This window comes from Loa loa, assembly GCF_000183805.2.
Source record: "Loa loa unplaced genomic scaffold supercont3.16, whole genome shotgun sequence".
NCBI lineage: Eukaryota > Metazoa > Nematoda > Chromadorea > Rhabditida > Onchocercidae > Loa > Loa loa.
In genome coordinates, this window is record NW_018108196.1 from 173,778 (window position 1) to 244,947 (window position 71,170).

General features: G+C 31.8%; 15 protein-coding genes across 16 annotated transcripts in view; 9 read left to right on the top strand and 6 right to left on the bottom strand.

Annotated features, from left to right (window-relative positions):
• Positions 1–920, top strand: part of LOAG_00160 (membrane-anchored cell surface protein) — a gene marked incomplete at both ends in the record, with an annotated part of 1,176 nt that extends 256 nt beyond the window's left edge. The window contains 2 exons of the mRNA XM_020445360.1: positions 132–313; positions 435–920. Coding sequence (XP_020304170.1) covers positions 132–313; positions 435–920 — 668 coding nt within the window. The remainder of the gene's footprint in view (positions 1–131; positions 314–434) is intronic.
• Positions 921–6,251: 5,331 nt separating this feature from the next.
• On the top strand, positions 6,252–7,909 carry LOAG_00161 (hypothetical protein; the record flags this gene model as incomplete). Its single annotated transcript, XM_003135701.1, has 5 exons — positions 6,252–6,323; positions 6,937–7,014; positions 7,160–7,229; positions 7,552–7,642; positions 7,846–7,909. The coding sequence occupies 5 exons, from the start codon at positions 6,252–6,254 to the stop codon at positions 7,907–7,909; spliced, it is 375 nt and encodes a 124-aa protein (XP_003135749.1).
• A 1,356-nt stretch (positions 7,910–9,265) lies between these two features.
• On the top strand, positions 9,266–9,825 carry LOAG_00162 (hypothetical protein; the record flags this gene model as incomplete). Its single annotated transcript, XM_003135702.2, has 2 exons — positions 9,266–9,351; positions 9,661–9,825. Exons 1-2 carry the CDS (start codon positions 9,271–9,273, stop codon positions 9,823–9,825), a joined length of 246 nt encoding a protein of 81 aa, XP_003135750.2. The 5' UTR covers positions 9,266–9,270.
• Positions 9,826–13,155: 3,330 nt separating this feature from the next.
• LOAG_00163 (hypothetical protein) lies at positions 13,156–14,108 on the top strand (the record flags this gene model as incomplete). Its single annotated transcript, XM_003135703.1, has 3 exons — positions 13,156–13,256; positions 13,605–13,633; positions 13,915–14,108. 3 exons carry the CDS (start codon positions 13,156–13,158, stop codon positions 14,106–14,108), a joined length of 324 nt encoding a protein of 107 aa, XP_003135751.1.
• Positions 14,109–19,350: 5,242 nt separating this feature from the next.
• LOAG_00164 (hypothetical protein) lies at positions 19,351–19,911 on the top strand (the record flags this gene model as incomplete). The annotated part of the gene is made up of 1 exon (XM_003135704.1): positions 19,351–19,911. The coding sequence occupies one exon, from the start codon at positions 19,351–19,353 to the stop codon at positions 19,909–19,911; it is 561 nt and encodes a 186-aa protein (XP_003135752.1).
• A 3,085-nt stretch (positions 19,912–22,996) lies between these two features.
• Positions 22,997–23,302, bottom strand: LOAG_00165 (hypothetical protein; the record flags this gene model as incomplete). Its single annotated transcript, XM_003135705.1, has 1 exon — positions 22,997–23,302. A coding segment is annotated over one exon (306 nt), but the record flags the coding sequence as incomplete, so codon positions are not given.
• A 1,361-nt stretch (positions 23,303–24,663) lies between these two features.
• On the top strand, positions 24,664–36,874 carry LOAG_16738 (hypothetical protein; the record flags this gene model as incomplete). Its single annotated transcript, XM_020449392.1, has 14 exons — positions 24,664–24,792; positions 25,023–25,190; positions 25,788–25,925; positions 26,102–26,191; positions 26,556–26,749; positions 32,531–32,702; positions 32,945–33,061; positions 33,222–33,321; positions 33,489–33,700; positions 33,882–34,001; positions 35,121–35,204; positions 35,544–35,677; positions 36,140–36,272; positions 36,698–36,874. The coding sequence occupies 14 exons, from the start codon at positions 24,664–24,666 to the stop codon at positions 36,872–36,874; spliced, it is 1,968 nt and encodes a 655-aa protein (XP_020307082.1).
• Positions 36,875–39,554: 2,680 nt separating this feature from the next.
• LOAG_00169 lies at positions 39,555–46,848 on the bottom strand. Of its 2 annotated transcripts, XM_020445361.1 has the most exons (12): positions 46,746–46,848; positions 45,803–45,902; positions 44,033–44,217; positions 43,669–43,713; positions 42,479–42,585; positions 41,696–41,831; positions 41,484–41,562; positions 41,291–41,375; positions 41,074–41,206; positions 40,710–40,812; positions 40,371–40,469; positions 39,555–39,879 (listed from the first exon to the last, which is right to left on the bottom strand). In XM_020445361.1, the coding sequence occupies exons 2-12, from the start codon at positions 45,900–45,902 to the stop codon at positions 39,680–39,682; spliced, it is 1,272 nt and encodes a 423-aa protein (XP_020304171.1). In that variant the 5' UTR covers positions 46,746–46,848; the 3' UTR covers positions 39,555–39,679. The 2 variants fall into 2 exon arrangements, with proteins under 2 accessions (XP_020304171.1, XP_020307083.1); XM_020445362.1 differs by lacking the exons at positions 43,669–43,713; positions 44,033–44,217; positions 45,803–45,902; positions 46,746–46,848 and adding an exon at positions 42,876–43,006.
• A 1,747-nt stretch (positions 46,849–48,595) lies between these two features.
• On the bottom strand, positions 48,596–50,538 carry LOAG_00170 (hypothetical protein; the record flags this gene model as incomplete). Its single annotated transcript, XM_003135710.1, is given in 6 exon segments — positions 48,596–48,652; positions 49,045–49,099; positions 49,537–49,568; positions 49,718–49,786; positions 49,798–49,895; positions 50,511–50,538. 6 exon segments carry the CDS (start codon positions 50,536–50,538, stop codon positions 48,596–48,598), a joined length of 339 nt encoding a protein of 112 aa, XP_003135758.1.
• Positions 50,539–51,752: 1,214 nt separating this feature from the next.
• Positions 51,753–52,894, bottom strand: LOAG_00171 (hypothetical protein; the record flags this gene model as incomplete). Its single annotated transcript, XM_003135711.1, has 5 exons — positions 51,753–51,864; positions 51,934–52,292; positions 52,377–52,444; positions 52,512–52,660; positions 52,863–52,894. 5 exons carry the CDS (start codon positions 52,892–52,894, stop codon positions 51,753–51,755), a joined length of 720 nt encoding a protein of 239 aa, XP_003135759.1.
• Positions 52,895–58,130: 5,236 nt separating this feature from the next.
• LOAG_00172 (hypothetical protein) lies at positions 58,131–59,332 on the top strand (the record flags this gene model as incomplete). Its single annotated transcript, XM_003135712.1, has 5 exons — positions 58,131–58,266; positions 58,436–58,497; positions 58,593–58,743; positions 59,088–59,155; positions 59,300–59,332. The coding sequence occupies 5 exons, from the start codon at positions 58,131–58,133 to the stop codon at positions 59,330–59,332; spliced, it is 450 nt and encodes a 149-aa protein (XP_003135760.1).
• Positions 59,333–61,810: 2,478 nt separating this feature from the next.
• LOAG_00173 (hypothetical protein) lies at positions 61,811–62,157 on the top strand (the record flags this gene model as incomplete). Its single annotated transcript, XM_003135713.2, has 2 exons — positions 61,811–61,984; positions 62,080–62,157. 2 exons carry the CDS (start codon positions 61,811–61,813, stop codon positions 62,155–62,157), a joined length of 252 nt encoding a protein of 83 aa, XP_003135761.2.
• Positions 62,158–63,569: 1,412 nt separating this feature from the next.
• LOAG_00174 (hypothetical protein) lies at positions 63,570–64,100 on the bottom strand (the record flags this gene model as incomplete). The annotated part of the gene is made up of 1 exon (XM_003135714.2): positions 63,570–64,100. One exon carries the CDS (start codon positions 64,098–64,100, stop codon positions 63,570–63,572), a length of 531 nt encoding a protein of 176 aa, XP_003135762.2.
• A 1,820-nt stretch (positions 64,101–65,920) lies between these two features.
• LOAG_00175 (hypothetical protein) lies at positions 65,921–66,486 on the bottom strand (the record flags this gene model as incomplete). The annotated part of the gene is made up of 3 exons (XM_003135715.1): positions 65,921–65,981; positions 66,126–66,175; positions 66,334–66,486. 3 exons carry the CDS (start codon positions 66,484–66,486, stop codon positions 65,921–65,923), a joined length of 264 nt encoding a protein of 87 aa, XP_003135763.1.
• A 291-nt stretch (positions 66,487–66,777) lies between these two features.
• Positions 66,778–70,964, top strand: LOAG_00176 (hypothetical protein; the record flags this gene model as incomplete). The annotated part of the gene is made up of 6 exons (XM_003135716.1): positions 66,778–66,889; positions 67,746–67,877; positions 68,397–68,498; positions 69,470–69,563; positions 70,199–70,323; positions 70,831–70,964. 6 exons carry the CDS (start codon positions 66,778–66,780, stop codon positions 70,962–70,964), a joined length of 699 nt encoding a protein of 232 aa, XP_003135764.1.
• Positions 70,965–71,170: the final 206 nt, after the last annotated feature.

Genomic DNA, 71,170 nt, shown 5'->3' on the forward strand with positions numbered 1-71,170 from the left:
ATTCATCGCAATTTCTCTGTATTAAGACAACTAAAGTTTTAACTTCAGCATAAAATTCAAAATTTGAACTAGATTCATAAAAAATAAATTGTTTTACAAAACTTTGTCCCATTAGAAAAAAAAATTTTCAGTTGGTTCGTCGAGTATCGCAAATTCAGACTTGGCTAGCCAAAATTTGCATTCATTATCCACAAGCAATAGTTTCATTATTCCAAACAACGGCTATGTCTATGGTTCGAATGGTTACGGTGTCGGTACAGGTTATGGCAACAGCCAAACTGGTAATAATCTGAACTACGGTTCTCCCTCTACAGTATGTTCTTTTAATCTTCGACAGTTTCATGTTCCCAAATATATCATAAATAAACATATCATTATTCAGTCAAGAAAGGAACTTTAGACTTTGTCGCTTTTTCATATACCTGATCTTTCAGAACGGGATATCCTGGAATAACGCTTATAGTTCTACCGGAAATTATGGCGCAGGAAGTGGATATATGAATTGTTACAATAATAACTGTTTAACAAGTAGCGAACTTAATACAATTCCCAGTGCATCAGTGAATACTGGTATAAGTTACGGTATTTCCGGAAGCAATGACATATACAGTTCTTCGCTACCGGACATGAGCTACAAGACCTACTCATTACCTTCTGCTTCCAGTGTGTACCCTAATTTAGGTTCATTTTCAAACGCCTATGTCAATAACAGACATTCAGGTCCGGAAAGTTATTCATTACCGATCACATACAGCAGCTATCCGCCTGTGTATGGTAGTTACGGTAGTCAAGGCAATATCAATTCTCTGAGTAATCTGTTTTTCCTTCCTAACTATTCGGGAAGCCAAAAAGTAGTAGCTGCAGATGATGTTTCCGGAATAGGAAAATCGTTATCATCATCGACCTCGGCTACTTCGTGATATATTGAGATTAATTTATTCATAAAATAGCTTGCTGTAAAAAATTTTTTTAATTTTATTGAATTTTTTGATCTTTGTAACTTACAGAGGTAAAATTTCCAAAATAGTATAAAATATTTGTGCAATGAGTTGTGAAAGTTGTATTTAATCTCCATCAAGATGTTATTGAATGAGCAAATAAATGCTCAAGAGAATGAATAATTCGGAATGACCAGCTGATATTGTCTCATATCTATCGCTGGCCAAATTCTTGACCGCCTTGCTGATTCCATCAATTTAGATTTTTTCCATTTCTTAGTTATTTATTTTTATTAAATATTAATTTACATAAATATTAATTTCGACTGAATTGCATCGAATATACATGAATAATTAATATAAAAAAAAAAAAAACTCTCATTTCGCCCCATCGAGATACCTGGAATATTTGATTAGAATAACACACTAAGATGGATAAACAATATGATACTTTAATATACCAAATTTTTTGATTGACATTCAAAATATTTTCGCGATGTTCGACCTTAAATTTTTTGTTTCTAAGCAGCAACGTTTTGAGTTATATCTTGCGCATATCTTCATTAGATTTAAATAACTTTTTACAACGTACATCTTTGATTCAATTTAAACAGGTTATGAAGTAATTCGATAAAGTTTACCTGAACATCTGAAATATCTCGGTTTTATAATTTATTGCATAATAATTTCAGAAAAAACGTTTATTACGCTAGCTTCATTAACGATTCTGCTACTGTTTCGCAATTTCCGATTAACACGATATATTTTAATTGATATAATAAATGTTGTTATCGCTAATCAATAGATACGACATTTTGTTATGTTAAATAACTATGCCATAATTAGCAAGCACAATTTCAACGAAATCAAATCACCGCTTCCGGAGTACTTGTAAAGTGACAAATAACTTCAAAAATAAGTGGAGTAAATTGCTTGCAATCACGAAATGAAATTAAACGCCTCATATGAACAATAATAATGACAAAGTTGTAAATTCGAAAACTCAAAAACCCCAAAGACCAAATAAATAAATGGCAAGTTTTAGAATATGGCACAGTTATTTACTAACAAACAAACATTTACACCAAGTGGTGATTATCAGAGTTATATTTATCACTTGCACTGGACATCTGTCCTTAATGTTTGTTTTCTCTGGCATGATAGACTTTTGAAAAGAAATAAAAATACTTTGAAGGCAGTTCCCCAAAATGATCTTTACGCTCAATTCATATTTCTTGATTGAGCGCATTATATTCGGTCATCAGAAGCCAAACATTTTTTTTGTGATTTCATCTCAAAGTCTACCTACATAGGTGATTTCAGTATTTTATCGAACATTAATAACAAAATAACCAGTGCAAGGTGTATTTCCTACTTTATACTTGACTATTTTACCGTACTTTCATAACAATTATAAAAGGTGGGCCAACATTAAATTTCAAATTAATAAACAAGAAAAAATTCTGATTATTTGATAAATAACAAAAAGTGAATAACCAGAACTATTTAGTCAGCATTCTCATCACATTCTCCGGTGGAAAAACGAATAAACAGCACTTGTAGCATAAATTGTTTATAAAAAGAAACTATGAAAGAAATCATTTAAGACAATTTGTTTCACCTAAAAATTACCGATGGCGTTTATTGCTTCTTCTAACCAAATAGCAACAGCATGTGGAATATTAATCGACAAGCTATTTTTCTAAAATAATGCTCAAATCATTTCTCATTGAACAATTTCAATTTGCAAATGCACTTGAAATATTGTTTGTATGGATGGTTAACGATGTCAGAAGAATATCACATCATATCATATCTTGCTGTGAAATCAGCAAATAGACGGTGCGTTGCAGGTAAGAATGTCAATATTATAACTTCAATATGCTTTAACAACAAATTCCTAGACATCAAAAAAAACCTCAGTCAATCAGTAATTTTGTTTAGCTTATAATATTGACATTCTTGGTCTGAAAGTAGTCTGAAAAGTAGTTTATCTGTTTTAAAGTTTTTGTTAGAATTTATTGTTCAGGCACATTTTTTCCAAAATGTTGCAATCTTCCGTTAAATTTCTTGAGCTTTTTTACTAAAAAAAAATGTTTTGCGTCATTGCAACTGTTCATTGGATAAATTATTTTCAATTTATTTGAAAATTTAAAAAGCAAAACAACACATGGATTTTCTAGGAATATTTATAAAACTTTTCTGACTTCTACACTCTTCTTTCTTGCTGCCACAAGTCAGGCTAGCGGCAATGCCTAAAGATTTTTTTAATTTAAATGTTTTTAAACCTATAGTCTGTCAAAGTTCCTGAATTACGAGTAAATTGTTTAAACTTGATTCATTTATGTTTTTATACTTGAAGAACATAGCACCTTCACCATTCAGAAGATAAACTAATTTATGTTTCTTCTCAACATTCTTAACACGTAATAAAAATAGTTTCATCCGTTATCTTTGTTCCTCTCGGTATATCGATATTAATCACAACATAGAGTTTAACATTTTATTGTTATCAAGAGATAAAAATTTTGGCATAAATTTAGTGAGATAATGAGCTTGACTAAAATCTAGCGGTTTCATCCTTGATGATATGAAGATACCATCAAAGATGAAACTTATATTATTGCTGATAAACAAGAATGGTGTTAGATTAAATTACCCTATGAAATGAACGTAATCAGTTCATTACGTTCTATTTTTTTTTTTTTTAACTAAGCTATTTTTCTCAATAATTGCGTGTATTCATTATTTCTTAACAGTAGATTTGATCCCGAATCAAAAATCTCTAATTCATTCATAACGACTTGTCGGAGATCATTTATCAAAAGTTATGGTCAGCAGCGGTCAACTGAACTAACAAAAGAATGACGAAAAGGTGTTCCTAAGCTGTATTTCTCGACTTATAGAAGTTTTATGTATTCCATCGGGTTAGTGTCTTGTTTACGATTCAGCGTTCAGCTCTTTATCATAGTATCATAATTTTTTGTTCTTTAACAGTGTTGTAAATTCGTATTTTAAAATACATAGTGAGAATGAAAATGTTAGACAGCCAATACGTAGTAGACATTTACACAGTTTTGTTTACACAAATATTCATTGACCCAAACAAACAGATAACTCTGTTGATCGGGTAAGGTTTGTGCTGTCGATTATTTTTCGGTTGATCATTCTATCGATCGGCAAATTGCAACCAGTGCCATCTGATCTGATGATGGTGAAGGAAAAGGGCTAGAAGAGAAGAGTAAATGAACTTGTGAGTTGCAAAACTTATCCTCCCATTGCTTCTCTCAGGAAATTCAACAGGATGCAAAACCTTCCAGCACCTATCTCTAATCATATTCTCATCAATTATCATTGATTACCAACAAGATATCCTATTATTATTACTTCTCTTGTCCTCTTTTTTGATCCCCTTTTTCTATTATATTTCCTGCAGTGTATCATTCCTTTGTCAAATATACGTGCAGAACTGAATCACACACAGACACAGACACACACACACACACACACATACACACACACACAAACACACACACACACACACGGAGACACACACAGAGACACACTGCTAGTTCTTTTCAGAAATGTCTACAAACATGAGCTTCTTCAAGTATAAAAATTCAAACTTTTAGTTTCAAGCTTTAAAAGTAGGTAGTTTTATTTTTATCGCGCAGAGGAGACTACGAATCTCGATTGACATTTGATTTCTAAGAAATTTGTTGGTGGAGTTAATTTGCTCGTCACTGATTGATTAATATGATCGTTGATGATAATCTCTTGATAGGTGAGGTCTCAACAAAGTTATTTTATCTTTTATTTCTTAATACTCTCCCAGTTACTTCTTATCCTGCACTTGACCATCTATTTATCGCAAATTAAAACTAAAGTGAACTTATTGGAAAGGACAAATAACCAGTAGTAAAATTTAAGGATTGACCATCGATTCGGTTTTGCAAATATTCCATTATCAAATCACTTTCCTTAGTTTGATAAGGATTTTTTGAATAGTTAGAAAATTGAGTTCTTTTACTTTTGGAGAATATATACACTGTCTCTGATTACAATTACTTTAGTAATTTACATAATAGTTGAGATATAGATAATTATTTTTTTGGTTTTTATAGGTAATTATCCCTGAATCCAAATTTACCTTTGTGAGAGAGACGACCGTTAGCTAAAAGTCGATATCGTTGGGGTGCCATTATCCATACAATTGCTATCATGACAAGAAATGAATATCTAAGCAGCGGAACGTTGGATGGATGAATGGGGTGTTATGGCATTCTATAGTATGCAATAGGCCATAAGCCTTACCTATAAGTCGCATGTCACATAAAATCTTGGATAATTTTGTGGTATTTCAAAGATAAATGAATTTCAGTCGTTACTGGCATTCTTTTGGAACTTCTTCACTCCTTTGCGAGATATTAGTGAGCGGGAATGAGAAGTGACAAGAACGGAAAAAAGACAGGTGTATCGTGCAAGGAGAATTCATTCCTTTGAGTAATTGAAAGAACTCAAATATCCCTTCCCTACCAAATATCGTCCTGAGTCATTTGCATAACAGTGCTGCTAATTGTATAATTAGCATTTGAATGATTTAATGTTTACATGGATCAGATATTCCAACCTTCAGATACAGTATCTTTGATCTTGGCATACGATCCTTTGGAATTGTCCAAATTTTCTGAAAAATTTCAGTCTGCAAAAAATTTCAATTTGGTTATTAAAAACCAAAAAATAATTATCTATATCTCAACTATTATGTAAGTTACTAAAGTAATTGTAATCAGAGACGGTATATATATCCTCCAAAAGTAAAAGAACTCAATTTCCTAACTATTCAAAAAATCGATTATCAAACTTCGACGCTTTATTTAACAGTACGTAATAATAATCAAGAATTTTTTAATCTGGGAAGTTCTTAGTTGTCTAATTAACTTATTAATTGTTCATAATATCGCATCTTTGTATTCCAATGATGCTTTGATCGTTTGTACAATAAATAAAATTATATCTCAATAACACATAAAAATTAGTATTAACAAATAAGTAAGGTAAAAATTAATATTAGCAAATAAGTAAGGCCTTTACGTACTTCTTTTAAACTTCCTGTCTATTTTTAACTTTTGTAAGCAAGAATTTTTGGACAAATTCGAACTGTGTTATGTCTTATATAGATTCATCCAGGTGTGATGGATAAATACGGCGCAGAAATAACTTAGTTTTTGTAACCTGTCGTATTACTGTCACAAAAAGATATGATTAAATATCTGAGAAAATCTGCTGTATTTTCAACCAAAGTTGAATAGAATGAGTACCATCGCTTTACGGAAAGTTTCGAGGACTCAAGACTTAAATATCTTCCATATTATTTTGAAATGGGTAAAAATTTCATAGTTTCGATTTCCCGTTCTTTGTAATGAAACAATCACAATCTTTGAAGCGATCACAGTATGAGTAATTTGCAGGAAGGAAGAATAAGTCGGAATACTTGAAATCATTGGTACATAATTATTGCATTACATTTCGATCCCTTTTACAATTCTATCCGCTTTTTTAAAACTTCTGATAATATTTGTAGTTCTGAAAACATCAAACAAATTACAAAACGATCAGAAGTAGACTAAAAGCAAAAGCAAAATAACACAATTTTTCTGAATAACTACCAATTAAAGATTCACTATTTTCCGTGCTGTAACCATTTAAACTTATTTACTGGACAATAACTGCAGTCAGCCGTACAACAATCATAAAAAAATTAACTATGATCAGGAATGATATGTATGTTGAAATCAAATTACTAAATGTTTTCGAATTTTACCTACTCACCTACAACTTCATAAATATTGATTGTATTCCAATAAGGTTGAAAATTTGTCCTAGAAAAAAGTGTTGCCATCGATAAGATAGTATAATAGGCCAATTACTTCTATCATTAAAGTAAAAAGGCCAAGGAATTCTGGAAAACATACTTAAATATTTCGAAAGACTTCAGAAAGGACGCATTGGTTATTTCGAAATCGTTGGAGATAAGTTTTTTTGTATTCTTCAACAACTGGTCATTACCACAAAGGTAACGGCCGCAAAAATAAGCAAAAAATAGGAATCTTCAAAAAACTAAACTGAAAAAGCAAATGGCTTTTCCGATGACAAAAAAAAAGTGATCCATCATTCGTTATATTATACTTCTTTCAGGATAATGTTATTTATATGTAAAGGTCCAATTTTCACTTTCCTGGATAGATTGGGGTAATTTTGGTCTGCCAGGGAACGATTCATCAAATTCAAGTTATTGTAAATATTAATTTCTTACTCCTTTAATAAACGCAAACTTGTTTATTTATCAGATGCCTGTCCTGTTGTTCGCTATTTCCATTTCTTTTTATCGTATAACCGTATCCCATCATTTCATATGAAAATATGACTCACTAAATTTATCGTTCATTGGCGAAATATTAGTGCTTATAACAAGTTGTGCGATGAACATTTTAACAGAGTAAAAAGTCCTGGGACATTTCGAAACGATTTCTTTTAATGTGCTACAATTATGAGGTTAATGAGTAAAGCAAGGAAAATTGATAACAAAACAAGAAAATAATTAAATTAACAGATTTTCGCCTGATCGACTTTTTAGGACAAAAATATTCATTTGACAAATTTGAAAGTGAAGTAAAAGGTTTTGATTGTTACACTGTGGCAACGTAATTATTGGCAACACTAACTACTTATCAACACTTTATCCTAAAATTTTTAGAAATTGATTAAGTACATAACACTTGTGATACCTCATCAAATCTCCGATTTTTTCTGAATTTTTTATATAAAAATTACATTTTTCCGTTTTAGTGCATTGTAAATCAACTTGAAATACTTTTCCCTCATAAAATTTTATTGCATATTTCAGATTGACCATTAGTTTTTACTGGAAAGCAGCTGAAAAATGTTTTTGCCCAATGACTTCTACATAACAAAGATATTTATAATAAACCTTATGGAAACTCCATTTCCAGACATCCCATTAATTAAATACGTAGCTACTTAATCATATGGTAAAGGCTTATTAACCATCGTAAACAGACCATAGTGCCTATAGATCGTTGGAGTGAGAAGGGTTTTGTGTAAATCTCACATTTATCATCACTTGCTAGGAAGAAGTTGAAATGCTTTGCCGATATCCTAATCGTTCTAGGAAATCTTACAGTTATTATTTCCAATTGTTTTTAACTAGAACAACCCGATCATTCCATAAAATGAGCCTGTATAATACATTGTAAGATTTCCTATTTCCCACTCCGATCTCATCTGAGATATCATTGATTACGGAAAAGATGGATTTTTATTTTTTTAAAGTATTTGATGAAAGCATTTAACTAAGTAAATTTACAAAAATAACTTAAAGAAGATGGTGGAAATGGAGAGGAAATAGGATAACGGATTTGTAAATATTTTATTTTAATTTTAATCTGTTCTTGTTTATTCCCATTTCATTAAAGAAGTGCTTCCATCTGAGAGTTCTTGCTGATTTTCAACTTTCAAATATCCTTTTACATTGTTCTCGATGATTCAGCTGGTTTAATTCTCATAAGAAAACGAAGTGTTGAAAACGGATAATGGGAGTTTTGAATTTAGATTCAGGTAAAAAATTGCTGGGGATAATTTATTGACGAGACAGCTAAATTCAAGGAAAAGATACCAGGATCACTCATCTATGAGTTTTATAAGAGAATTGCTCCTAGTTAATGTACCATCAATGTTATTAGTTCCAAGGGTTATGAATTCATTTGTTGTCTTCATTTCGGTAATTTCGGAGAGTACAGTATTCTTACTTACATTCACATTTGGCGCAAGATGGCCAGAATCCGACGGCCAGAATCAGACGTTCTCATAACTTGTACCACTTTATCAGCATCCGATTGTGTAATCTACAGGAACTCTGCAAAAACTATTTTCAGTAACAGATGAGAAATCAAATATCGATATTTTGCTTTCGACTATATCAACATGTTATCGTATCATCAAACATTTTGATGCAACAACTTTGGCTTACTGTATAGACAGTAGTAATCATAAGAGTAACTGCATAGTCCAAACTTTTCCACTTCACTTTTTTTAAAAAAAGAAATTATTACGAATAAAAAACATTCTATTTTTATGCAGTTTTTGATCTTCTTTTCGCTGTTTAGTTAATTTAAATTACAAGTTAAAAACAAATATGTGTTTAAATTAAAGGAAAAGATACAAAAATTTTGTTGAAAATTTTGTTTAAAATCAAATGTAAAGTTGAAAGTTTTTGAAATAATAAACATTTCAGCATTTCTCATACTCACAAATGTATCTATCATCGCAGCTTGATGGCGATACAATGACGGGAAAGAGTTTATTACATTCACGAAGGATATTCTCATCCCTGGTAATTCTTTGATTAATTATTTTTAGAAGACTGATTCATGTTACATTTAAGGGATAAAATAAGGATTACAAAAAGAAAAAATTGATTTTTCCAATTCTTCGGTAGGAATTAAGTTACACAAACTCATAACGAACATTTTATCGTATAGGCAACTGAAGTAAATGACTGTTATTAATTTATGAACAGTAGGGAAATGTCAACAATCACCGGGATTAATTATGTATAATTAATTGCTAACCAACTGTTTCATATATTTGTTTTGGATTATTTTATATTGCTACTTTTCACAAAATACAATAAATTTGTCAGTTATCACGATCAAGCGGCAGCCGATATCATAAAAAGAGACAGTCACAAAGAGAGTTTTCATTCGATGTGGGCTTAGCAAGTGATCAAAAGCGGAAATCAAGCAAAAAACGATCAAAATATCGATCACTTCGTTCAATGCTTTACGGCTTGAATTTGAAACAGTAAGAATTTCCAAGCAAATTTTGAAAAATAGAATCGAAAGTTCGATGAGAAAAATTGAATAATCTTGGATCCAGAAAGCTTAAAACATTGATTTGTTCCCTTTACTTCTTTCTCATTTGGGAAAATCTGCAACTCAGATATTACCACTAATAGTAATTTAGTAAATTTTCATCACAAAGTTCATAACTTACAATCACTTATCACGACTTCAGATATTATGGACCCTTGAACAAACATGATTGAATGTCTTCTTCCCGTACTGTCACTTTCCCTTCTCAATTCTGTTACTTGCTATCTATTTCGCATCTCTTCAATCATTTTTTTTCAAAATTCTGATGTCTCAAAATCACAATTAATTGCGCTTTGTTAACTGACAAGTTGCAAAACTGGTTTTGCTCATTTTTTACAACTTCACCACTTATAAAAACTTTAAGAAATAGAAAAAAGACGTCAAATATGCTACAATAACTATAAATATTGTAAAAAATTTGTGCGCAATCTACCAAATCACCGTATCGTCAACTGAGCAGCACAATCTATCATGTCTTTTGTTTTTGGCCTATTAAAAATACATTGTGTCTTTATCATAAGTGAAGAACTTTACCTCATTTGTTTTCAGGATGTTATCAGCTTATCAGAAGTTGCAGATTTTTGAGATACTTCTATTTTGGTAGGTAGAAATGATTAGTTGCCATCAAGCAAAAACTGATAATTTAGAATTTCACTACTGACTGGACTACCAATTTTTAAGAAAAAAAAACTTTTTAAAATATGTTAAAGTGTATTTGAAGGAAATAAATCAATAATGAGAACAACAAGCTATATTCAGTAATAATCTTGTCTTTCATAACTTAAGCATAAGCACCGAACTGAAAATACCGTCATATGATCAGACAACGAACTGTATCAAAGCAATAGGAAATATAAACATGCCAAAATGGGAGATCTGGCGACAGTGGGACAGACAAAATAATAAGGGAGCAATTGTAAAAGGTAACTCTATTAGGTACTGCATAAATTCTTAAGTCCTGGGCGAAGCAGTGAAGTTTGCCATTTGCAGCACATTTTCATGATGGTCTAATAAGTATTGATATATAATGAGTTAACAATTAGCCTGACATATGACGCAATAAATTAAGGAAAGTAACCAGCTAATTTAGGTTCAGATCAAATGCACGGATTTTGATTGAGAAAGCAAAAAAGTAACGAAAAGTTTTAAAAGTAACGTTCATGCTTTAAACTGGATGTAAGTACTTGAAGGATGAAAGTATGGACATGAACCTGCCCAATAATTACAAATCAATAAAATATAGATGTTGTAAATGCTAATATAGCAATGGTTGTTTTAAACAGAACTCTACGTGAAAAGATAAGCTAAGAAGTGATATTTATTGGTCTTATCAAAGTGATTAGTCCTTTTAACAGAAATCTTATTAAAAAACGTAACGGATGAAATATGGATGTGTAGAAATGGACAAACAGAATCGAATGACAGTCCATCGATGTAACAATAGCTGATGACGTCTCTGTCTTCTTGAAAATTTACCAAGCAATCATTCCATTTCTTTCATATTGTTACGAACTTTTCCTAAAGTAGAAAGTTTGAAAGGAAAGTATTTAAACGAAGAAAAACAAACTTTGATAAAGGAACATTTGGAGAGTATTAAATTAATCAATAAAAAAGTTAGCTTAATTGGGGAAACTAAGAAATATTTGATTAAAAATTAGCCATTTTAAGTCAAAATTAATTTAAACAGTCGCTAACATCTGATTTTTCATTTTTATTTCCTGAAAATTATAAAAAGAGGATAGTTTTAGAGGGAAATTTATAGTAGATGGTGAACCTAATGAAGAATTCGCGAAGTAAAAGTTGTTTCTAATTTTGAATTTAAAGATTCCGTTGAATACTTGGAAATATATGGTTTGTTTATTGGAAGATAAAGCCACGAACTCTTATTGCAGCAAAGATTGCTAATTAATTGATGTGGATTATGACATATTTAAATCATTGATAAAAGTATCAACTGAAAGATGAAATTTTTTTTGCTTATTTTAAAAAAAATTATAGTCAGTAATTCTTGTAAATTGACATAGATGGAAGTAGTTTTCCAGGTTATTTCAGATCTTCTTACAGACGGTTTTTATTGTTTAGTATTTTTAAATTTAAATAAACTTTAATCTTTTGCAATAGAAAGATTATTTGGAAGGTGAAGAATAATTCTGGACTTACTTCAGAGAAAAGGAAGAAGCTCAACGGATGAAATTACTGAGACGAGAAAAAGGTCAGTTTTTCATTCAAATATTGCTTGGTTCATTTGGGTTCCAAATTAAAATGAGAAAATACAGGTAGATGAAATGACGTCATCGATAAGCTTAATTATCATTTGTTATTATTATTTTTCGAGCATAAAAATCTGAAATATTTTCATTCTTGCTTGTTCTGAAATGTATTTTTACTGCCTGCCAATGTCCAAATTCTTCAAAAATGTTTTTCTCTTCACTCAGGTTAGTCTAGTCTTCTCAAAGAACATACTACACACTATTTCTATCTTTTAGAGTGGTGTTTTAAAGAGGAGAAGTAAATTCTGAGATAAGAATAAACAACGTTTGTAAAATATTGTAAAATTGAAATTACACTGATTGACCGATTGGTTTCATCTCAACTTAATTTAGATTTCCAATTCTGGATAGATAAAGGCATCATTACTTTGAACTTCTCGAAGTGCGAAGTGTGGGTATTCCCTTATGACTGTATAAGAAGAAATCGAAGCATGTTTGTTGTTTTGCAAACACTCAGGCTGTCAAATTTGAAAGATAGTTGGCTTTGTGTTGTCCTGTCTTGTCCCTTCTCTCTCATCCATCAAAGCTAATCATTTTGATTAATGAGCTCAATAATTGAACGTTTTCAATAAGTATTGATAGCAAATGTTTTTTGTAGTTAAAGTCTTTTGGTAAGAAGTTGTGAAATATTAAACTTTTCGTTACTTTCACTACGGAGCCGAAAAGTTCCAACGTCATTTATTCCTATGATAACCTTATATGCTTCTTTCAACAGCCTACGCATGCGTTTCTTACCTTTAGGGCTACATTGGAATTTTGTGGTTCCGAAGTAAAAATAATGGAAACGAATAACTTCAATTCTTCATATCGAAGCATTAAAATTTCCAAGTTTAAAAATCACTAGCAAATAGTTCCATATCAGACATAAGATTTTAATTTAGGATCACACATTAGATGGAATTAATTATCGCTTGGTAAAGTGATTCAAAATTTCGCGTGAACACTACAAAGTTGTTAATTTATTATCAGAATTTCTAAATTTTTCAGTTTAAAATGAGTTCCGAGTTTCAGTGTTGTTTGAAACTACATAGGCTCCAAACAGATCGTGAAAAAAAGATCATGGAAAAATTCTTATTTCGAAAAATACAATGGGGGTACTATTAAGTACTTATTGGATTTTACATCATCCATTTATCATTGTTTTTTAAACTGGCCAACAAATATGGTAGATTGGTAGATAGTGGGTCTGGGGCTGTTTTCATTCAACTTCATCAGGAAAGAATGACTGATGGATATAACCTTTGCTTCTGTGTGTATATGTGTGTGTGTGTGCATGTGTGTGTGTGTGTGTGTGTGTGTGTGTGTGTGTGTACATGTATGTGTATGTGCTTTGTGAACAAACGCTTTATTAAGCTATTTCAAAATAAGTTCTGATCTTCTTCCCCAAATGCCTCAAAGTGCTTCATTTCTACCGCTATTTTTTAGTTTCACTTTTTTTGCAGTTTTAAGAAATCTATCTCTCCAAATAGTGGTCAGTTTGAATTTGGAAGTTTCATAATGCAAAAGTACGTTAAAGTTTTTTCGGAGATATCACAAATGAAAAACAATTTATGATTGAAGCTATCCCTTATTTGAGAATGGCACAATCTGTACAGACATCTTTGAGCGCTCTTCATTGAAAATTCATTTTACAGCTTTCAATTGATAATAATATGAATGTCTCTTAAAGGTGTCCTGTGTTCATCTTTCAAATCTTGCATTGAATGCAATTTCCAATTATTTATAACTTGAGAGAGATAATATAATCTAAAGAAATATCTGATGATGTGACGGAGATCAAAGAATACACGAAGTTTGGGTACCCGCATACTACTCATTTCAAGTTATCATCACAGTTATCACTTTATTACTTTATCACCACGGTTATCACCTTATCGCTTTATCATCGCAGTTACCATTTCATTACACTTCGTGTTATTGGCACTTTCAGCTGTTGGCGCTATTAATAAGTTCAAGAAAAAGAAACGGATGAGCGTTAATAAACCTTACGTGGACGAGCCATTATGAAATTATAAATTAAGTTGCATTCATGAAGTTTGCACGATCATCCATTTTACCTTTCTCTAACAAATATGACAATGCCTAAATTTATTAGTACAAGAAAACATTGTAACACCGTTTTTCAGATGCTTCCTTTGAAATTTACACAATAGATCTTTCAAAAAAATGAATAGCTTTCTTTGCATCAAATTTGAATGCTTAATTATCCAAAGGAAGGATTGGTTATTGTTTTTGAAGAAGTTACACTTATACATTATAAATGTCCTCTTCAGAGACTGACTTAAAAAGGATTTGAAAATATCTAATTGCATGTGCCGGTTCAAGTGAAATGATGGCAATAATCTGTCTTAGGTAAAATCAAATCCTCCATATCAATTTGTCCTTCCTTCGGAATTCTTGCGGAATCACTACAATTGCAAAATTGGTATAATTGATAAATATCGCCATAGTTGTGACATTGTGACATCCATACAAATTGTTTTAATACATTTATAGTTGCAACTCGACCAAAGCCAAATGAACAAAAAAAACTTGTAATATTAGATCAACTGAATTCTCATTTCTGATTGTCAATTTCCTCTTATTGTATTCTGGAAATGTTTGTTTTTCTTAAACATTGTCGATTTTATTGATTGATACAAATCTATAACTATTCAGGAAAAAATGAAATCCAAGCAATTGTTTGTCAAAAGAGAAATCATTTGATAGGTTAACATTACTGCTATGTTTTTGTCGCCTGTCATATCATGAAAGACCCATCTGCTGGCTAATTTCACTGGAACATAAATTGATTCAAAATGGACTTAAAATATATGTTTCCATTGTCCACAGCTGATAATAAAACACTACTTTCCTCACACATTAATTAAATTTGTTATTATTCCCATATGGATGTGATTGGGAAGACTGAAACTTTGGGGTAATAGCTAAATGCAATTTATACGCTGCATAAAAGCATCTGCAAAGCTTTTAGGAAATAATACAGGACATAGCTATTCCAGACTACTTATGATTTCAGGATTAGAACTACCAACCCTAATTCTGTGGTTAGTGTAAGGTCAGTAGTTCCATTGCAATGAGTAATTTTCTGCAAAATTTTTGCTTAAATTAATTTTACTACAGTGGCTATCTTTTCGCAAAAGTTTACTACATTTCCAGTCTTAAAAATTCCGCCAAATTGTTAGACACTTCCAAGTATATATTTATGGTTTCTTTTGAGTCAATAATGTTTTGATGAAATAACTCAAATTGGAGACTACCAATAATCAGCCGATAATATGTTGTGCGACATTCATTTTAATTTATCTGTGGATTCGAATAACCAGTTTTCGGTGAAATTAGAAAATTACTTTTGATTCTTAGCAGGAGCAATTCGGTCGATGATGAATGCTATAATCAGTATTCGATAGAGAGTTTCAGGTTGGTTTGGTGTGCATAGAATTTTTCCAAAAAAAAAAGCTGAAACACACTGTTGTAATCATCATTTTCAATTTTGGAAAATATTGAAATTATGACAAGCAGGAAAAATATTTCCGGTTTAGTCAACAAATCGTTTCTCTATTTTTTGTAAATTTTGCCAGCAATCTACTAAGACAGACCAATGTTTTTGAATCAAGAAAGATGTGCTTGTTAAGGTCGTTTTTCGAATTTGATTGAGATATTTCTGAGAAAAAAATTGCCATACTTCGAGAATTCATAGAGTGGACCAACGTATATTCTATCGTTATTCAGTACAAATGCATCTAACAAGCGGAACAGGTAAATATTTGCACAGGAAGCCTTAAGAAAATCTGTCCTCAAATTAAGCAACTTTGTTATGAAATACAATGTTAAGATTCATTTATCCACACTCTGTGTTTTGAATCATCAATTCCCATTTCTAATCCTAAGTGAAAGGTGAGATGAGAGAAATGCTAAACTTTACATTTATTGATCTGTCAGTCTTCTACAATTTAAATATTTGTTTTACTTAAAAAAAATTCTAAGATGCTTATCACTAGTGTCACTTATGTCAGTGATCAAATCATTTAAGAACCTTCTACATATTATTGATATTAACTACTTTCTTACTTGTCTCAAATTGATAAAGAGAAGGTTTCCGAAGTGGAATAATCTTTGACCACTGGTAAGCTTATTTCAATTGTAATTTTGAAATGAACTAAACGAATGAACTAAAATGGTTCGGTCTTTGAAGAATTTTTTTTAGCTATAACCGATAAATCAACAAGGCAAATAAGCGGACTGAAAGGAACAGATTTTTTTTCAGAAAAAATGGGATATTAGAAGAGAAATAAACTGTGAAGAAGTTTATAAAGTTGGATGAAGGGGAGAATAGAGGGAAGTTTAGTAATGATAATGAGTGCAGATTAGGGAAGTGATAGTGATAGTAATAATGATGTGATAACAGGAACTGTGTAGTTCAATTCATGGATTTATCTCACACATAAATTTTTTTCCTTCAGCAAAATAACATTTTATCAGGTCCAATAACACATCATTCACCAGAGAGGTGAAGAAAACAAGGGAAAGAGGAGTTAAATCCAGAAGAGTAAGAAGACAAAAGTTTTCAGTTTCGTTCTTTATCTCTTTTAGTTTCCTCTTTAGTTTTGATATCTATCAAACTACTCTCTAACTTGTTAGTTTAGATTTTCCATTTTATCTCTATCCTCCTACATCCTTAGATCCACCTGTTTTTGAATCCTACTTTACGGCTTCTCTTTCCCTTCAATTCGTTTGTATCCAGATTTTCTTCCTTTCCATCTTCAAACCGCTCAATATTGTTATTGTGCTTGTTGATGTTTTCCTTGCTATTGTTTCCATTTTCCGGAAACCGGATCTTTCTCTACATGATGTTTAATTTTACAAAATAGTAATAATATGCTGTTCGTGCTTTCAGAATCATCATTCATCTCTTCCTTCCCTTTCCATTTCCAGTTTCAATATTTCATCAGCGTCCTCAAATGGGATATTCGCATGTTAAACACTCTTCCAGACTTTTTTAGTTATCATTTGTAATGTTATTATTTAATCATTTTTCATTGATACTTACAGAAATTCATTCTTCTTTGCATCCAGCTTTAATCCTATAAATGATGCCATCTCTTTCACTCTGTTAGCAATGGCTAATATCAGGAAAGGGAATGAGTTGTGTTTGTGACATTGCTATCGCCACTTTACGGTCTGGATGGGTTGACTCAAAATCTGGAATGTTCAAAGAGTAACAGAGCTAACGGCATGTATTATTGGTGGAATATTTTTCCCCTTCCTCTGTTACTTTTCCAAAAGTCACCTGTTCCCTTTCTCTTCTGCGCTTTTTCTTTGTTATCCTCTTTTATCTGTTAAACCAAAAGAATGTCTTACTGATCAGAATTGTGGTAAAAATTGGTAATAATAATAAAGTATTATTAATAAAGCAGTAAAAAAGTAACAAATACTAGAATAAACTAATCATGGTAGGAGGGTGACATGTCATACTGCATCTCTAAAGTCATTTTTTTATCTCGTATCGTTGACAACAGCCAAACGCGACATTTTGTTTGTTTCATTCTCCATGTTGGTATATTTGCCTCATCCATGTTTAGGACAGAAGAGGACCGCTTGCCTTTACTTGCATTTTTTTTCCGTATAGATTTCTGGGTATTTTATACAAATACTTTCAAAGAATTTGTTGAGATCTGATCGAAATTTAAACTTATTCTAATAAGTGTAATTCCTTCTGGAAAAAAACGAAAGTGAGCTTGTTGTTTGTTCTTTCTTCAAAGTATGACGACTGTTCGATTATTTGTTGACGTTGTTTGTTCCGGAAGACGAAACCATTATTATCATAATCTTTCTGCTACGTTTGTCATTCTTAAAGCAGTTTGTTTTCAATCAATAAATTTTGAAATAGTAAATGATAGATGCATCACGTTTTGAGATTTGCAATCTTTGCTCAAAAATCCCTGTCCAAACTCATCTGGAATTCTGAGAAAATTATTAATCAATATTTTGAAATTAAGGTCTTTGATAACGCTAGTTAAACGTAGTGATATTCATTCTTGATCTTTAAATTTCTCCTTTGATTTGAGAACGGCAAACCGAATTTTATTCCAGAAATTTCCGCCAGATGTTTAATGTGCTCTTCCGGATGATCAAATATTCAGTTATTCACTGATATTCACTCCGCATTAGTTTCCCCATTACTTTGAGAAACTAATTTTCTATATTGCAATTAATTTTTTTTCTTCTTTTGAAGACTACACCATCCACAGCTGGAACACCACTGGTCAAAGTGTTTTCTTTAGTCATCAATTTTGATTCTTTTCATACCTATAAAGCATATTTTCATTGCTAAACTAAGAGCTTTTCGAGAAAATAAATGCGACAAAAATTATTTTCTAGATAATCTTTTTGATATCCACTGAGAACACTGAGAATCTTTTTTCTCTGATCAACATTGCATTATTTGAATGTCAAAAATGGTCTTAAATGCGTTCAAGTAAAGTTTATCGGCAGATTCTACTCTTCACTGTTCCCTTATTTACCATTGTTTGGCAAATCATATTGCATAGCAATAATATATCTTTCTAAATATTTGATATAACTAAATTGCTCTTGGCAATTGGATTTTCCAAATTTATGTCTAATAATTGAGTTTTCAAAATTTGTGCCTCAATAATTGAATTTTCGAAATTTATTTGCTGACAATAGAATTTGCCTGTAGATATTTTCTTCGGTTAAAACAGTACCAGAGATCTACTACCAACTGCTCAGAGCTGGGTGAAAACGAAAATGCTTCAGCATAGACTGTAAGCTTCAAGTTGAAGAAAAAACAAACATCAATTCCAGAGAGAAGCTAATTTATTAGCCTTCTTTCGGCGACAAAAAAGCTTACGCCTGGCTTTCACATTCCGCTACTTCATCATGTGTGAAGGTTTGCGTACGCATTATCTCTGCGATCAATCGACGACGTTTTGCTACCGAATTCAAATATCGCATTAATATGCTTCAATACGAAAATATTTATTCTATTTCTGTTCCACATACTGCAATTGTAATTTCTTTTCTGAAAGGATTGTAATGATCAAAGATTATGTTTTGTGATATGGAGATCTATTTGATTCCCTATCGATAATCAAAAAATAAACCATCTTTTAATTCATTTTTTGTTCAGTAACTTTGCTTAATTCTGATTACTGGAAGCAAATAATGGCAATGACACCAGAGGTTTCGGTTGAAAAAGCTTCCATTACGCCAAAAACCCCAGAAAATCAACGTCGCCAATATGGCGGAGCTAAACAACAAGAGGGACCGTCTCCGGAACAACAGCACCTGCAACTACGAGAACAGAGTTCTTCATCCTGTGATTACTGCCATTATTATCAAGATAATTCAGATTATCAACAGAACGCTTCTCCATCCAAACAACAATCAGTCTCATCACCATTCATTACTTTATCATCGCCAAAACTGACATTTGGTGAATCTCTTCGTGAGTCACTCCGTGACTTATACGTACCCAAAATTTTGTCTAACTTGCGAAAATCAGCTTCCGAAATAAGTCTAGTGTTAGAAGCAATGCGTTCCGGATCTGCACAAGTGCATGGAGCATTACCTCCATCAGCTGCTGAGGATATTATTGTTGGTGATAATGCTTCCAAATCGACCCGTGGTTCGACAGTGAAAAAGCGAAAACGTCGCAAAGCATTAGTTAAGTGGCAAAATTATTCACCGCATCATTTCAACAAACAAATACGATATGGTAATTAATCAAATCATTTTTTTAATTTTAAAGAATATGAGCACGGAAATGAATAAATTTCCTTTACTGTTTTAATTCATCAGATAATCCACTGAAGAATAGAGCCCTCTACTTGACACCATAAAATTTCACAACAACTTAAATTATCAAAATCTCTTCTCATTAACTATCATCAATGTCCACATGTTTTAATTTCATTTCTCTTCGTTGCCAATTTATCTTGTATGAAAATCTTCCAAAATTTTCAAATTTTTCCTTTTTATATTTGATGAGTTTTTTCTACAAATTTTACAAAACATTGACCATAAATTAATTTCATTATACTACGCTCATTTATGCCAATTTTCGCCAAATTTTGACAACTTTACTCTTTTCATTGATGGAACAGTTGTTAGTGCAAGAGAAAACTTTACAACCCCGAAACGTTCTTTTACATTTCCAGGAATCATTGTGCTTTGCACTATGCTTTACACATTGTGGCAATTACTGGATATGTTTACGTAGCAGAAACTACTTAAATGTAGCTCATTAATAGAAAATTAAGAGATCAGTGTGAGATATTAATTATTGACTAAGCTTAGGCTTAACACTTAATTTATATCCAATCAAAATGATATAAACATTCTAATTAATAATGCCACAAGACGAAATTATCAATTGATAAGGAATGGAAGGAAAAAAGATGCCTTGATGAAATGAAATCACTGCCCATGGTCAAATTAGATTTCTTGGGGCGGTTTTGGGAAAGGAGACAATTCAGTGAAATTTCATGTATTGCATCTTTGATGAATTCGTCAGTTCTCTTGCTTTGCTATATTTTCACTCCAATAAACGTGGCAAAAAGAGCAATAAGCTCAACTTTATCTTCTTTAGAAATGCAACTTGTCTCTTAAATCGATTTCTGTTGTTCACACATTTATACTATAACTGATTTCTCCCATTTCAAACTAGAAGCCAATATCTCTTCTATCCACGAATAGTCTTTTTCTCTATACTGTCTTTCACAAACAAAATAACACTGTGATAACTTGCAATGTTTATGATAGCAGTGGCTTAGAAGAACCGAAGCTAACAATGATAAGTACTGATTGTCAACGACATGTCCATTTAATGTTGTCAGTCGATCACTACTGACATCTTCAATATGAATTCACATTGTTGCCAATTATAACAATTTTAGGAAGACTGACAAAATAATTCTAATTTATAAAAGAATAAGAGGAAGGATGAATTTTAGCAGTTTTACTGAACAAATTACTATGAATATTTTCTATCGTATGCGAAACGATTAGCAGAAAGTATGTACGGCGTATTCAACAAAAGAATTAATGTTTTTTTTTTTTGACTTTATACAATTGGGAAATAAAGTTTGTAGACGTTTTAAATTACTACCCATTGAAAACTGTTCGTTGTTCTTTGTCCAGTGATACTGGTCAGAATCCTTTGTTCCATCCAAAAAAAAAGGACAAACTTGGAGCTAAGAGGATAATCTGGATTTGTAAGATTGGAGAAATTTATAAGATCGACCATTATATGGAATTTATTAAATTCGGAAAGTACCATACTTATTTGTTTAAGAATTTTCCATCTTTATGAAAGATAGAATTTGATATTCATTAGTGACTATGATTTTATTGGTCATGCAGTAGATAGACAGACCATTAACTTTTCCTCTGAGAACTGGAAATATTCCGCCGTATCGAATTTTTGAGTCGAAAATCCTGCAAAGAAAACGGGATTACACACATCAAAAATAGTAGCTGTCTAGATGCTTAATAATTTATTAAAGAGTGAAAAGTTAGGTAAATACTTCACTTGGAATTCTCGGAAAATTACAAAGTGGATTCATTATTTTCCTGAATCACCATTACCATTCATTATTCGTCTAAATGAAGATACATCTCCATTATTCTGTTTGATCAACGAAATTGTTCTTTTAAGAAAAATTTGCGAAGAAGTCGAGTAGATTTTGCCCACGAAATCAACAATAAACATAAAGATTTGTTGTTCCAAGAGACATCATTCTTAATGTCATTATTTGTGTTCAATTTAATGAATTGTTAGTTTCAGTGGATTGCGATGGATTTTTGAGAAGGCACAAAGTCCCCAGATTTTTCGAAATTTCTCTGCTTGACATTTAATTTGGAAATAAATTTGCATAAATCCAAACAAGAAGCTAAGCAATTATAATTTAAAAAATTTCTTTATACGGACTTAAATAAACTGAATGTCTCTTCTCCTTTGCTGAGCAAAGTTTCCCATTGCAAACCTTTTAATAGTCGTAGACGTCGCTACTTTAACAGTGAAAGTTTCAACACTACAAACAACCACTAGAATCATTCGGAATGTCTATAAATAGAAATATTGATTAATCCCAGTACTTTTTGTTTATGCAAATCTTGACGAACTTAAAAGCAAACTGATACTGGAGGATTTCATCATCTCATTTTTGAACAATATGGAAGGTACTGACTGAAATTTAGTTCATCCTAAGGTAAATAGATCTGCCAAGCCTATTATTTTTTATTGCGTCAAAAATCGAGGATGACCGAAATCGAAGCATTTAGATGACGTTGAATTACAGATGATGTTCAATGATTTCCATCACCGATCACTGTCATCAATCATGCAATTAAGACCATATTGCATATTACTAATACGAAGAAAAGGAAAAGTGGACTAATGCTTGACTAACTTTGCCAATATGAAAATTCTATTTAAACAATGAGTAAAGATTATTGAAACATGTCAACAGTGGAACGAATTACTACGTTAGATGGTTAAGATAATTATTTTATGATATAGAAATTGCACCTATGGCAAAGTTGTCATGTCCAGTAGTTTTACTACAAATGCATATCGATTGGTTCGGAAATATGTCTAACCATCTAGCATTAAAATAATATTACTTTACTGCGAACTCCTTATTTTTTCACCATTTCATAATTCATTCCTGTAAGTATAAACATTAATTGGTATTACCAATACTTTTCATCTGTCCATTAAGATGACTGACTACATTGTACTTTTTACTGATTGGTCACCTCTTAACTTGTTAAAGCCATTATTCTCAAAACAATCATTTTTATTTGATCAAAACTCTTTACTTGTTGCTTCATTACGTTTCAATGCTTTCTCATCATGATGAACTGTAAGCACAAAAATGTTTTGCATAAAAATTTTAACTACCGGGCAAAGAATAGAGGACTCTTTGTGTGCATGCGTGTGTGTGTGTGTGTGTATGTGTGTATATGTGTGTATGTGTGTGTATATGCATGTGTGTATGTGTGCGTATGCATGTGTGTGTGTGTGTGTGTTGTGTGTGGATGTTTGAAAGTCTATTTTTACGTCTATTTTTAGTCTATTTTTACGAAAACCCAAACTGCAGATTTTTTTGGACGTAAGGCAGAATATATTTAAATGATAAATGAAAAGAATGTTCCCATATGTTGAGTCAAGTTTGGTCATTATGAGAATCATTTGATATTGGTTTATAGAATTTTTGGCCTAAACTTGTTATTAAATAAGCCTGAATATGAGACATTCTGTATAGAGCATCTAAGAGTTCAAGAGATGATACACTTCAAATATTTTCTTTGCTAACAGAATGGATGAAACTGTCACGTCACGTCACGTCATGTCACATATATCATCAATTGTGCATCATCGCTACTGAGACATGTAATATTTGGAATATCTTGAAATTTTGTTGAGATAAAACTGATGTAATCATCGAAATTACATTGTCTTGTTGCATTTGAACTGAATCCTTATACAGCAGTTAGTAAAGAAGAAACATAACACTTGGACAATAATATTTTCAAGAAAATTACTGTGTCATAATAAATTGTTAAAGGTTATTGATTAATTTTGAGGTTTTGAAGCACAGCTTATCACATAAAGCTTTTATGAATTACATAAGTTATCAGTGGAAGGTTCAAGAGAGGGAACTTTTTATTGATAACAAATTGCTGTCGGAATGTTCAGCGATTTCGTTCTTTTTAGTAAGGACACAGCAATCCACTACTGTGTTTCTCATAGTATCGCTTTGCAATAAGCATTCTTATTCCTCTCATATATCTTATTTTTACTTTTTAATTAAGCGTTATATTTCCAGCAGCTTTAGCTCAAATTTCATATCAAACAGACTAACTTTATCAACTTTTCTTCATCTCTGTTAATAATTTCATTTCATTTTTTTTATCCATTGAAAAGTAGCAGTCATATCTTTTGAGCAAAAACATTTTAATGAAATGTTTACGGTTGTTTTTTATCATTTATATGATTTCGAATTATTCTCATTGCAAAGTCTATTTGTTTAACTACCGAAAACCATTATGTTTCGGCTTTTAACCGGAATTTCTATGAATGAATGGTATGTAGTTGTTTCAACCACTGAGGCTTTAGTTTAGAATTGTGAAGTAGTCGTTGGTGAATTGAATTTCCCTCCATGTGATGCTGCTCGTTAAAAAGAGAAATTTAACTTTGTGAAGGAATTGGTAATTTTATTTTTCGAAATTTTAATTCATTAATTTGCAAAATCGCTGTTTTTTGACAGTTTTGACCAATTAAATCAAAAAAAGGAAACTAGTTAATTTACTTCTTTTTATTACACTTTTAATCTGTCAGTCTCTTCTTCTCTTTCTCGATATTGAAAGTGATCAAAAAACTCTTCCTAACATAGAATCGAAAAAGTGAAGCAAAAATTTCTACTGTTTAAAAGAATTTGAATTTTTGATTACTGCAAAGTCAAAAAAATCATGTTCATTTTAGTGCAAGAAGAAAAAGCGATGCAAGCAGCACCATCAGCGCCTATTGATGCTTCCAAATTTGTTGCATACGTTACCGAACGAAGGAAAAAGAGGATTTTATTTAAAGGCGAATATATTGTGAGTTTCTTGAAAGGACACATTGCACAAGCAACAAGCGCATTTGTCATCTTATTGCTGATGTATATGTAAGTTCGTCAGCAGTCCCTCTATCTCATAAAACCTGTTCCTTATCATCTACTCTCGAATAGATAACATAAGCTTTGCCATCTTACAGTCTTTCTTTTTTCTTACGAGGTAAGTGGCCCAGTTGTTAAGCAAATTAGGGGAGAAATACTGAAAATTTGCAGATGATCTTACGCTCGGTGGATCCGGCCAAATGTCGATGTGATATTGGTCAGGCAATGGCGAGCCGTAATCAGTTTCCCGATACGCTGCCGTATGATTACAATCGTGTTATACTGCGTAAGCTCCCTGGCGACAAAAATTCACATTACGCTAATGCTAGCTACGTTAATGTTTGTTTCTAATTTCATCGATTTATGTCTTATAACTGCATTTTTATTTCAAAATGTTAATATTTCTACCAAACATTATGAATTCTAAAATTCGAAATCTAAACTTTTGCATTGAGGTGAAAACTAAGCAATGAAAGTTATTAAGCCTTTTTTTCTGCAAAATATTCCCTACTAAATTTTACCGCCTATCCCCATCTAATTTCTCGGCGTTACTCCAAGTCTTCCCTGATTAAAATTGATTGCTACAAAGAAGATGAATTCTTTCGTGAAACCCTTCAATGAACTATCACTCCTTCCTAATTTTTGAGAGCTAAAATTATTCCTTTCTAAAGAAGAAAGAACAGAAAGGCGAACATAATAACACCTCTCGAAAATTGCCAGCACTCGTCGGCTTTCCTGTTCAAGCCAGACAGGTGCGCTTGGAATGTTTCGTCCAACAATAGTCTTTATATGCTCATTCTTTTTCAGTCTTTGAAAAAATCGAAATGAAATGTAAAATAAGTAAATATTAAGAAGTAAAAAGGAGGTGAGGTGTTTAAGTAAGAAATTAAAAAATAAATAATTGATATTATTTTTGCTACTGTTCCTTCATTTCAGAGTTGGTTGCGTGAGAAAGCTTATGTTGTAACGCAAGCTGTCAGGACGAAACCCGCAATAGCGGAATTTTGGAGATTGATTTGGGAGCTTGGGTCGAATTGTATTGTTATGTTAACTAAAGTTTTTGATTTTATGCGGGTTAGTTAGCATTTAATAATTTTCCAATTAAATGAATTAAGTTAATTCTGAGGCTACTGTTACTTGCTGATCATTGTCCTAAAAAGGTGTTGGACATTTAATTTATAACAATAGGTTTGTCTAATGTTTATGGCAAAAAGGCAAATCTTTTTTATTCAAAATAAATATAATTATAGGTTATGTGTCTTCAGTATTGGCCTGCTACTTCCAGTGAATATGGTCAAATTGAAGTAGAAACATTGGAGACCAAAAGTTACGCTCACTTTGTAAGTGCAGAAATAAACAAAAAAAATAGAGACTATTCATGCTAGTTTGACAATGTTTTTGGGAGATTGTGAGTGACTGAAATTGAATTATAAGCTCAATTATTATACGTCTCATTTGCTATTATGAGATTCGTATAATAATAATTCATTTACCTCAGACGAATTTAAGCGACAAATTTTTGAAAATATTGATATCAGACTGATAAAGAGTTCGGAAAAGAATCATCGACCGCTTTCAAATTATCTTTGTACTTTTTTCTAAGATCAAGTTTCTAGAAATTCCATTATCCATAGGTCTAAACAATTTTTCCAGCTATGTCACTTATGTGAATTGAAAAAAATTTAATAGATACTGGGTTTTTAGATCATCCGCACATTGCGGTTGTCGAAATCGGATTCGGATGTGGGTCAGCAAACTCGTGTTATTAAACATTTTCACTTTACTGAGTGGGAGCTGGACAGTTTACCGTACATTAGCGCCTTTATTGAATTACGTCGACGAGTTCGCCAGTACACCGACAAATTTCGTGCCGACGCACCAATTGTTGTACATTGCAGGTTTGCTTATTTTTGTCAAGTACAGTTACTTTTTTAAAGATGAAACATTCGAATTACTTGTGGGTCTAGAATTTGGACGATATCACTGGCAGAGGTCACATTCCAAAATTTTTGGAACTACGGATTTTGATCTTCCAAAAAATAAAAGGCAGAAATTTCGAAGCAAACTTTTGTGCCTTTTGTAAAATATTATGGTTTCTAAAGGAATATCTTTATCACCATGATAAGTTGAAAGCCAAATCCACCAGTTAAATGAGCAAACATTTTTTATTCTTTCCTACAAAAAGTATCGACGGAGATCAAGTTTATGGAAGAAAATTCTGGACGATGTGGGTGGTTTTGTTACAATCAAATTTCCGATTGTAACATTTGATTCTTTTACTAAATTTTCCATCCAGAACGATAACTAAAAATAAAATAGATTTTTGAACAACTATTTTTCGCACCATATATACTAGTTCCTCTTACTGATATGTCAGGGGAAAAGAGAGCTAATGCTTTCATGACTGAAAATGTCTTCATTTTACGAAAAATAAAATACAATTTGAAAACGGAAATAGAAAGTTCAATAGGAGAAAAGAAAAGGACAATTTTTCATTGTTATTGGCAAATTACTAATATTATTCGAAGAAAGTGGGAATTCAGAGAAATATAACTCAATAAAGTTGGAAAGCTTGAAAATTACCTGCTCGCTTATGTAATTCATGATAAAATGAGCGGTTCGTTGACCGTATTCGTTAGTACACTGTCGAATGAGTACATTTATTGTACAATCGATATCACATATCAGCAAATGATATCGATGTGTACGCCCTGAAAATGAAGCCTATTTTTGGCCTTATAAGCAAAAGACATAGGGATTATTATCATAATTTCCTTGTTTGTACCAAAACCAGTGGAGGAAGATGTTCCTTCCATTACTCAATGGCACAATACTCACCATCAATTATGTTATCGTTATAAGGATCACATCTTTTTGCGCCACATTCGCACCTTGATATTGATAGTGCATTCTACAATAGGGTAGTAAATAAGTCATCTGTAAAGTACCAACAAAGCATTACTGTTTCAAAATCAACTTTGTAATACCTCTCAGTCAGAGAAAGAGATTTCTAAGTTATAGATTCCAAGGTGAGGATCAATTGAGCTAGCAGTGTCTCGAAAAAAGATGACAAGTAGGGTGACTCTGCTTTTGTTTGTTAAACTATTAGGATTTACAAAGAAATGTGAAGATTTAAACTTACATCAGTCTTTGTAATCGGTAACATCTTAACTGCTAATGACTTTTCGATACCTTTCTTTAAGCAAAAAACTGACACTTACTATAATGATCCTTGCAAATGAAATCATTTACGTTGAATTGTGCCGTAAAATCACAACCATTTGAGCACCAACTATGCCGATCATCCAGACGACAGAACAATCGCGGATCGTTTTCATCCACCAATGATAAGTACACTGATACTGTAAAAGGCCATGTGAACCTGAAAATAATAGCAGTATGCTACGGTATTTGTTTGAGGATTCAGGTCACGCACTCTCTTCTGCTCTCTTTTGTTCATGGCTATAGCCATTTTGTTCCAACTGAATGAATGGGGCAACAACGATTGCTATTTTCTGGATCGAAACATTTGGGAAATTAAGATTAGGAAGAGTGGGTAGGATTTTTGGTTCACTCTATAGGTGGCATTATTGATCAACCGATTTTCTGACTTTTTCAATCCCTTTTGCAATATAAAAACAGCTCTTTGTTTGTTTCTATTTATCAGTTTTGTGAAAACATAATTTTCGAGAACTCCACAAGTTCCAGAATTTACCGCCAAAATAATGCAGTAGGTAGCGCTCTGCTAGCACAAAGTTACCATCGAAATACCTTACCTTGACCATATCAATACTGAGTCGTAAATTTTCGTTGCATTTATCCTGGCACAATTTATCTCTCACTTCGTCCAAATTTGCCATCCTGAATCGTCCCACTGAATATGCAACTCTTCCTGTTTCGCAAGATTCGATTTGGCTTGTGATAGGTCATATGCTCACTTGCGTTTAACTTGCCTTCTAAAAATTGTTCCACTTGAATAAATTTCAAATGCATAGAGTATAGGTAACTTTTGTATATTTATAAATTAGTATCGAAGTAACTTCCAAATTTTTCAACTTAGATTCTTAATTTTTCCTAATTTAAGCTATCTTTATAGTCCAGCCAGTTTGAAGCTTAACAATATACATTCTAGCTGGTAAGTAATTGTACCTTTTCGTCCTTTTCATTCTTCGTGTAATTAATTGATTTGATGGATCGGAAATTAATTAACCATTCCTTTGTTCTTCGTATTTCTTTTTTCTTGTTGTAAATCATTTCAATATGCTCCCTAAGTATAACATCGCTTCTTAGTATTGTGAATAAACTAGGGAAAATAATTGCACATTTGGTGCTGAACATCCCATTCAAATATATTTTCCAATATCAGTAGGATGTATAATAGCATGAAAATGATTTAGACGGTTTATATCTCAGTTGTTACCTACCTAATTTATTCATTGTTAGATGAATGATACTTTCTGTTCTCATAAAAAGCTCTTATTAGAAATTAGTGATAATTTGTTAGCAGCAACGTTTTATTATTTCCTTTCAATTAAGTTGAACTTGAAATGATATTTGCTATGTACAATTCGAAAGTAATGAAATGCATGAATAGTGCAAGAAGAAATTTGACATTCCAACGCAGGGAATTCATTTCAGTTAATTATTCTAATTAATTGTTTTTCCAATGTTTAGTGACAGCTCACTACTGTACTATTTTCGTTTCCTTTTCCGAACACTAATTAATTGAACTAACTACAGTCATTAATATTTCAAAAAATGTCGTTTTCAAAGTTATAAATTAAATTTCACAATGCACACTTGAGGAAAAAGACCTGATGAAGGAAAATAAACAATACAGGGCTCTGAGTTTCGAATAACCTTTGGCATTTGAATAGAAGTTCGATTCCTGGCACAGAATTCATCGAACACAGTTTATCTATGTTCAGATATTCCATGCCAAAAACCGAACTTGTATTCAAGTACTAAAAGTTATTCGATGAGAGTTGCTTTGTTTAAATATACAAGATAATCGATCAGGGGAAATATTTAGGACAAAAGGATGACGGATATGGAAATTAAGCAGCCTTAACTTTCCTTGCATTTTTTAAAGTCTAAAATTTAATTCATGCAATCCCTTGTTTTTACGTATCATTTTTTTCACTATAAATTATATTGTGCGAACTTTGGTTTAATTCTTAATGACATAGATTACTAAGGATCCTGTTACGTGCATACGTCTCAAGACACATTTTTTACAGTTAATTTGAGCAGCTCTTTAGCATTATCAGACCCAGTTGCGCCTGCATAAAGAATCAACATACATTGTGTAAACAATATTTTGCGGTGGTACTGTCAATAGGATATGTTGAGGAGAATTCTTATCGTATTTTTATGAAATTCAGTGAACTCTTTCATATTTCATTTCAAATAAAATTTATTTCTGCATTTGTTCAATAATTTTTCATAAGAATTAAAATGTAGTTAATATCCGAATTGGAATTAGAATAGATGAGATAAAAGTGGAAAGATCAGGATTTTTTTGGGAGCTGACCTCTTTCTTTCTAAGTTATCCTATTTCAAATAAATCTGACCCTTTTTTCTTTGCAATTTATTATTTGCATTTGCTGTTAAAATTCGTGTCGAAGGGTTTCCACTTCTGGTCTCTATTTCCAGGAATGGAAAATACAGATGGCAGCTTTCTTCTTAATAGGACTCTATTCAGAACTGTTTATTAGGAGTACTTTCCAAAAGAGATGTGCAAAAAGAAGAGATTGAAGAGACAATTTAAAAAAAAAATTTAAAATGAAAAATTTAGTTACGAAAGACAGAAAATTTCTTCTCTTCTATTTTGTTGCAAAAAAGAAAGCTAATAAAAACAAAAAATGAATGGGAATGGAGGAGGGCCTTAATTACATCTTTTTTATCAATATGTGATAGCCTGCAGAAAACAAGAAAAAGAAGTATAAGAGTGATAGGAGGGAGAGAATAATTTATTTTTATAAGGATGCGTTGTTGGCTTTTAATTGTATCAAAAGAGCAGTTCTGGGCGCTTCTGCTCACTTCATTCTATTTTGAATTCACATCTGTTAAATTTTCTTATAAAATTATTCTTTTATGGGAAGGGTTAAACATTTTAATGATTCCTGTCAAAACCTACCTAAGAACTTATGGGAAGGCGAAACTTAGCTCAGTTTTAGATATTCATTTTGAAAATATAGAATTAGTTTTTTGAAAACTCATCAATTTTAAAATTTTAGCAGACCTTTTAAAACGTTTTATACACTTATCTACTTGACATAACGTACGAAAGATTAGGAAAAAATTATATTTTCTATTCTTCCTTGTAGTGTTCATTTCTGGAAAAGATTTATTTCTTTTCACAACGAATTATCTCCAACAGAATAAAATTATTATTCAACTAGAATCCATCTTTTCGACTCGGTCTTATGGACGTCGAATTTATCGGCTTTTTAAATACTAAATAAGGTTTGTTGCATTAAATTAAACTTAAACCGATTAACTTTTAATTCATCAATCATCTTTTATCTTTTAATTTTAATTCCACCCATCTTTTAATTCTATCAATTACTAGCGGAAGGATAAAATAAAGGAACAAAGAAATAACAGAAGTGATGAAATGGTGTCACGTTTGTTAGAACCGGAATCACCTGTTTTCTCATTCTCCACCCACATAAGGCACGTAGCGCGGTATTTTCTTGATTTTGGTCATCAGACATATTTCCGGTAGTGCAGAAGGTTGAGACCCAATACCATACCTTCGAAATTTGCATATCGGTTATTTTTGAACTCACAAAGATGGGGAAATTTCCTTTCCAAATGAAAAAAGAAAGCAGTACGTGTTCAAATTCAAAAGATATTGATTGCTGCCCATGGTGTCATCGAAACGAAATAAACTTCAAACTTATTTGAAAGTCAAATCAATTATAATTAAGGGGAACTAATAATTAATAGTAGTCTTCTACATGAAAGAAATTTTGGAAATTCAACTTCTGATTGTAGCAGGAAAATGAGTTGTGGAAAGCAAGACTTTTCTACTGATAGTTCTTTAAGTTCTTCTGAAATTTTAACTGAGCACATTTTGATTTTGATATCTTGCAAATTATCGATTCAAAATAATCAGAAACAGATCGCTTTAGTCCGGAATTGAATAAATAACATTTTTAATTTTGCAGCGCCACCTAAACTACGTGTAAAATTATTGTCATGACTTACCATTATGCAGGAATTTAGAAATATATTTTTCGATATTATTCGAAAAAAAATTGATTCTTCAAGATTGATTTAACTTTAGAAAGAACCATTCCATTGGTTCGAATTAGACGCAAGTAACGCGTGCCCCTTATTCTTCTACTTTTCGTTTTATGCACCCAACTTTGCCAGCTGCACCGAAGAATCTGTCAGTTTGCTATTTTTATTTTTCAATCAAGTTTACAACCAAAAATTGTTCTGCTCATCATTATGCCTCTTAAAATGAAAACTTCCATTTCTTTTTTTAACACAAATAATACCTGTCGCTGGAATTTCGCAGTTCTTAGCACTGGCTTACAAATAACAGGAAATTAAATACGTGCTAATTAAAGTAAAATGTGAAATTAAAATAGAAATTTTGGAAAAGTTAACCAAAAATAAAAAAAAGAAAAAAATTTAGTTGTCATACACTCAATTACTCTTTGTAGCAACGGTGGTGGTCGCAGTGGCGCGTTCTTGTCATTGGATGCAAATTTGGAGCTTTTAAAGAAGACAGGGCAGATTGATGTGTTTGAGTATGGTAAAATACTGATTAATGCTCGACCTCATTTGATCGATTCTGTAGATCAATACCAATTCATTTATGACGCCCTTGCTGAGGTTGGTCTAACTAAAGTGAATTCTCAACCTTTTTTTTTAATCTGAATTAATGCTACGACTGGTTGCTGTTAGCTAGAAGAACACCTTTAATCTCCAACTCGCTTTCTATCTGAAAAGTACGAACTTTAACTCCGCAGGACTTGTATCTGAATTATCTTTCGGTTCTTCTCACTTTTTAGATGCAGCAAATACAGAATTCGTCATTTTAGCATCCACTGAATATCATATCAGAAAAATTTTAGGCAATCTTATGTAACATTGAACCAATTGAAATGTGGCAATTGAAGAAAAGGAGTAGCATGTACAAAGCCAAGAAGAATCGTCAGGTAATGGAAGCACAGGTTGCTAATGAAGCTAAGGTAAATAAGATTTTTGGAATTTCTTTTCTCTTCTCAAGAACACAAGAATCATTCAAGCAGTTTTGCATCGAATTTTAGAAAATTTAGGAAGATTTTGATAGGAAGATTTGAAAACTTTTGCCAAACTTCAATTCCCTTCAATGACACAAATATTTTACAGTTACTAGTGATGTTGACGCCTACATTGAGGATAGGTGATTGTGCTGGTGGTCATCGGTTAGAGAATCGCGGTAAAAACCGAGACGTAATGGTAGTACCGCGTAGGTTCTTCCACGCATGAGTTATTTATTTTCTTTTAATTAAAGCCCTTAATTTGGCACTTGAAAATTAAAGTTATATTTTCAAAACTTCGAAAGAAGTTTAAGTATGTGTTTTTTACCGCATTTAAGTGTGATATTTTTTTGCTTTTATGCAGATTTAGTTACAGCTGATCACGCTCGGCCGTATCTGCAAACGTTACACGGTGAAAGCAAAGATTACACTTACATTAATGCAGTTGAAGTGGATGGTTTTAAACGAAAAAATGAATTTATCATAACAGAGTGGCCGAAAAACTCAACATTGGACAGTTTTTGGACGTTGGTTTTCGATCACAGTTGCCATACCATCATTAATTTGAGTAATCGGGGACGTTCTCGAGTAAGCCTTTGTTTACAAATCTATTTTAAAAAGATTGAAAATTTGATGGTTAAAGAAAAATGACAAATCAGTATTATATTTCCAACTCAACTTCTTAGTTAATCTGATAAGCCCTTTTTTATGAACTTCTCTCTTATCGCCAAGATGAACATTTCATTGGAATGCAATTCTGTTGTTTCAGGCATATCCAATATTCCTACACAACAGAGGAAAACATACGTACGGGCCTTTTATTGTTGAAATTTTAAATCACCATCAGTATCCATCCATGACCTCTCATATGGTCAAGATTATGAAAAAGGTGTGTTCTAGAACTTTTTGAGAGGTAGCAAAAGTGTTTTAATGTTGGTTTCGTTTAGAGCATAATTAGAATACATTAGAAATCTTTATATATGCAAATGTCTTTGAAATCAGCAATCTAATCTGAGAACTGCGAGAAAGATGATTCATCATTTTTTGCTTCTTCAATATGTTCCTTTGCCTTTATGCAACCTAAGCCATTCTTGTTCACAAAAAGAATGTCTATTTCTTTATTTTTTATTTTTCGTTTTTCTGATTTCCGAACAAATTTTGTTTGGTGCATTTACTTAGTGTAAATTTCTTTTTGGTTGAGAAGAAGCGCAACTTCTCATTGACTTTATTCAAGCAGAGTTGTCAAAATTCTAATTTTTTGAATGCAATTATACCAGCTTTTGAATTCTTCTGCAATAATACTATTATATGTTGGATAAAGTGATAATAGGAACTTTGAAAATTTTCAAAAGCTTATACATTACAGAGATCAAGAGATTCTTTATCACACATGAAAATTGTCAGAGAGTGGAAGAATCGCTAAAGCTACAGTTTTTGACTTAAAATCAAGATAGGATATGCATATTTCAAGGAAAACCTTACGTCATTTATGAATGGAAACGTTTTGTCACGTTTCGTTTTTTTTTCTCTGTCACGTTTTGTCTTTTTCCTTTTTTTCCCCATTCAAATGTGTATATCGTTGATCCTTCCTTGTCTTCTTAACCTGGATTTTTGTCTGAATTAAGTGTTTTGATGTTATTTAAATTTAAAAAAGAAAGAAAGAAACCGATTTCTTTGTTTTCCTTATGTTTGATATTATTAGTATTAACTGTATTTTTCCATCCACTCTGCTCTAACTAAAAGGAACATTTGATGATTAAATGAAGTGAACGTTTGATAGTCAATTGAAGTAAATATCATTGCTGTTAACAAATCGTTAACTCTCAATGTATTTATGTCAACAATTCACAACTTAATTATGCAAACGTTGTTGAATATATTACGGCGAAATTGTTGAAATAAAAATTTTTCAAAACATTTCAGCCAAGAAGCTATAATTTTTAATTAGAATATTGATTTGTTTCTTTTTTTTCTGGAAATTTCATTTCTACTTTATACACATTTTCAGTTATTTATGATCTCAGAAGTAATGGCAAACGGTACCAATCAGCAGCAGCTGGAAGCCGAAGTTAGGATATGTTGTGTTATACAGGTACTAATACTTAAGTAAAGTACTTATCAGAACAGGAATTATTTCTTAAGGTCTGATTTATCCATATCTCCACTTTCAAAATTTCCTCGGCAATAAGGGAAGATAAACTTGTACGTTTAATCAGTAGAATTAACAGTTTCTAACCTGATCAATGCAAATTCTTGATTCAAAAATGGATGAGGATGAATCAGAGTAAATGCACCTTAGGTTTGATTCGATTTAACTTCTGCAATTTATGGCATATCTCGATTATCTTTTAAAGTCTAGGCAATTTCATGAATCACTTTTTGACTTCAAATTTTTGAAATATTTCTTAATTTCACTTCAGAAAACCTTTAGATCCGAATGTGGCCAATTGAAAACAAAGTACCATCATCAACATCTGGTCTTATTGATATGATAAAAATGGCGCGCAGCTGGCGGAAACGTGCTCCAGAACGGCCAGAAACAAAACCCACTATTGTTATGTCGCAGTAAGTATACATTCTTCCTATTTCTATAGTTAATAATTTTAAATTACCAAAAAAAGTTGAAGACAAGTTTTTGAGAAGAAAACTGAACTTTAAGAAGTCAATTTGTTTGAAGGAAAATATTCTGGAGTACATTAAATGCTGAAACTTAATCAAACTTTAACTCAAAACAATTTCATCCAGCTCAAAACTTGCAATATGAATCACAACTCATTCTTTTCTCTTGTTTGTATTCGAAAGCGTTTGCCATTCATTTTGAAAGTTTAAAGTTCACTGGTTAGAATTAAAGTCCAAGTTATTCCTGAAATTCCAGTTATTGAAACTGCCTCAGTAAAATAATACTTCAAGTAAAATAATATGCTCCTTTTTAAAATGACCGACCTCTGAACTAGGCCACAAATCCTTTCCCATGTTTTCCTATGTTTTTTCGGTAGGTGCTTCATTTTTTGAAAAATTTATTTTCAGCAATGGTGTGAATCGCTGTGGCATTTATATAGCTGCTAATGTGTGTATCGATCAGATGGATATGGATCATGAAGTCGATGTCTTTCATGCTGTCAAATTAATTCGAATGAATAGGCCACAACTTGTTGACAGAGTTAGTTTATTAATTTACAAATTTTCCATTTTATAAAATTACAGTTAGTGGTTATCGTTTATTGGATTAGCAAGTTGTTGTGAAAGGTAATAGCCTATTTATAATGAAGTTAAGTCGATGACATAGGATTTTGGATGCGTAAGAGGTGAATATAATTCGAAAGCAAAAATACAAACATCTTTTCAAATTCAAAATTGTAGAAATAATTATTTTGCAATTTCTTTTTTCTTTTAATCACAAGAATAGGGAACAACAGGTGTGATGGCCTATTATGACAATTATATAATGAAGTTTAATAATTAAAAATAGCTTATATTTGATTTCTAGACATCTAAACTATAAGAATCATTTGCAAATAAAAATTCCAATTCTGAAAAATATTCTTGATGAAATGTCAGTAATGTAATTTTCAACATATGATTCAGGATGAATATAAATACTTGTATGATTTGATGCTGCACTGGTACATGACCAATCCGGAATATCGTATTTTTGACCAAAAGGAGGAATCACGCGATTCAACATCACAGAATAATTCGTTACGCAATTTGATACACTCAAGTAAACCAGCGACTGCTTTGAATTCGAACCATATCAGTTGACGATTGTTCGAATTCTAGGATGTTAATCATAGAAAATTCTAGTCACATTATTTATAGATTTTGGAACTCCTTTCGAGATCCATCAGCATTGATGGATTTTGCAAAGTTTCGAAAAACTAGAAAAACTAAAAATACAGATGAGAAGAGGAAATTAAAAGAAAGACAGTGTAGGCAACGCAGAAAAAGAAAAGTTAGCACTTTTTCAGCTTTATCTTATTAATCCGGTTCAGAACAAAATGTTGCAGATATTACTTATTATCATCTGTATTATCTCCTTTAGATTTGAAGTTTTTTCACAGCACTTTCTGCTAGAAATTTGAGAGAATCATATAAATTATTGCTAGAATAGTGTGAAATTTACGTTTCTGTAAACCTTCTAAATAACAAGAGTGATAAAATAGCTTTAGAAAGGAACTGAGTAGAAGTTTCTTTTCTCATATTTGAATATTTGTCTTGACTAAACACTTATATTTTGTTTCTGATCCATCAACTATCGTCCTATACTAATTGTGCACTTTTTTCAACGTCCAAAAACCTCGTGAAAATCGGGTCATTTAGCTTTTAAGTGTTAACGTAATTTATTTTAGGTGACGTATTTTAAAATGTCTCCGTAAGTATTTCCTAAATTGTAATTTCTCTGATTAATATAAAATTATGGAAACAAAAGCACATTTTTTATCGTTGTTTGTAGTTTAAAAGTATTAAATTTCTCGAAAGTTCTTTCCAGAAAATTTCCTTCCTTCCCTATTTTTGTATCACAATTCTGTTGTGTTTAATTAAATTGCTGCTCAATTGTCGTATTTTAAAATTCTAATTGCTCAATAGAAATATAGCTAATCATTTTTTGCTAACGTAGTTCGATTCTATGTATTGCAAACTATGGCTCGGCTTTTCTTTTTGGTTGTTTGAAAAATTGTATTATTTTTCGCTTCGATCTACTTTTATCACTGTTTTCTAAGTTTTTTATGAACATTTTGCTGGAAAAAAATCTGATTAGTCTAATTTTGTCGAAATTTGAAGCTCGAAATAAAATGAAAAGTACGAATTCTAGTGATAAAGGGAGAAGGAAATGTTGTAAATAATGTCATAAAGGGATTTATAAACCCGATGTTTGGAGGTCAGCCGAAGCTTAGGAACATTTGGCGAAAGGACAATCAACCGAAAGCATTCGATGGAAAGCAAAATTCTCACAACAGAATAAAGAGGAGGAATAGAGTTTATATTTTCACTGTAAAGGGCAGAAAATATCGGTAGATTAGAACCTGGATTGCTTTTCATTCAACAATCAAAGTATCAGCAGTATTTCGCATTATTGATTTTGTCTTCTATTATTCTGATACTATTTGTAATCATTCATATTGACTGACTAATGTTTTAGCTATCAGATATTATATAATCGGATATTATCAGCAGCTGATACACTTATTACCTCGGTTTTTGTTGAGGTGATCAAAGCTTTCCTGTCTATCAATTTTTCTCTGTTCGTCTCTTTACCTTCATTTTTTTGTTTCAATGTTCTTTGCATACTATTATTATTATTTGTTGATTTGCAGCAGTAAAGCGACAATGAAAGATGAATTTCAAGAATAAGTAAAGAATGAAATGAATAAACGATTTCGCTTCCGCATTCTCTTTTTATTTTCTAAACAAATATTTAAAGAGTTGGGAAGATAAGAAGCTTAAAAGCTAATGTTGAACATCAAACTTTACTGGAACAATTAATTTGCAGCTAAATTGAAATCTTTACCTATCCACTTCTCAGCATAAGTACGACTACTTTTCCAATGTTAAAACCCTCTGATCTATTTTTATTCTACGCCACGCAAGCAAGCATATAAAAATTTGGAAAAGTTAACTTATTAAATTTAATGAAAACTGGTACTTCGAATTACTGTGCCAACTTTCTCTTGAATTAGACCGAATATTAGCATTAAAGATGTAAAAGTTAACGAGTGAATGTATGTAAAGTAACTTAACATGTATTGAAATATTTATAAGTGAGCTGGAATAATAAGACTAATGAATATCTTGCATTTGTTGATTTCGGGAATAACGTCTCTTATTTTTTGTCGTGTCACCGAATACGAAATGAAATAACAGCCATACAATCACATTTACTTATTTGAAGATCAAAATGCGCCATAATTAGGAAAAATTTGTTCATTGGATCCATCTCTAGTTCATAATTGATCAGATTTGTATATCATTTTGAAATCACACCCTTCCATTTGTTTATCACCTTATGTAATTTAATTCAGCTTTTTTCTCTTCATTTAAAGTATGCAAAGAACGGTAAAAAGTTTTCTAGATTCAAGATAAGGTAAAATAAGCTGGGTCTTCTTATCTACAGATGGCAACGATGGCAAAAATGAAAAAGCCATTCCACATTTCTTGGGAATTCTATATCTCCAGTGTAAAAGGGATAGGAAAATGAACCTACTCATTGTCCGTACCAAACGGTGGATCTAATAAAATTCTTCCATTTGATTTAACTCATTATAATACATCTTATCCACTATTCCAGTACAATATGTTGTAACATTATTTCATTGTTTTTCGTGCTTATTAGTTCATTCCTTTAGTTAACATTCATGTTGGAAGATTCTGAATTACTTCGACTAAATGCGCTATTGCAAGGTATTGCTTCAAACAGTTGGAATCGAAAGATTTATATAAATGACTGTTTTGAATGCATAACTGATGTGATATTCAAGAATGCTTGTAATGGGAACAGTCTCTCGTCTTAATAAAACATTTATTAAAATTTAGAAAATTGGATTCAGTATTTTCTGTACAATGTTTTTATCAAACACATAAGATAACGATGATACCAATTGTATAAGCAACGAGAATGAGGAACGAGACGACGTTATTGATGGCGGTGTGAATTTGTAGCCAGTCTTGGTGATAATCTTTTGCTGAAGTTCCATCTATTTCAGCATTCGGTTCACTCCCGCAACACAAGCTGATATTGAGCGCAGAAGCCAGCAATGTATATCGATGTGCTGGAACGATATTTTTTTAAATAAATTACTGTGATGATTCACAGGAAATATCATCGGATCGAAGAGAGCAATTTTGAAATCCGACGGAAGAATTTATGAAATTGCATTAGATCGCTAAAAAATTTCGTTTATGAAGGGCATTACTTTGAAAATCAAATTTTCAAATGCTACGAATAGCAAATTTTTACAAAAAATTTGAATTCGAAATATGGTATTCCAAAAATAGCCTGTTTATTCAGCTGAAGATTTGATGCTTTCATAAAAATATCGTCTTCATTTTCATAATCGATACTTGAACAATTAAAGCAGTCGCATGTGATTAAATGTTTTTTTAAATTTTAATTCATTTCTTTCTTTAATCAAAAACTTCAATTCTAATGCTTGGATAAAATTTTAATTGCAAATTTTTAAAGAGAAATAATGAAAAATATTTTATAGCAGTAACTACTATTTGTTGATGTAAACAAATAACTGTCATTATTCATTTTTACCAGGTGGTAATTTCCGTCGAATTCGTGACATAGCGCTTATAACAAGAGTCAGAAGTAAACTGACAACTGTTGTAGACATTGTGAAAACATAAAATGTATCTGAAATAATTTTCAAATTCCTTAATCACAGTTAATAGATTGAAATAAAAAATAATTTTCCTTACGGTCTTTTATTCCCAATTAGGAATTCCCATTAGTGTTGCTGCCTACTTTGAATGATGCTGCAGTTTGAGAAACCTTTTGCAGTAAACAGAACAGTGCAAAAGACAGTTTTCATTACTAGAAGAAGATTGAGCTAAAAGTTAAAAGAAATGAGCTATAATCCAATCAAAAACCCACATATGTGCGGAACAGTTTCACCAAATCCAACCTGAGGAGCCTTTATAGCTAGAAATGTGAAACTGACTAGCTGAATGAATATCGCAAACAATTTCACGTTAATCTGCAAAAATAAAATAATTCTGCGAACTATTAGAAAACTTTAAATTCAAAGTTTAACAGTAATTGCAAGAGAAGCATGCAATTGGTATGCAAGTCTTTTTGATAGGTTGATCATAAAGGAAACTTTAATAAAAGCAGATGAGTTATTTGTATGTTACCTAAGTAAAGTGAACACAAATATCGTTGAGCAAAAAAAGAAATTACTCTGAAATAAGCAGTTAAAACAGTAATATTATACGAATTTTATTTCAGAGACACATACTTGATCACGAAAAGAACCGAAGAATGGTGCAATCACAACAAGTAGTGAAGAAACCATCATGGGAAGAGTAAGCTCGATACGTAGCGTTGAGGATCGACGCCGCACTTGCAAACAAATTTCTAGCATTTGTGTTCTGAAAGTTGCTTACATTGTTACACTTAAATCTTGCAAAATGCAGATTATTGCAAAAAGTATTCAAAAATAACGGAATACTAACTTGCGATCATCCTCATCCGGCAAGACTTTGATGGTTGCATCTCGCACATGCCAATTAGTCCTCAGCTTTGTGAGATCCAATCCATCTGTAGAATAATTCAATTTCTTTTACAATCTGTTCTTATTAAAATTTTGCTTTTTATGCAATAGATCAGAAATGATTTTATTTTGATAAATTGAATTTTGAGTATCACCTTCACCCCGAGCAAGATAGTATCTGATGTAATGAGGATAAAGAACTGATTTCAGCCGAAAGCAGCAATTCTTGTCGTCCTACAATGCGAATAATTGTGTTAAGGAATGAATAATTTAGCTTTGTAAAATAAAATTAGAGGCAAAAATTTAAATGCTTCCTAATTTTTCAACCAAGAATTTCTCGAACAACTTGATTTACAAGAAAACTAACGTCCGGGAAGTTACTATAATCAATATCGCAGTGAGCTTGCATCTTAAATTCCAAACGTCCAGTAACATTACCATTGTTTTTAGCCACAATATTATAGAACTGTGCATAATCACCATTTTGTGTTGATGTTTGAAATCTGTAACTGTTGATGATTAAATCTCTTACCATTTTACACTGAAATTTTTTAATTTAGAAAACTTAATTCGATAAGTCTTGATACTCTTTAAAAGATAAGAGATAAATATTAGAAAAAATGTAAGAAAATCAAAACGTTCGAATGAACAAAAATCGGATGCTTTGCAGTATTCTCAGATCTCAAATATACTTGAGAAACGAAATGATCGTTGGACGGATGGATGCAAAAAATGTGGCGAATGAAAATTGGCTAACGAAAAGCTACTTAGCTAATACAGTAAGATCGTTGTTAAGTTGAGGAAAATTCATTGGTCTAACATTAGGCTAGACAGATTATGATCCAACTACAAATGACAATTTACAAAATTGTCAGATGAAAATATAAAATAAAAGTTAAAACTAAATTTATTCAAATTAATGACAGAAGTCATCACTTGTAAATTTACAATGAAAGTTTTGTTCAGTGAAAATTCTAGATTATTTCTAATTCAAAATGTCCTCGAAAATTTTCCAGCCTTTTTTTTTGTAACAGATCAGTTACCTTCTTCATGTTTCAAATTGGTCTTTCTAATTGCAGTATTACAATTCTGAAGGTCAAGTTCGACTAAATTATGTATACATGTTGCAATCAAATGATTTAAAACGTACTTATCACTATTAATATCTGGTACCCACAACCTGCCATATAAACGTATGTTTAACGTATCGGTTTTCCACTCGTTGAAATCCCACTTCATCCTGCGATCCTTCCATGACTCAAAATCCAGGTATATATTTTTAAGTACTAAATTTATGTTCTGATAGTAATTTACGAAGAAAGAATGCTTAGAAATAGATTTATCTATCGATTCTTTCTATTTCAAGAATAAGTTCCCTGTTGAAGATTCCAATATATTTAAGAAATTTCAGCTTTCTATGTAACTAATTACTTACTTATTTTTTCATTTATTTTAGTTATCTATTTTAATTGAAAATTTAAAATGTTTACTAAAAAAGTTTACTTAAAAATTTATTCGGATAAAAGGACATTTTGAAAACTTCTGACCCGAATTATGGATGCATAGAAATGCCTTGTGTTCCCTCTTTCAAAAGTAAATTGTGATTTTGTGTCTGCAGGTAAATCATTCTCCGCTCCAGGATTAATGCCACAAAAATTGAATGTAACCTCAATTTATTATATCACAAAATCTGTTTGGTTTGAATGCCATTCTAAATATGTCATTTCAATCATGGTTTTTAAAATTCGAGTCTGTCACGAGAACAATGTTTTTCGACAGGTACAACTAACAGTAATTTCCATGGATTATACAAAAATGACTTTAAGTTATATTGATAACTGAATTATCTCTCAGTAATTATCAGTACAACTTAACTGATTGCGCTTTTTCTCGTTATCAGATTTTGTCATTTTTATTCCTCTAATTGATAGTTCGGGAAACTGTTTTGTCTATTAATTACTATTAATTCACTTTTCACTTCTCCTAGAGGTTTCCTTCAAACACTTTACAATTCGCAAAATAATATTAATTCATAAGATCTAAAATTGCCGTTAATTTGTAATCTAATGCCTTGATAGAAGTAAGAGACAGTAACTGTTTGAATAATTCATTCAAAAAATTTTGTAATAGCTTGGGAACATTCGCCATATTAATACCGAAACAATAAAGTACCACTCCTTACTAAGGAAATGCCTTAGGCGTTCCAGTTAATTAAATTGTCTCTGGATTTATTAGTTTTCACTTATTTGATTATTTATTTATGTTTACACCAATGTTTTTGTTGCAAAAAAGGAGGAAAAGTGAATCGATTTCAAAATTCTTGAGAAAAATGAAACATACAATTAAGAAATGTCCATTTATATTCATCACATGCCAAATCTCATTCTGAAAAATCACTTACTGATTAACAATCAGAATATTTCAATATGGAAATAAAAATCGTAGATGTCATGTATAGAAATTAGCACGCTTTAGTCATCTCTTGCAAACATAAATTTGTAAACTAAAAATTGAAAATGCTTTCAATTGATAGTAGTGAAATGACCCCTCCAATTTTCGGGAGAGAAATACGCTGTGAAATTTAGAAATCGATCATTGAATGCTCATTATCTAATTATTGTCTATTTTTCAACAGAAGAAAGTTATTCTGTGTTGGAAACTCAGTGAAATTTGCTGATTTAATTTTTTCAAAAGACATACATACCATCCATAGTTGCTTCAATGCAATTTCAATAACCTCAGCATCCAAAGTTTCACCGGCAGCTATACTTGGAGGCAGAATACTAATGGCGTTTGATTTACCTTGCATAGCAGTTGCATCCTGACTAAGCTTATAATATAAACAATCTTCCAGTACCTGGTACTTATGATGTGCTAACTCTTCCACATCTGAAAATAGGAACGAAGGTAATAAGGATGTTAGTCCATTTCTTTTCGTAATATTCTATTATAGCTTTCGCCGTATAATCAATTTTCATCAAAAAAATTGTTTTTTTTTCATTCATATTTGAAACTTCGCCCAAATATGGAATGGAAAGTGCTACCATTCAGTCGCCTGATGTTAGTCTCAAAATGGATTCGTGTGATTGTTATTTGTGTAACAGAAAACTGGTTTTTTAAAGATCAATTTTGAAATGAACAGTTTCTGATGATTGTTAAACAGAAATTTCAATTAAAAAAAAAACAAAATAATCTGAAATGTTTTCTCTCTCAAGTAATTTAATAAACAATTGCTGATTCTCTTAAAGATGACATTTCTTGATCATCATCTGAGACATTTAAATCGAATATGATGAAATGTTATAGCAGAATTAATGATAGCTAATTGTACTGGTGTTTGAGCTTAATATAACACCTCAACATTGTCATGGATAACAACTAGATATAGCATCAAATAACTGTAAAGAATTCCGCCTCAACGATCACTTAGCTTCATTTTATTGTTGCCAAGTTGCTTTTACTGCATTTTAACAACTACGCATGTCTGATTTAATTTCAGATTAGTAAAAGTTTCTGCTATTGCTTAAATATAATTTCATCTTCATATACCAATAATTACTTTAAATCTTGCATGAGTCAATATGATGGAATTGAATATACTGCTTATATTCAAATGATGGATGAGAAAATCTTTAATAATGTATCTGTTTATGTTTATTAATGAGTCTAATTTCTCAAAAAAAATGTCTTTAACAATTATAATTAAGCTAAATATTTCGGATTGTGCCAATTGTACTCCATTTGCGCTTTCAGGAAATACAGTAAGTCAATAATGATTCAAGCTAATCTATTCATCATACAGAGAAGGAATCAGTGAGTACTTGGAAAGAAGAATTAAAGTTGTTTAAAATAAACTGTGATTTTGTGTTTCGCCTTTCCTTATATTTCGAAAAATTGCTCACACGTAATGACGGCACTAAAAAAAGACGAAAATTTTTAAAGCAAACACTTTTTTGTCTTCACGTAATGAATGCTTAAGCTTCATCGGCGTATCACTTTTATATATCAACGTTGTTAATGCTGCTAACTGAAGTTAAAAACTTTTTGGAATTTCCAGGCTTGATTGATATCAAAAAGAAATTAAGTCACAACAACGTGAAATAAACCAGATAATTCTAAAAATAAACATCCAAAATTTCTGCCAATTATCAAAATTCAGTTTTTGTCTTATTCTTTCGTTGCATTTGAATTAACATATCGATAGATTCCTATCATAATGAAATCTTAAATTTTATCATAAAACATGCTAAAAGTTAAAATACTTTTGCTGATTTAAAAGTATAATTCCAAAAGAATATAATATAATTCCAGAAGAATATAATTGAAATCATCTTCTTGAAGACCATTTGAACCAAACTTTTTCATTTCTCCAACCATTGTGATTATATTATTGCTCAACGATAGAAAAGATGGCAAATATTACTTGAAAAATTAAATTAAGCAGTACTTTTCCACTTTTCAACACCAAAATTACCTGTAATATTACTGGCAAATTTGCATAGTTCCTCATAAGAAGCTGTAATAAAAGCGAACAATCCATATACAACTATTAGTCGTATATAATTGACCAACATCTGCAAAACCAAAATAGTGTGACAATACCTTTGTATTAGTGAAATGGGAATTTCGGAGAAATTAAATATCCAAGTATTTAAACCTTCTATTTCAGTATTTAAATATTTAAGTTAGTATCTAAGCTTTTTACTTTAGCCGTTTAGTAAATAAGCTGCTACCATACTGTTATTAATTTGCTAGTATCAGGTTATGATAAGTTTGCTTTGCTTTATATTTAAAAAGAGGTAAATGCTCTTTTGAGATAGAAAAGCTTTCCGACTTTTATGATTACAATGACAATTTAAATTTATTTCATTATTCTCAGAATATTTTTGTATTATACGTTTTGGAGAAAAGCAAACTATACGATGCATTCCAAAGTTTTCAGTGAATTTAGTAACGAAAAATTGGAGGAAAATGCCTTTGGTCATCAGTGCAGAAAAGTAGCGATAATAGATATATTTAGGAACCGCCAAAAAGTTGCAAATCTATTGCTATTAAATTCAAACAACGTGCTTTAACGTTCCAATTATGAATTACTCTGCTTATTTTGAACATTAGATTTGATTTAATATTATCATTGCTGTGAATACTAATGTTAATTCCCTCATTTGCACCACAGTTTTATTAAAACCATTCTTATTGATATGATTGCAACTAATCTATTATCTAGTCAAGCTAGTACCACCACTTTTTAGTTGCGAACGCGACATTTGCGCTACAATTTTGCAGCAAAAAATCGTGATTAAATAGCTATTCTTCTGTTTGATTTATGAATGAGTGCGAGTTTGAACCGCCTTACTACGAGTTACTAAACCTTAAAGACAGCAGTGTCGATTTTGTTGAAAACATGCTACAATTACCGAGAGGACTGACTGCTTTGTAATTAATCCCGCTGTCACAACTGCCAGAAGAGCTGTTGGAAAGGAGTAGAACAAGCAAGATGGAGTAAAGAATCGAGCAAGCTATATGTTTTGTTTACCCAAATTTCGTGTTTATATAAAATGAGGCAAATTTGTTCATCAAATGAAGAAGAGACGGACGGGAGCAGAGAATCACAGATGGTTTGCTTAATAAAATGTCATTTGATGGGAGTTATTGAGTGACGATGAGAAGTATTACACCAGGGAAAGAGGATGCAAAAAAAGGTGTCTTAGCAAGGTTGAAGTTTAGCAGTCACACATCCCACCTCCAACGGGCCAAAGTTCTTCTCCTGCTTGATTTTCAATCAACTAACACTTCAAACTTCATTCATCAACCATTCATCAGTTTATTCATTTTTACAAAAACTGAAAATCCAACATATCGTCACTTATAACTTCCGATGAGAAATATTCATTTTTCTTCTCAGCAACTCTTAATTTCCGATTATTATGAACATCCATTTCATTGGTAAATATTTTCTCTCAGAAATATTCCTTTTGAATTTAAAAAAAAGAAAAACTTGAAAACACTTTTTCCTGAAAAGAAATGCATTTTATTGTTAAAAGAAGAAAGAGAAGACAAATGTCTCTTGACATTTCCTTTCTACCACACTACCATCATCTGAAAGATTCTCAGATCTTGTTGTGTAACGTTCTCCTTAATTATCAAAACATTGGTTATTTCTTGTTTATGTAACTAACTTTCAACACATTAATGATCAATCCAATCATCTCAAAAAAATGAAGCAATAATTCCATTTCTGCTATATGCTATAATACTTATTCATCTCTGAAATTTATCGTCAACACGTAAAATAGTGGAAAATGGGAGAATTCTTAATTGGTTAATAAATTGGGAGATAAATTTGCCTAAGTTTGTGCATTTTTGAAATACAAACATCAAGATGATATGGTGATGCTTTATATGTGAAAGCATTGCACAGAGATGGTTTTGTAGTGATACAATGAATACTATCATTTGCAACAACTATGTCCTTTGAAAATTTCTGAATTACAACTATTATATAGACATCATTTGCAGTAATATCTGAGATATTAGTTGTGGTTGCCAACGATTGATCTTTAAGTTTTAAGCCTTGTTTACTAACTGCATAATAGCTTTAAGTTTCAAAGAATGTGAGGGATCTTTAGAAGAAGTACTTATTTTGAAAAGGTTTACTCAGGTCGTTTCTGTATGGTCACCGCAACACAGTATTAGCACAGTCTCCTCCCTTGGAAGGCTTATCAAAGAAAATCGCTCTTTCTGTATTGAAATGTAAATATGAAAAAATTTAGAAATCCATCGAATTGAATGAAGAGGAAGTACATAGGCCGCATCATCAAAAGTTCTTCTGAACAATCTCCACTGCTATTCATGGTGATGATCAAATGAAACCTGTTATTTTGGCAAAAGGGCTGTTGGGAAAGAAAACCAATGCGGTTATAATGTTGTCGTTGCCTGCTATCCATGCCTGCGTGTTTCTTGATGGTTGGCTCACCAATGTTTGCATAAATTGAAATTCAATTAAAATCTGTTAAATCAAAATCATTCCCTTTGTGAACGGTGATCTGAATGACCGATAGTTCAAGAGATACTTGGAACAAGAAAATTCCAAATAGGACATATTACGTTTCCATATTAATCTTATTCTAAGGAATAATGTATTATTAGATTTCGGAAACGATTTACAACATAAATAAATGTAAGGCAAATAACAATTCTTTGAATTCTCCGTAGTTCAGCATGTATTCGAGATACAACAGATGCTCCGAAAATGTCATTTCGTTCATTAGTAAGAGCCGAAAAATTGTTGAAGAATGTTGACAACTATGTTGGCAAGTTGACTCTATAATAATTTCAAAACAAAAAGTAATTAACATGATGACGAATGATACATCAGGTGCTTAAGGTCATGAATAGTTCAAATGACGAATAATAAAATGGTCGTTGAGTAACCTTAACAAGATGATACTTGCCAATATTTAAAGGAAAACATGTCATTCATCATATCATTCAGAAACAATCATTCAAACAATATTCAACATATCATTCAGAAACATATCATTCACATCTTTAAGCGTTATCTGAACTACTTCGATAAAGTTTCACAAACTCTATCAAGTCAATTTTTCTTTTTGCAATTACCGCTGTAGAACGAAAAGTGAAAATAACATATGCTCACATTGATCACCAGTTGACAATGAAAGTAAGGTCGATTAATGAATTATAAGTGATAACTTGGGTAGGGTTGGTAGATGAAATGGGTAGGTTGAGAGAATTATCGTCCTTATTACTGAAATTTTCTTTTAATCCAACCATTCCATGTTCACTCTATACTAGCAGCAAGAGGAGCAACATTTCTACAGTATAATTAATAATAGATAAATGTGAAATATAAAAAGAGAGTTAAAAAAGATGATAAGAGAGACATGGGACCAACCTTACTAAAAAACAGGTTCCCATGCACGAAGGACGTGATTTTTGTTTCTTCTTATGAGCAAAACTTATGAACTGATTTAAAAATTGATTGGTTATGTATGCCACTTCGGAATGAAATTGATGGCGCTAAGAGTGTTTAAAAATATTGCGCTCTCTAAATGACTTCTAGTAACCACGAAGTTGTTGTTTTTTTTTCTTTTTATTAACTTCATAATTACTCGCAGCATCTATTTATCATTAAGTATGTCAGTTTTTAGCAATAATAGCACAGATTTAGTAAACTCAACTCACAATAGACGAATGGTTAACTTGAAATTAAATATCTGAAAAATACAAAAAAATTTAAAAGCTTCAGATAGCACTTCAAAACATTTATGCTGAAATTTTACTTGGAAATGAAGCATAGGAATATCTCACAAACCTTTCATTTTCTTAGATTGAGTGCTGTTTGTCACGAATTTAATACAATTACACAACTGATGCGTGACATTACTACTCGAAGTGAATTCACAATGTGAGAAATCATTTCAGTAGGAAGTCTCTGAAATAAACTTCAACAGTATCAGGTGTTACAGACATGATGATCAAAAATGGAAATCGTCGCTGAATAAGGAAGTCAGTGAAGATTGTAACTGTTAAAATATTAATCGCTGAAAAATTAATAAATTGTCAGAGAGGACGATCAAAATTAAATAGAAATTTTCAGTAAGTTTAGAAAAGTTTGCAGTTTGTGTCGTCGTTTGTTGTTTTGATTGCGTTTTTGAAAAAACGACGTATTTTCTGTTTATTAAAGCTCTTATACCTATCAAAATGTTTTTGACAAGGTTTATAGTTTAATTATTTAAAGTATTAATTAATTATAAATCTGATTAATTATAAATCTTTATTGATGATTGATTTCTACAAAATTCAGCAACTTTTAAGAATAAAAGTATGATAAAATAGTTTCAAATTGCCAAATTGTTTTCAAGTATCCGTGCTTGTCATTCCCTTGGTTCTATTAAATAATTGATATTATAATCTTAGTCTCATTGTTAAAAGTTATTAATTTAACAATTAAATTTATAGCAATGTTGAGATGTCTAACAATCAATAGCCTGCCGATTTACTTCCTTGATTCGATTTACTAAATGTGGAAATGTGAAGATTCAAACTAGAATAGATTCGATACTGAGAGTTTTTGGAAAAGTGCAAAAGAGAATTCATGGGGGTCAAAAAATCACTTTTTTTTCCTTCAAATACTCTCTTTCAATTTATGAACTCACTTTCCAACATGGCTTGAATGCAAATCATCATTTAGAAGAATAAAATTTGGCGAAGTACCCATCGATCTAATGCAATTGCATCCGACTGTATGACGTCTTGCAGAGTGCTATTTTTAAAAAATGTTGGAACGGCATGAAACTGTTTTGTCGTAAATATCGTCAAAGCATATTTTGCTGATCTGTTATCTGTTTTATGGTTAAAGTTTTGGTGGAATGCAAATCGGTTATTTTTAATAGTACTTTTAAGATTTTTCTTCCAAGTTCTTCAACAGCTGAAATATCGATGATTTCTAGATGCCAAATATTCGTGATTGATTGGCCCAGAATTGTCTATTCTTTTTTGTTTTCTTGGCAAGCAGATATTGCAAGTTCGAGATGAATTTGCTCATTAATTTTATTAATTTGGACTTCTGCCAATACTGCCTATATCACTACATGCCGAAAGATTTGACATACCGCCATGAAATAACTGGTTATTTAGAGTAATATTGGGGTCGCTTTCGAGAATAAGTTATCATGTTAAAACGAAGCGCAGCAATTCTGGATTTCTTGTCGCAGTCCATCAATTTCAGCACAAGAAATTAAGATGTGGTTACGGGATTGGTAATGCCTAATGCATGAGATTGTGATAAATATCAGGATGACCGATAGGGTAATAACTTCGATTAGAACCAAGAAAACGAGCTGCAGCCTGTATTTTCACCAAAGAATGGCTCTCAATATTTGTAATGCCACGGATAATTGTATCATGACGAGTTCCACTTAATAGATATTTGCTTTCTGTAATGATATTTGCATAATGAAAGAATTATTCTTTTATAATATTTAAGGATCTAAAACTGACATCACTTCATCTGCAAATGGCCCTCATTTTATCTAATCCGTTGTCATATCAGTTCCAGTTGATAGAAACATACTGATTTAAACATATTCGGTTAGTCTTCAGGCATATCTAAATTTTAGATACTTATCATATAACATAAATTATGTTAATTTGATTCGTCTTTTCCTTGACACTTTTGTTTTAATTAGCAAAAGTTATGGAAGATATATTCAGGATAGCATGCTGAATGAATCTGTTCATTAAAAGCCGAAGAAATTATAAATTCGCCCAAATTTAGTACAAGATCAGTTATTCAAAATAAATTTTAATCACCTGAAAAATGAAGGAAATTGATCAAAAGTTTACCAAAGTAAATAACTTCATCAGGTGACTCGAGAATCGTTAGCACGCCACTTACGTCATATGAAAGGTAGTGAGTGATCTTTGTTATTCTCTAATGATTCCGAAGAAACATCCTTTTCTACTACTCTATTGGTGAAGGAATTCCATTTTGCTCGTCGTTGATAAATGCTGGAATACGTGAAGAAATGCAAGTTAATAAACAAATATGCGAATACATCAAGATGACTAACAGATTACCTTAGTTCTACTTGTATTTCCTCTTCAGAGTTCCTCTGCGTTGGATGTATGGATGGTGGCAATGGATCGCTACTCACCAGATCGAATCCATAATCATTAGCTGTAGATATAAAAAACAGTTCTTCTGTTTTCGATGCTTCTGTGATGGCTGTCAACGACTGCGAATATGCTGGCAATGTTATCAAATCAAGCTCTCTGGTTGCTGCATTCCATGATTCTTTACTTGTTATTTCTACTGCTATTCCCGGTGTCACTTGTGCTGCTAATGTTCTTTTTGTTGGTGGTGCCTGAACAAATGCATCTGTGGACCTGCTTCTTTTTGTGTCACGCTCTTTATTTTTTGGACAATGGACATACGGCTGGAAGAGAAGAAAAAGAAAAGATGAAATTTTATCAAATTTGATGTCTACTGCATATTACCTGAGCTGAATTTTCTGGAAAACCGAAATCAGGATATGATTTCCTTCACCATCTTCCACATAGCAGTTTTGTACCAATATTTGAATGTTTTCTGAAATATTTGGTCAGGGATGAAAAACTGAGCTTCAGAATCAAAACCATAAATATTTATATGTTACCACCATAACATTTCCAAACGTGGTAAACAGTTTCTCCAAGTGATGCATAACGGATAAGTGGTCCCTCGATTGAATTCCGCTTGATCTGATAGTTGCATCTAGATCCTGTCAAGTCAAATTGTGGTTCTAGATCAGATGGTACGGAATCCCTGAAAATTTTCATCTTAACTTGTACTTATCCGAAAATACAGGCATTGAAATATTCAGTACTATAATAATGAAAATAATAATGAAAATATAATAATGAAAATTATACGTTATATAATAATGAAAAAAAATAATAATGAAAATTATACGTTGGGAATAACTTCAACTGATAGGTGTCGAAATGTTATCCACACTATATCTTACTGAAAGTGACTGCTGAAGATCCTCGACGACATCTGTCTTTTGGTAAACACAGTGAGCACAATAGGATCGGTCACTATCAGTGATGAAAGACGGAGTAGTTGTACAGTTATGCAAATCTTATAGATGAAAGACGCCGAATTTTTTTAAAATTGCTTGAAAGCATTTAACAGAAAATAAAAGCTCGTAATCTTTCTTGACTAAGAAACTTTAGAAATGAAAACTTTAGAATTAACTTTAGAATTGATGCTGTTTTTTCCCGTGAAATGCATGAAACAGAACGACAGGTTAATTAAAGTTAAAAAGACTACCCAAGCAATACTGTACCGTTTTCTTGACTGTCATACCGACAATCCCCAAGTGACAGTGCGAGTTGATTTGTGTTCCTGGAAGCACAATCTGGATCGTCTATATGATCTTCTGCATAGATATGAGATGGATTTAATTTACTCGTTCGAACGAACAGCTTTTAGAGCGACTTGTTTGAGAAATAATTTTGCAGCATATTCTTCAGGGTATATTTGATGAAAGAATGTATTCCATGTGTTGCATTATCTGTAGATTTAAGTGATTAGATGAAAAAAAGTCGAGATAAAATTAAGCATGTACAAGTATGGACAGAAGAATCAAATTAAAAGTAGTGGTTGAGCATCCATTTATTTTTATGCTTACATTTAAGGCAAGTGATTCACCTGTCATGCATTGAGTTTCTTCCTAATGTGGGGTGGGGAATGAGCCGCTCAACTGCTTATGAAAATTTCACCTAATCACAATAAGAACCTAAGAAAGTTGGTGAAGTCGAGAAAAGAGACACAACTTTTTCTGAACCAGAAAAATCACAAAGTATCAAGATTACTTGCAGAATTTTAGATTCCCTATCTTTTCCGCATAGGGCTGGGATTTTTCGACAACGAATGAGTAGGTTAGTAATCCATTCATCTTATGGCCGAATCATATATGTTAAATGATAAAGTGATGAAGTTATTCACTTGAATTAAAATAAGATACTTCAATAAGAATTCGTCCCGGTTCGCATGTAACAATTGGTTTTTGAAGAATCGCGTTAGGATACATTACTTTGAAGCAGCTGCTGCTCAGAATCTGCAATTTGCGCTCTTTAAGAAAAAATAAATAAATTTTATGGTTCCATCGAATACCAATTCTTCATGTGACATTATCTGTATTGTTCGAGTAATAACTTACTGTTATGATAATCATCAGCAGAAAAAAGTTAATTGCATATTGATAATTCCTGAAAGTTTTGTCAAAAATATGCTTATTTTTAATGGTTTCATAATTAAAATTACGTATTAAATGCTCAGCAGCGCAAATTTTATGCAAATATTAATTAATAAATGAGCAAAGAAATTAGTAGTTTGTTGTTATTGGCGCATAAATACGATAAATTTGCATGCTAATCGTAAACTTCAAATTCTTTTCAGCATTATGCGCCAACTTCAATTGGAAATGGATTATTGGTTTAACTAATTAAGGAAATTCAATTAACAAGATTTGAATTACTTTGACAAGTAATGTAAGTAATATATGTGTTTACTTAGAATAGAATAACGTTCTGCGACAATATATATTGATGTAATCACAAGGAATACAAAAAAAGAAAACATGCAGTGACGTCCTTTTACAAAATCTAAGTCAGTTAAAATATTTTGTATGAACACTCTTCAGGATGAATGCCACTTCAAAAATAAAATCCGATTTGTTCAGACTCGATCAGGAATCGTTCCTTGTCGCTTCAGTTCGATCGTAGCGAAACACGAACACTACAACCTGTTAGTTTTACTATTATAAAATATTTGAAGATGATGTGACCACTTATATTTAAAACATGAATCTCTTCATCACCTTTCACATTTATTATCCCTTAAAGCCCTTTACAAAGTTTTCATTCCTCAACTTTTCATCTTTTGCATATCTCTTTCTTCTTCATTTTATTAACGTACTAGTATCCTCCATTTATATCCTGTCTTTACTTTAATCGAAATTCCTGAAATTCAGTTGCACTAATTTATCGAACCGGAATTTCTCAAATTCCTACCCTTCAATCCTTTCTGAATTATAAAGAAAATCAGGTGATCATACCAATTTTTTTACATTAAAGATTTTGCGGAATCCTAAAGAGAATCGTTAAATATTCCTGGAATTTTCATCTTGATTTCCAAATTTTATAAAACTGGAAACAATTTAACGATGAGCCATCCATTTCAACTGATGAAAAGTCCGAAAATTAACGATTTTTTGCTATGATTCTATTGATAGAGTGCTTGAAGAGATATGCAAAAGATGGAAAGTTATTTTCAATTTTTCATCTTTTGCATATCTCTTCTTTTTTGCTTTTTTTTTTTCCTCGTTTTCATTGCAAATGCTGTTTTACCGTGGCAGATAAAGCAATAAGAGAAAAGGTAGTGGAGAGATTTACGTTCAGTTCACGCTTCCATAAATCTATCGCTTTGCTTGTTGTATTTATCAATTGGCCATTTTGTCTCCTTAGTGTTTTGGATGTGAAATTTGAATTTATCAAGTTATTCAAAGACTGGCATCGATAACAGATAGCCGAAATACAATTTTTCTGCCTTTTTAAAGATAAAACTGGGTTTCGGAAAAATCGTTAAACAACTGATTACTATAAGATTTAAAATTTATTTTCTCTTATCATTTTACTTTTTTCCTTTCATTTTTCAACGAGTAAAACTGTAGTCAGTGATTCAAACAATTAAGGAATGAATATAATTAGATAAAAATTCCCCTCTTTTGCCATTTTCTTGGGAATTATCATAACTCTTTCTCCATTAGTTCCTCTTCCAGTTTGGGTCACATTTTGGCTTTCAATAAGACAAGACAGATTTGAACTCAAAATGCTTAAAAAATGTATTTATAATCAAAAATATCAGGATAACGAAAAATTTTCTCCTGAAAATAATAAATGATCATGAAAAGGTTCATTGGTCTTCTCATTTCAGACAAATAAACATTAATGAAATTTAACGGTCAAGGAAAAGGATCAAACTAATTGAATCACACCTGTGACACTTTAAACAGAACAAAATGCTTGTGATGATAATATCAAAAGCGGTGAAGATGTGGAAGATTTAAATTTGAAAAAGAAGAAAATTGATGATAATGCAATATTTCTTCAATATGTAACAAACTCACCTCACCATGTATTAAATATGCATGTATTAAGAAAGTCGTAAATGCAAAAAACAAAGAGAGAGATAGAATTTTCAACAAAGTATCCTATGAAAAGGGGCTTTGAAAACAATGTTGAATAAAGCTGAACAAGAGAAACATATGTTAATGCTAATGCAGGAAACTAATCTAGTAGAATTTGAGGAGGAATTATTGGAAAAGTATCGATGGCTTAATTAAGCGTGTCGGCATTCTTTCAGTAATTAAGAATATGGTGAGTCTGAACAGATAACCAAATAGAATGATGAAGAACTCTGAACAAAGGTTTGAAAATGCAACTTTTTAGTATAGATGTAAATACACGTTTCATCATAAAAGTGTCATACCATCTTTTTGAAAATTGCGCATAACGTCTTGGCTCATAACATAGAGAAAAGTATTGTGAATGTAAATTTGGATCTTCCCCTTTCATTATAAAAGGTTTGAAGGTTATCATTCCAATAGGCTATTCATAATACTATTTTTAATTATAATATATGTACGATGATTAATAAAGCATTGAACCATCCATCCTTTTTTTGGGAACTCTTTTAAATTTAGTGGTATTTTTAAAGCGGAAAGGTAATTGAAATTTACGGAAATTATGCAAATTACTTTATTTCTTCTTTTTATGACGAAAGAATTTAATTTAAGCGTTATTTCTAAATTTCGTTCAAAGAAACGGTTAGTTCCTTCTGATGCCAACAGTACGAAAGTTACCGCAGCAAAAATCTGCAAAAGGTATGAAAAACAATATGAAATACTCGTAGGTTATATTATCACATTATCTTTACTACCGCGAAAAAGTAATGTTTTATGTAGCAAAATCTCAGTTCTCTAGACTAATTAAAGTATTTTTAATTTAACTGTAGAAGACATTGGATGTTTCCAAACGTCATATAAATTAAATTAGAAAAAGTGCGCCTTTGTGTAAAATATTCAGGTTCAAAACCAGAACCAGCAAAAAATAAACCTAATGCTTTTGTTGACAGGCACCACGTGAACGAAAAGAGTTGCCTAATACTGTTGAAAATATTGCCACCACAAGAGATTCATTTCAGTGAACAAAGATCAAGAAGGAAAACTGCATGATAAACTCAAATTGTGGAGAAACTTCACTGTTGGTAATATATTATGGATGTACAAAGAGTTCTCAAATTTGAAATTTGCCTGAATTCCACTTATAATTATCAATTGAAATGAAAATTAACGGCCATATGGTTAATGATGATTAACTATTTTAGGATGGAAAAAGAATAGTAACATTACTGTTACAGTAAACCGAACGTGAGTTGTAGCAGTGTTGTATTAATTAATTAACTATTTAAACTCATCATCTTGTTTGTATTCGTTCTGTTGGTTAAATAATAGTTTTTAATTATTTGTGAAGATAGCGACCTTAACTTTGCGGCTCTTCCGTTACTTTGATTGCACTTCAGACTGTTCATTACTTTGAAATAGCATGACTTGCTTAATATTTCCAATTATCTTGCAAAATAAATCACTTACAAATGGATTCTCACTGTACTTTTTTGCCTCTAAGACAAGTTGTAAAACAATGCAATCATTCTTGATAAATCTGATCCAACTTGAAGAATTTTTTGTTTTTTATTCAAACTGAACAAGAATGTTGTTCATAAAGAAAAACATATTGAATGAATGATTTTATAGGGGAGATTAACAGTTACTCACATTTCCAAAATTTTATTCCGTTGATTTCAGGTGTTCCAAATGTTCATATAATTTTCTTCGTGATCATTAATTGTTAAATTGTGCCAAAATGAATTTTTTTTTAAAGTTTATTAGCTTAATACTGATAAATTTTCTTTTCCAGTATCAATCAACATTTCAACGGTAATGATGAACACAACGTTATCTATGCAGGTTATTAAGATTTTTCATTTTTATTTCATAAGTTGATCACCATTGAATAACATGACTAACCGCTCTATGACTTGAAGTTCAAAGAGGGTATAACAGAACCTACCTATTATTCTTTTGAATATCATGACTGCTGATAAGCTTCAGGATTACTGATAATCACTTCCAGGTATCCCAAACGAGATTGCAACAAAGTTAGTGCTAATGTTGATGGGATTTATGGTTACGCTAATCTTTATTTGCATGTTTGTGATACTTTCCATATATATTTATTACAAAGAAAAAGGCGAAGAACTCTTTACGGATAAAGGTGGACCAGCAAAAGTGAAACTCGACAAAGGTAAAAAGGAGTAAGCTGAACAAAAATTAACAAATTCTTTACTGTTTGATACAATGTAGAACAATGCAGAAAATTTTACATTAATTTACATCGAAAATCTTTTTTTGATATCAACATTGCGAAAAATTGATTACTGTAAGCAAATTCTAACTGAAATAATCAATTTCAGCCCATTCCCCATATATTATAACTCCGGAACAGAAGTTCACTCAACAGTTCTTATCCACTGAGGTAATAAGAAGCAAAGAATTGAAAACTTATTGGACTCAAGAATTTAAATTATTTCATTATAATTTCTATTTCTAAAGTTTGTTGAATATTTACAGGTGACGTTTGTTGAATGTTCGGCAAATGATATCGTTCAATTATTACGTTACATGGCTTCATATGGTGAATTCTCAGAAGACGTAATTTACCAAACACCACGAAGCTTTTTCCGTTTGGTGACGCGTGGTAAAACAAAATTTGATAAGAACGGTAGGTCCACTTGTACTAATCTATCGTGATCCCTATGTAGGACCACCAAAGTGATCGTATCTTTACTGTAACATTTTCGGCTGCATTAAAATTCATATTCGTGCGATTATTAATTCTTCCAATATTTTCGGTTCAATAATTGTAATTTTTCTTTGCAAATAAATTACTAGTGCAATTACTTTGAATACCGAAAATTGCAGTGGGATAGATTCGGGAAGTCATTAAGAGATAATCTATTAGTTTTTTAATTTCGATCAAATGGTTCTGCAGTGAAATAAGAAATTCATATAAACTTAACATTTTGTTATAGTATTCAATGTAAACTGCAAAAATGCAAGTTTCAGATTCTAAAAGTGAGCTGGAAACGGCACCAAAATCAGGATCAAAACTGGAAATACGCGATGGAAACCAGGTCAGTTTCTTTCAGTTTCTTTCACATTGCTGTACCTGTGCTTTTATGCTAAAAGAAACAGATTTTAAAATGTAAAATAAAAAGTAATTGTAATAAATTTTTAACTAGCAATAATATTTCCTTATAAAATGTATTAACTTTCAGGCTTCAAATATAATCAACAAATCGAAGAAGTAAACCTGTCTGATTTCTCGCACCATTTAAATCTGTTTAGCTTCTCCTTTTCTATTTCAAAACTACGTTTTTCGAACCTTTGCGTCAGTTTACCTGACTTAGCACAACTTCAGAAATTGACAAATTTCAAATTTACGAAAAATTTGCATTTTCCATTGAGGACAACAGAGAACATGGCGATGATTCTCGATAAAAACTGATTAGCTTCAAATTCTATTTGCAGAAGTATACAACGGCACGATATTTCATCTTCTAAACCAAGTCCGTTTTTAAACTTTCTTTCAATATCTTATCGAACTTCGGCGTTATAACATGAGATTACGTTAACAGATTATATTCTACAAAATTCTGATAACTTTCGCGATTGTTTGTTTGTTTTTCAAGAGAAAAAAGTTCGTGGAACAGAATTATCCAACAGGTTGGATACTGACAATGAAATAAAACGAAACTTAAGAAAGAGAAGTGCTACGGTAAGCAGTCAATCCTAAAAAATGTTAGTTAGATATGATGATATATGTGAGAATAGAACTGAGATGAGAAATTTTCGTAATTATTTTACAAAGATAGTGAATTGGGAGTTAAATGTTGCAATATACATGGGAAATTTTGACAGTTGATTGCTTAATGAGTCAATAAATAATAAAATTGAATTGCTGATGCGAACTTCAGAAGAAAGGAAGAAAAGAGAAGAATGAGACGAAAGAGAGTTCAGAGTTAGTATTCAATTTCATATTCATCAACACTGATCGATTCAACTACTTTCTTCAGTGCAAAAGATTAATTAGATACTGTGTATTTGTCGATAATGGTTGTTTTCTTTTACAATTTATCATAACTCAAATCTTCATCAGTTATGAAGTAATCTATTACAGGTCAAGACTAAACCGTCGGTTCATTGAAGCATCTCCAAATGCGAATGAAAGACAGCTAAATAAAAGTCCTTCAGTCCTTTGTCTCTTCTACTTTGTGTCATTATCTGACACAAGAAAACAAATAATATTTTCCATGCAATTGATTACTATATTAATTTGAAACTAATTTTTTTGGGAAATAAATTCAATTGACTTTTAATTACAGAACTATGGAAGAAACGATCGAGAAGATCAAAAAAAGCACGTGATCATCACAGGAAAGGAAGTGGTAATCATTTCAACAGTTAGCTTTTTAAATATTTACAAAGCCTTTGGATTGGTTAGTTTTCAAAAGATGAATGAATTCGTTTTTTAGGAAATTAATATTAAAGGAGTGAAAAATTTGTTTATTCAGATAGATTGGTAAAAGAAAGGAAGCGAAAGCATTTGAAGGGAAGCAAACATCGCAAGAAACAACTTCATTAAGTCTTTTGTGATTTTCATTCTAGGAATATTACTGTTTGTACTTAAAATATATTTGGAAAAATTGTTACAGATAATAAAACCGCTTCTCAACAAAAAGAGATGAATTCATTACAGATGAATTTTTTTTTCGAGATGAATTCATTACAGACTGATTAAATCAGAGGCAGAGCAATTGCAGGAGTAAAACAGTTGAAAGAATTATTCCAGTTTTCTTCATTTTAATTTATCTCTATCATTATTCGTTCGCTTTATAGACTTTGTTCCGAACATTTGAGACTTTTTCCCTACTTCATTTAGCTGCCATATATTTCATACAAGCAAAATTTCCAAATAGTGGTGCTAAAAGTTTCTGATTTTCTAAAATGCAGCTTGATTTGCTGTCACAGATCGCAATAGCTTCTGAAAGCGACTAGTGACAATGTTTTTTACAGGATTTTAATTTCAAGTTCTTTTTTATTTTCCATTCGAATTTGTCAAGTTCGTTTGCAATATTCCTCTTCAACCTGTTTGAAAATTCACAACTGACCAATGACTCTCTGTAAGCACAAAACTGCAAGAATCGTTGGTAAATGAATATATGACTGTTTTCGCCGACAGAACAATCAAAGGTGAGTCAACCGTCAAAAGTATGTAATGTTAACCGTTACTGTGTCGCATTCTGCAAACAAGAAAATCAGCGACAGCAACAGTATAGAATATTTTTGTATTCTACCCAGCTTTGTTACTGCATGACAGAAATTTCAGGTTCATATCAATTAACAGTTTCTGTGGAAATTTCAGGTTCATATCAATTAACAATTTCCGTTCGACTTAACTTTGCTTGAGACTGACATGAGAGTCGCGAAGTCACCTTATGTAAAACTGGCAAACTAAGTTTAAAAATCACTTTCCAACAAATTTTAATTCCAAGTTTTGAGAAATCAATCAAAAGTGAAAATTTTATGCTTACATCAGGCTATCTCTGTAAGAAATGATTGCATTTGGAAGGAATTGCGGATGGAAATGTAAAATGCATATTAATTATACCGTGATTTGCATATCTCACAGATTATAAAATGATTAAAAAATCGTTTTTCAAAAACAATTTTCATTTGCTGTTTGTGTGGTATTCCGAAAGTTTTCATCACTGACCAATTAAAAGGAGATGTCGGATAAGGAATTTCTGGAAAGCGGAGAGCAAGAAGGCATATGTCCTAGTTATTTCTGGTACTTGATAGGTAGTTTCGGTATCACGGCGATCATTGTTGTGTTTCTGATTGCTTATTTGATCATGTATTCCAATCATTTCATATGGGCTTTGCGACGAAATCCAAAACCGGTTGGTTTAGTAATCCAAAAGTAGAGGTTATTTAAATTGCTGATTGACTTCTGATTCGTGATGTTCAATGTGACGAATTACTGCATTCATTTCAGACCATAAAGAGGAAAAACAAAAATAAAACAAGCAAAGGCTCAAGCGACAAAGGTGAATCAACTGCGGAGGGAGTTTAATATCTGCTTCTGATAATATTTAGAAATCAAAATATATTTGTAGAAATCATTGACTAATTATTTAAATTAGTTATATTTTGCAGTTTGTGAACGGATTTTCAAATTTATTTGATTCATTGTAGCAAGTCAAATGGATGATGTAAGCCAACAAACGAGCACACAAAAAGATGCCCTACCGGATGTGACAGCATAATTACTGCACCTAACAAAAGAAAATTCTTGTTTTCAGTTCGTTTGATACAATATCATATTGATATATTATGACAGTTATATTCGAAAAATTTACTTCTAGTGGTAATTAATTATTCAAATGGCTAATTGTATTCAACAGTGTAAAAATTTTGATCGTACACTCGTCGATTACAAATCAGCCTTTGGACAGTTGACATGAGACGGGATGTTTGACAACGAAAACAAAATGCGGTAGATTACAAAGGATTGTTAAACGGATGTTATTGAATTAGTTTTGGAAAAAGTGATAATTTCTTAGTCTGAGGGAAGATAAAATGCAAAAATTTTGAGACGTAAATTAATTTCTTCCGAACCGGACTTAAGTCATAGGTTCTTACATAACTTTTTAACAATGCGTAATGATTCTTGAATTGCAAATTCTAAGTAAAGTAGGAATCCCGTGATTTGCATGCATTATAAACATGGCAGAGCCCTTATATCAGTAATGCTTATAGAATAAACTTTGAATGAAATTTCTAAGATTATTCTAAAAGTTGCAACAGTTGAATTTATAATGTAAACATGGCAGAGTAAAAAAGTTAGAATCGATTTCACACAAATCGGAGAGAATTTATAAAAGATCCAAACAGAAATTTATACTAAATATGACAAACAATAGGGTCATGGAATCAAATATTAGTTTGATATCGCTGGGATAATCAATACCCATAAAACTTCCTAGTTTATTTGTTTATTGGATGTAGGTTGATCAGCCAATAAAAAAGGCCTTGCGCTGAGTGTTAGTAAAAGTGTTAAATCAATCTCGACAGTTCTAGTGAAATTCACTGTTCAACCTTATACCATAAGCTTCTAAATCTTCCTGAAGAAGACTTGAGAAGCAAACTCGGTGAATAGAACATAACTTAATCTAGGCCATTGTTTCACTATGAAGCCCCAATTTTTATGGAAAAATCATTCAGAGAATAAGATTCGTCACAGTTTCGTTAATTTTATGAATGATATGTTACATGAACTGGAAATAATATATTGTTATTGCACAGATATCCACTGGATACGATATTGGAAACAAAAATTTTTTTTAGCATCAGAATTTGTCACATTAATGGTATCAGATATCACTGTCACAGCATTGCTAACCAATTGTGATTAAAGCAAATTGAAAGAAAGGTTGAAAATCTCCCGCGACATGATATCATTATCCCACTGAATGCAACTATAATTCAAGATGTTCTTTTCTTACGTCCCTTGCTCTTTGCATATTTTCCAAATTTTGCGGTCAACTTCTTCAGTAGCATTTGTTTCAACACATCCATATTCAGTGTCTCAACGGCCGATTTCACCGGAATCTCCAATCCGAGATGTTCCAGCGTAAACAAATCATCGTCGTCAGCAACTCCTGATACAGCTTCTTGAGTGCCTGCTTTTTGCTCTCCAATTGCTCCAGTCTCCCCCGTGTTCGTTGTTTTGACCTCTCCTGTAACCGTTTCTTGCATCTTTCTCGCATTCATTTCCCCGGTGTCCGCCACATCCGCTGCATCGACCTCTTCTTTATCCGTTGTTCGAATCTTTGTTGGACCGGTTCCTTCGACCCTACCTTCCTCTACTTTATCGATCAACGAAGTAGCATTTTTTGTCTTCAAAGACTTCTTTATACTTTTCTCTTCAATTTCTCCACCTGTATTTTCTGTTTTTACAACAACAGCAGACAGTAATACCATTGCAACTAGAACCGGAATTCGGAATCCACACATTTCTGAAATCCGAAAAGAACAGTACTGCTTAAGCTGACTCCGCAAAATCACCTCGAAACAATGTAAAATTTGAAGCGATCGACTGCCTGTTGCAAGTCAACAATGAAACAGTGAAGGAAAATTCCGAAGAAATAATTCTTATACACTTCTCTTAATTAATAGAAAACCGAACGACAATTATGAAAATTTATTAAAATTTTTCTATTAACCACGTGGAAACGTTGATTGATTCATTTTGACGTATTACTGAACCAATGAAGAAATTATGCTAATTTATTTAGTTAAAATATGAGAAAAAGAATATTTTTTTGATTTCATATTCCATAAACATTCATATACCAACATTATACGACGAAATTTCGAGCAGCTCAGGAGGAAGCAGATGACCTCTCCCCTAGTACAAAAACATTGGATCTACTGATGATGTGGTAAGAGGTCACCTCTTATAAATCACAAATAGAGCTGTCTATTTACTGAGCACTGAATCGACTACTTGCGATGTCGAAATTTTCCTAATCTAATTGAGCTAATTAGCTATTTAAAATAGAAACGGAAAAATCAATCTTTTGATTAAATGGTAATGGAGTCGATGAAATACTACGCGTAGAGCTCGTATAGACGTAGAATTAGAGAGAAGCATACGATTATGAAGCGTTACCGGCAACTGAACTCTGACGTGAAGTGATGGAATGACACAATCTTCATATAATCGATAGAGAACTCAAATAATTTGTTGTTTTGGAAAATTCAGCAGCTAAAGGTCAAAAATAATTTTGCTCATTGGGCTTTAGAGGAGTCTAAGAAATGTCGCCTAATTGTTATAATTCTTCCTAAAAGAATACATACTCATAAAGGTCATTCTAATACTTTGCATTACAACGTTTCAATCTTATTTACCAGTGTCAGATCGATCAAACTTGAATTATTATGTAGCAGTGAGTAAAGCCACTTGTCATGGGAATAAAGGTCAAGGAATGAATGACTAATGTTTTTCGAGATTTCTAAACTGTATAAACCACAAATGAATTTTCCACTAAGCCTTCATTTCTTGCGTATGGTGTAATCAATAAATTTCATTCGCTTTATTGCATATTTAATTTCATGGTACTTTTTCTCGGCCAATGTATTGTGTAAAAATTGGACCCTCAAAGTGGCAATTCTTTGAGTACAACAAAAAACATCTTACCATTCGAGCAAATTGCACTGTTCATTTTAAAACGCATGTTTAGTTAATCATTGATAAAGTTAAATCAATTTTATCAGGAATTCAGTACGGAACAGATGTAAATTACAAGGTTGATTGCAGATAAATTGCAATTTTCGGATGAAATGAGATTTCTGTTCTTTTTTTGCAACTCTTCACATTTCGACTTTTTATTTCTTCAATTTAAATTTCATCTCTAAAAATTGAAATATTCCAATGGTTGCATTAGTGGTTTAAGAAAATGTGATTTCAACCGTAGATATGTTCGAATGCCGTTGATTAAAGGGTAAAATACACTCATAATCCAGGATCAAATTTTACACAAAGGTACCTTGTCGCATCTATATTGTAGTGACAAGGTGAGATGAAAATGAGAAATAAAACAGGGTCCAATGTAAATCCTTAGTAATATTGAGTAATTCAAATCTTTCTGGGATTTGAAACAGTCTAGAAACTTCTGGATTATTTCCCATACTGCTTTTCGGTACTTTCAACGGAATATTTTTTGGAATGACGAATTAATGCTCAATGGTCGACAAGATTCATTTCATATACGAATTTAAATATTTTTTTCTCTCTACGAATTTTTCTAAATCAATTACTGGTAAAAAGCTTTTTATTGTTTTTCTTCTTTTTTGATTGTTTTTTTGTCGTCATCGTGTCCTGCCGATGGTACCCTGAAATTAAAGAGAAGGTCTAATAATTTCTAAGTTTGCTGTGTCTAACGAGGAATTCTTAAACTGATACTATGCTATGAATGGCATTCAAAATAGGACGAATTTTAGAAGTTGAATGATTTTTCAGAAAATTTTAAAACGAACGAAGGAATGAGCAATACTCCGGTTCTAGCATCTTCTTCTGGCTCAGCTTGCTGAAAAAATTAAAGTAAATTAGTTGAGACACCGATTTATGCGGATAATCTCTCAACCTGAATAGTAATTAAATTCTGTATGACCTAGAAAGTTTGAATTGATTACCTCTAAATAATTTAAATCGGATGACTTAAAAATCGGATAACCAAAAATATACTTTTTCTCTATCGCTATCTCTTGTTGATGTTGTTACCGCAGACGCTTCTAACTTTTTGATTTCAGCTGATGCGGTTTCATTTTTCACAGTCATTTGTTCGCCATTCGAAGTACTTTCAGTGGTCAATTTCCCAGATGATGATTCATTATTCATCTCAAATTGTCGATACCGCTTTTAAATGCAAATATTCTCCAAGGAAAAAAGAAATTTTCTAAAATCTCAATTTCAAAAGATTCCTCAACAATTGAATGTATCTAAATACTGAAGCAATTGTTCCACAAGAGTATGGAAACAGAAAATTTCTCGCAGGTGATACTTTTTTAAAAAATTTCGAGTTTTAAAGTTGTGGATAACAGACGTTCCTTCAACTTACTAACAAATTTGTTAAATTTAATTTTAATTAATTGGCTTTTCAAATTCATTTAATTCACTTAAATATTATCAATGACTTCGAAATTGAAAAAGATGAGCCTGAAGACTAAGAAACCTAGCAAAAAGATGAAAAAATCTGTTGTTGACGACTTTAAAGTCTGTGACAAGATTTCCAGTGGCATTGGTAGCACAAAGTCACCGTGACCGTAGATGAAAAATGCAGGAAATTGAAAGTGAACCACAAAATCAATATGATCGACCCGTGATTCTTCAAACAGATGATGTGGTGGACAGCATAAGAGATAAGAAATAAATAAGATAGGTCATCTTCTTGTCTAACTTATCCTTTGAAAAGCGATGAAATAACTCAGCCGATGATAGACTATATTATAAAGGTCAAAATGTAACAACTACTATATTTCATTATAAGCACAACCAATTTTCAAACAATAACTGAGTAAACTATCAACCTCTTTAACAGAAAGTTTCGAAGCTCTCTTTTTCTTCCTTTTTTTTCTTCGACTTCTTTTTTACCGGCTAAAAGATTGAATTTTTTCCGTTTTCACTTTTAGAATTATTGAATTATTTCATTTATCCGTCGCTTCTATGAAGCTAAGACTGTTCCTTAACGCTGAATTTATCAAAGATCAATTTCTCCCCATATATGACTTGCTCTATTAATTAAACAGTTAGTTTTAAAATTTATTCATGATCAAGCATCATTTGTAATACTTTTGTTTAATTGCTTAACTAAGCAAAACTTCAACACTGTATTTCTGCCTCCCCCCTTCCTTATCTTCTTTCTCCGAGAAAGTTGGTGTAGTGGGATTTCTAGCTCCATTTTGTCACCACAAACTTGAATAAATTAACAGTTGGTACCACAGCCAAACGTATTTCGCCCTTAAACTCGTTTTCGCCTTCCTCTTGAATAGTTGCTCTTGACTCATCAACCTGAGATGAATCTGATTATTGTGACATCGTTGTAGTTAATGATTCTGAGTTTTGAATCAACTGCAATAATTAAGACTCAAATATTGCAGCTAGCTGTACGACTTCCGGTAATTCAAGTTTCGGTTTTTTGACTACTCGCTGGGCAAGTGCAGCTGTGATTATATCAAAAGTTAGAATTTGGCGATCAAATATATGTCTGGGCAGTTCACCTTCTCAAGGAAGTTAATGATGGATGAAAGGCACTTCAAACTAATACGAATTGTATTGAACGATAGGAGATTTTTAGCTCTACTATTATTCGACCTTAATTCTTCATCCAAGAATTTCTCTTTACCTTACAGACTTTTTATGCCCTACCTGACTTTGCTGCTGTCCCGGAACATCTTGTGTCTCTAATTTCCGGCTGCTCTGTAATTTTTCTTTTTAATGCAAATTATAAAACTAACGATGACTTTGTATTCCACATAACAGCAAAAATAATGATGCATTTCAGTAACCCATCCATTTGTATACAAATACTTGATTTAAATCATGTACTCGAACTACGTGGAAATGTGATGTAAGAAGGTAGTTGCTACTGTAACTGAACAGTAATATGTAGTAAATTTGGGTACGAAAATTTCAGCCTTCATAAACCTCACACGACTTATATTAGTTTTGCAGCATTTTCGAGAAAGGCAATCACCCGAAATTTTGCGTTTTTTAGCATTTTGCGTTTTTTAGCATTTAGCGTTTTTTAGCATTTTGCGTTTTTTTTAGTGATCAGTGGTTCCTATTCGGTGGATCGATGACCATTGGTGATCCGCGAGGGCAACGGCGAAGTACAAAACAGTACAAAGCAGGTAGGAACTATTTTTATCTATGTTTGATAAACTTGAAGGTTTAATTAAAGTTTATTTTTAAACTAACAAAATTTATTGTTCGTAAACCTTGTAGTCCTTACTATATATGGAAAAATTAAAGTGATTTCTGGTAGAGAAAAGTTTAAACTGGAAACCTTGATTTCAAGCTTAACGATAAACTGACTCTAATAAAATAATAACATGCAAATGCGCAGGCTATAACAGCCACAATAAAAGCAGCTTTGACTTTTCCTATTTGAGGTAACCGTGCGCTCATTAAAAGAATTTTATAAAATATTAAATACCTATTTACTATACTTAAATAATATTTTATGATCAAAGCATTATTTGCATAAAATTTCCAAGTGAATTATTCCAACGATATCTCATGAAGGAAGTCCTCAGAATTATTCTAACAGTTGAAGATTATGAAATTGATAAGAAAAAGTATAACAACTTAGAATGATAAAAGGTGAGAGAGAATTAAGAGAGAGAGAGAAAGAGAGAGAGACATGAGAGGATCAAGATGACGGAAATATTACAGGAAGCTATTTTTAATTTCTGCCAAAATCATTATTGTCAGATTTGATAGAAAGGATATAAAGGATAGTGTGCTTCTGTTCTGTTCGATTCAATTTCTTTCTTCAAAAATAGTAAAATCATAGAAGATATTTGAGAATATGCTGCCATTTCAACCTTTGTTTCCCTTAAATTTTTTAAGTATCCGCAATAATACGTTGTTTAATGGTGCTAATGCTTATGGTCTGAAGCCATTCAAATCTGTGGTACAGCCCATAATTCATTCAGTCCCGATCTTTGCCTGAAAGGAAAGAAGAAGCGGAAAGAACAGCTGAAAGATTCATGATAACAGTATCCACTCTACCATGTAAATTACCCATTTAAAAGCTAGTTAAAAGCAAAATACCGCAATCGGTTGTCCCATTCCATTCATTAACAAGGCACTTTTAGAGATGATGAAACAATAGGTCCAGTGCCTCAAGTGGTTGCTGAAATAGTTATTGAGAAGTGGAGATTTAGAGAATTTGAAATGAAAAACAGTGGGCAGTTAGTCAATCAGTTAACTGTCGTTTCGAAATGATTTGCAAAATGTGCAATCAATTCTTGTGAGTGATATGAGATCATTAATTATTAAAAGGACTAGGACATAAGACTAGCCGGAAACACTGCCAACTGGAAAGCATTACTAAGACAATGCTTCTTGTTAAGACTTTCAATTGCGATCGGATCTCAAAATCTTCGAAATGATACTTCCAAAATATAATCAAACATTCTTCTTTCTCAAATTACGCCCACTTCGTTTACGGTTGTATTCGCTTATCATCCTCTATTTAACGGACTTCAGTTCTAAGGAATTAATCCTAATCTCTTGGATGACTGTCACCAAAAATCAAAATATTGAAATTTTTTAACAGGAAAGAAAGGTTGTGATTGAGCAACTTGTGTCTCATTTGTTTCACAGCCCTAATGGAAAATTAATCGTGCATTTCAAGTAATTCAGATCTCGAGAAATAAAAAGTTGCATTCATTTGCAATTGGCAGATAAATTTCATTCACAGTATTTGAATTTCTTTCATCTTTATGAATTCTTTTGCTAGAAGGAGAAATGTATTTTAATTGGATTGCTTGCAAATGTTCACCGTCTGATCGCTAATGAAAGGTTAGGCATTACCAATTTAAAGATCAAAAGAGAGTATGAATGGGTCAGTCATGACGAAAAGGTGGAAAGCTAGAGAATTCGAAACTGAGAACCATACCGCGAATGAAGTAAACAGTAGTTGTGGGACTCTCAGTTTATGTTCGCTGAGTGTGTAAGAAAATGAGGTCACTCGTGGACCACTCTACTTACACAAATGACCAATAATAAGTATCCAGTCTGTCATAGAGTTACACACACACGCATACAAACAAACAGACACTCGTCTAATTGCGTCAACGATATTCAATAATTACAACAAAAACTGTGATCTGAAAGAAATTATTGTTTGGCAGTGACTTGTATGAATTATTTTAAGGTTTAGACGTGTAATTCATACCATCCTCAGGTAATTCCAGTTACCTTTGAACATATGCAAACATGAATTAAGTTGTTTCAACCACTTCAGCAAACTAACAAACTTTTAACGAATGGCCTAACAATATTTTTTGCATTCAAAATACCAAAAAAAATTGCGTCTGTGATACAACTAAATATTACAGCTTTAAGAACAGCAATTATTGTTGCCAATGAATTTGGACATATAGAATAGCTTTAAATTGTAAATCAACACGTGTCACATTGTTACAGGTTTTTAAAGCGAACCTGATATTGCAGATGCATTTGCTGTTATGTTTAGATTGACACGTATTTGCATAATCGAAGTGCAAGTTGCATGTCCTCATTATTCGATATTTCAAACAAATCATAGGGGACAATTGTTCGCATTGCATATTTCATGGAATTCTTGATCCACAAGTTTTATTTGTTGACAAAAATAGAATCGCGGCATGGATCATGTTGTCGGTACCAATTTTTGTTTACTAGAAAAGTTTGATGAAGAAGGAAAAAAGAAGTAAAATATGGCTACCTGCTGTGAGTCTTCTTCCGATTTGCGGTATCACAATATTTCGGTACCACATTCTGGCCGGCTAACACATTAGGAACATTTTCTGTT

What these genes read in the sequence shown, in the direction of transcription:
- LOAG_00169 (XM_020445361.1), bottom strand. Translation starts at nt 45,902, where the DNA reads ATGTTGGTCAATTATATACGACTAATAGTTGTATATGGATTGTTCGCT. An exon ending in CATTGAAGCAACTATGGATG is followed by an intron (nt 43,714 to 44,032) that starts GTATGTATGTCT and finishes GTGATTTTTCAG; the next exon opens with AATGAGATTTGGCATGTGAT. An exon ending in CCGGATGAGGATGATCGCAA is followed by an intron (nt 41,207 to 41,290) that starts GTTAGTATTCCG and finishes AGCAACTTTCAG; the next exon opens with AACACAAATGCTAGAAATTT.